This window comes from Prunus dulcis, chromosome 8 (assembly GCF_902201215.1).
Source record: "Prunus dulcis chromosome 8, ALMONDv2, whole genome shotgun sequence".
NCBI lineage: Eukaryota > Viridiplantae > Streptophyta > Magnoliopsida > Rosales > Rosaceae > Prunus > Prunus dulcis.
The window spans coordinates 11,340,107-11,409,500 of NC_047657.1; the positions used below are offsets into that span (position 1 = coordinate 11,340,107).

The 69,394-nt window shown below is 37.1% G+C and overlaps 10 protein-coding genes, 1 non-coding gene and 1 pseudogene across 11 annotated transcripts in view; 8 read left to right on the forward strand and 4 right to left on the reverse strand.

The window, feature by feature from the left end:
* Window positions 1–1,724: 1,724 nt before the first annotated feature.
* On the reverse strand, window positions 1,725–2,561 carry LOC117636758. Its single transcript, XM_034371417.1, has one exon. It carries the CDS (start codon window positions 2,559–2,561, stop codon window positions 1,857–1,859), a length of 705 nt encoding a protein of 234 aa, XP_034227308.1. The 3' UTR covers window positions 1,725–1,856.
* Window positions 2,562–9,121: 6,560 nt separating this feature from the next.
* On the reverse strand, window positions 9,122–9,826 carry LOC117638467. The gene has a single exon (XM_034373590.1). The coding sequence runs from the start codon at window positions 9,824–9,826 to the stop codon at window positions 9,122–9,124; it is 705 nt and encodes a 234-aa protein (XP_034229481.1).
* Window positions 9,827–11,064: 1,238 nt separating this feature from the next.
* Window positions 11,065–13,120, forward strand: LOC117636761 (RING-H2 finger protein ATL65). Its single transcript, XM_034371419.1, has one exon. The coding sequence runs from the start codon at window positions 11,179–11,181 to the stop codon at window positions 12,415–12,417; it is 1,239 nt and encodes a 412-aa protein (XP_034227310.1). The 5' UTR covers window positions 11,065–11,178; the 3' UTR covers window positions 12,418–13,120.
* Window positions 13,121–15,518: 2,398 nt separating this feature from the next.
* On the forward strand, window positions 15,519–21,671 carry LOC117636759 (long chain acyl-CoA synthetase 2). The gene is made up of 19 exons (XM_034371418.1): window positions 15,519–15,698; window positions 16,443–16,506; window positions 16,609–16,698; window positions 16,981–17,037; window positions 17,188–17,236; window positions 17,409–17,485; window positions 17,769–17,808; window positions 17,897–17,991; window positions 18,097–18,261; window positions 18,590–18,700; window positions 18,824–18,911; window positions 18,999–19,065; window positions 19,146–19,221; window positions 19,298–19,415; window positions 19,849–20,094; window positions 20,255–20,394; window positions 20,585–20,767; window positions 20,855–20,974; window positions 21,287–21,671. The coding sequence occupies exons 1-19, from the start codon at window positions 15,556–15,558 to the stop codon at window positions 21,332–21,334; spliced, it is 1,977 nt and encodes a 658-aa protein (XP_034227309.1). The 5' UTR covers window positions 15,519–15,555; the 3' UTR covers window positions 21,335–21,671.
* On the reverse strand, window positions 16,057–16,130 carry TRNAI-AAU. The gene has a single exon. It is a non-coding gene; the product is annotated as a tRNA-Ile (tRNA).
* A 99-nt stretch (window positions 21,672–21,770) lies between the features above and the next one.
* Window positions 21,771–30,136, forward strand: LOC117638468 (TMV resistance protein N-like). The gene is made up of 7 exons (XM_034373591.1): window positions 21,771–21,791; window positions 22,183–22,763; window positions 24,029–25,136; window positions 25,223–25,507; window positions 25,604–28,405; window positions 28,767–28,840; window positions 29,013–30,136. The coding sequence occupies exons 1-5, from the start codon at window positions 21,771–21,773 to the stop codon at window positions 26,633–26,635; spliced, it is 3,027 nt and encodes a 1,008-aa protein (XP_034229482.1). The 3' UTR covers window positions 26,636–28,405; window positions 28,767–28,840; window positions 29,013–30,136.
* On the reverse strand, window positions 30,112–31,894 carry LOC117636762 (cold-regulated 413 plasma membrane protein 1). The gene is made up of 4 exons (XM_034371420.1): window positions 31,557–31,894; window positions 30,947–31,054; window positions 30,779–30,849; window positions 30,112–30,643 (listed from the first exon to the last, which is right to left on the reverse strand). Exons 1-4 carry the CDS (start codon window positions 31,730–31,732, stop codon window positions 30,390–30,392), a joined length of 609 nt encoding a protein of 202 aa, XP_034227311.1. The 5' UTR covers window positions 31,733–31,894; the 3' UTR covers window positions 30,112–30,389.
* An 8,621-nt stretch (window positions 31,895–40,515) lies between these two features.
* LOC117637677 (disease resistance protein RPV1-like) lies at window positions 40,516–47,799 on the forward strand. Its single transcript, XM_034372642.1, has 2 exons — window positions 40,516–41,041; window positions 47,691–47,799. The coding sequence occupies exons 1-2, from the start codon at window positions 40,542–40,544 to the stop codon at window positions 47,722–47,724; spliced, it is 534 nt and encodes a 177-aa protein (XP_034228533.1). The 5' UTR covers window positions 40,516–40,541; the 3' UTR covers window positions 47,725–47,799.
* On the forward strand, window positions 47,734–51,394 carry LOC117638469 (annotated as a pseudogene).
* A 1,093-nt stretch (window positions 51,395–52,487) lies between these two features.
* LOC117638470 (disease resistance protein RPS4B-like) lies at window positions 52,488–59,813 on the forward strand. The gene is made up of 8 exons (XM_034373593.1): window positions 52,488–53,002; window positions 53,448–54,552; window positions 54,728–55,003; window positions 55,113–56,503; window positions 56,629–57,105; window positions 58,189–58,336; window positions 58,693–58,785; window positions 59,580–59,813. Exons 1-8 carry the CDS (start codon window positions 52,488–52,490, stop codon window positions 59,811–59,813), a joined length of 4,239 nt encoding a protein of 1,412 aa, XP_034229484.1.
* Window positions 59,814–63,057: 3,244 nt separating this feature from the next.
* On the forward strand, window positions 63,058–65,291 carry LOC117638471 (disease resistance protein RPV1-like). The gene is made up of 2 exons (XM_034373594.1): window positions 63,058–63,067; window positions 64,810–65,291. Exons 1-2 carry the CDS (start codon window positions 63,058–63,060, stop codon window positions 65,289–65,291), a joined length of 492 nt encoding a protein of 163 aa, XP_034229485.1.
* A 1,524-nt stretch (window positions 65,292–66,815) lies between these two features.
* The window catches only part of LOC117638472 (disease resistance protein RPV1-like), a 3,538-nt gene continuing 959 nt past the window's right edge, over window positions 66,816–69,394 (forward strand). The window contains exons 1-4 of the mRNA XM_034373595.1: window positions 66,816–66,835; window positions 67,108–68,215; window positions 68,487–68,765; window positions 68,866–69,394. The exon at window positions 68,866–69,394 is cut by the window's right edge and continues 959 nt beyond it. Coding sequence (XP_034229486.1) covers window positions 66,816–66,835; window positions 67,108–68,215; window positions 68,487–68,765; window positions 68,866–69,394 — 1,936 coding nt within the window. The remainder of the gene's footprint in view (window positions 66,836–67,107; window positions 68,216–68,486; window positions 68,766–68,865) is intronic.

The following is a 69,394-nucleotide window of genomic DNA, read 5'->3' on the forward strand; positions in this document are numbered from 1 at the left end:
ATATTTTAGCATAATTAAATCTACCCATCTTGCATAGCTATATGTTTAATTCTCTCCTAGAAAATCTCAGTTGCCATTTTCAATTTTTATGGAAAACCCAGATTAGATTGAAAGGTTTGAATGTTTTTTTTTTTTTCCATGCTTACTATTTTTTACCTGCAGATTGGTAAGCTCCTATATTCAAAGTGATAAATCTTTTTATTTTTTGTCCCCTTCAGTTTTTCATTTAATTCAATTTTCCTTATTTATCTTGCATTTAACATAAAAATTGACAAAGTTGATGAGAAGGACCAGTCCGTAGACTTAATTTGAGGGCTACAACAACTATTATTGGAATTCTGGGATGAAAATAAAAAACGAGGTATAGTTTAGAGACGATTGCTACAATTAAGCCTATATTTTAACATGTATACAACTATTAAGATAAATTTTTTAGTGAATTTGGTTTACACCCTTCAAATTAAACTTAACCTACCTTATAATTAAGTCTAGATAATATACCTATATTTTTATACATAAATATTTATATTTATATTTTTCATAGGTACATTATTGGATATGTAATTTTCCCCCAAAAAAAAAAAAAAAAATTGGTTTGCAATTGTAGGGCTGATATGTTAGAGGGAATGACAACCAAAATAAATGGGGTGATTGATATGCTATTAATAGGGAGTATGAATTACAATTATGGCAGTTAATGAAATGCTTGAAATAAATTATAAATAAAATATGGTCTGGTGGCAACGATGTAAAAACATAGGAATACTATAGCCTCTTATATCCTACTAGTAATTTAAATTTGAAATTGAATTTTACACGTAGATTTATAGAGTGATGGATATATGTCTAGGAAATAAAAAATGTAAGAATCTATATTGAACAAGCCCTAAAATTTACTACACAAATCATCTAAATATAAGAAAAATGAATATAAATACACGCTTGTGTTAGAGAATTTGTATCATATTTCAATTTACAAAACATTTTGTACTCGAAACTATTGATCTTTTTTAGTCTTTTGTCTTTCTTGCTGTTGCCCCAAGATACCGGAGCTGCTTATAGACCTATTATTTTGGCTATAAATGTTTCAATCCAGTAGAATTTCTACATAATGGGCCCTATGCAGAAAACTTGAATTTGTTACTGACACAAGTATTATCTAAAGAAATTCCGAATTCAGGAAATAGTAATCGAGGAGCTATAATTTGGATGGTAAGTTGCATATTAAAATACTCAGATGAATATTTCTTTGGTAAAATAGACACAGTTAATGAGGTTTATTTGAAAAGCCCCAATTCCCTTTATAATACCAAGTTCATTCGAAAGAAAGTGCATCAAATTTTAACACAATTAAGTAACAAAGTTGTTCGTGGATCGTTGCATGCTCGTGGGGAACTAAAAGTATCAAACACAAGGACCGGTTTATGGTGTAGTTGAATGCACTGGGAACCTTTTTGAAGTGGATTGTAAGAAGTGCATTAATATTGCCATAAGAAAACTAATAAATCGGAGTTATAAAACGGAAGGTAGACGTACGTGTTATTTATGAGAGTTGTTACATAAGATATGAATTTTATGGGTTTTACAAGTACTTTTTATTTAGCATAATCAATTCGATGAGGATGTCAGCCCTAAACTCATTTTAGAGGATGGGAATATATGACTCCCATCATAGTGTAACGTTAATAAGAAATAATTATTTATTCTCGTTCCCATATTTCATTTATACAATAATTAAAAAAAATATTCAATTTTCTAACAATACAGAAATATTGGTACTTGCTGTAAGATTACACATAAGTTCCTTCTTTTTCCTTTCCATGAATAAAATAATCGGTTTCAAGGAGTCAATAAACTCATCTTGCAATTTGTAATACCAAACGACTTAGATCCCCATTCTCCTCGCATGCACTTGACTGAGCCGTCCCGATCCAATTATCCGGGGAAAATCCAAACTCGACGGGGTTGCACCAAGCCGCAAACAATTTGGGATATGTCCAATACCAGTTGGGAAACTTATACATAGCCAACAGGGTGAGCTCAAATCTCACCATTCCACGAGCTCTCCCTTCCGAGATTTCCTTGGCCATGTCATCACCTATGTACGCGGACGCGGCTTCGATGCGGAAACTACAAGTGGTCTCGGCCCTGGTTCTCAGAGCCGATGGCGGCGGCAGCGGCTTCGTTGCCAGCAAGACTCTGGGCCTATAGCTGTCGCTCCGGTTCGCGTTGTAGAAGATGGCGGCCTGGAGGGTGTCGTAGTAGATGTCGAGCTTGTGGTTGGGGTTGGAGGCGACCAGCGTCACGTCCCAACTGGCGGTGAACTCGGAGGCAGACGCGTTGTTGAGTAGGGACACGGTGGCGGAGTGGAGGTGGAACGTGGGGTCCACGCGGTTGATTTCGATGTCCCTGAGGATGTGCCTGACGATGAGGTTGAAGAGCCAAATCACACCTACAAGGATCGTGAGGCAGAGGCAGAAGAGGTTACACATACACATTTTCCGACAAGCTTGAGGGGTTTTGTCTTCTTCGGCGGCATAAGCATCAGCAGCAGCACCCATAATTAATTAGTCTTTGATTATTAGTGTTAATGAATAATAATTAGAGAGACTAATAAATAAGAGAGAGAGAGAGAGAGAGTATAAAAACGAAAAGAGTCCTTTTTAAATTCAAATTCCATCATAAATTGGATTCTTGCTTGCTGGTACAAAAAGTCCAGTTGGAATCATCTCTAGCCAACGTTACGTTAGTCGACTTGCCAACTATTTAGTCAAACTGTTTACAAAGTGTCAATTATGCCTTATTTAATTTACACTAAATCAAATGAGTTGATATCATAAGGTCAAAATAGTAATTACAAATTATTACAAAAAAGATAGATGTTCTGTAAAAAAATTTAAATAATATCATCCCTTAGTTTTCTCCCACTACTCCATTTTCTTACAGAGTGCTGTTATTTCCACCATCTTGTCTTATTTTCTCACACACCTTATCTTCTCGCCCCCGTCTAAATTTGAAAAAACACAATTCTATCTTTCCACCCACCATTATTCCTAAAATACCCTTTAATTATTAATTCAAGCAAATTAAATATCATTGTGTATCTATTATGACCTTTTTTTAACCATTAGATTAACATTCATTCAATTCAATAGCTGAGATTAAAACTTCACTTATAAATTTTTGTTTCTTTAATAATATCATTGTGAACATCAAACTGCTCTGATTTTAATAATAAAGATGAGAGGAAAAGAAAAAAGAAAAAAAAGGAAACTAATGTCGTTAAAATTCTTTCTTGAGTATGAAATTGAATGCGCCAGGATAAATGGAAAAGCCATACCACCACCAGACTTGGACTAGGATGTTTTAGAGGAGAAAAAAATTGCATACAATGATGTGCCAGGAGAGAGAAAATTATAAGCATGTAAGAGAATAAATTTTTCCTGACCCAGGAGGATGTAACCGAGCATGCACCATTAAAGTTGTGTTCAATGTTTGCAGGATAGCCCAAACCCAATGACATATATCATTGGCAGCATAATCCTACTGGGGAAGTCTTATGTGAATTTTTTACTGCTATTTTTTTTTCAAGAAACTAAAGATTAACCATCTCAGGGTGATTTTAGTTTAGACATGCTCTGGTGGGTTAGAAAGTTTTTCTCTTTTAGCTTTTGAGTTAGAGAAGATAACGAGAGAGTGGAGAGAGAAAATACGATTTTAGGGGAGAGCAATTTATTCTCCAGAAAAAAAAATGTCGAACAAGAGAGAAAAATAATATTATTTATTATTTATAAGTCGATAATCTAAACCGTTGATAGTAGATGAATCTAAAGGTGTTAAAAGTGTGTTTTATTGTGTGTGAAAATGTGTGTCCTCCTAAGTCCTTAGAAGTAATTTTACAAAAGAGTAAATTTGTCTTTAAAATTTTGAAAATAAGATGGGTGGAAAAATAGGACAGGTGAGTGGAAATAACAACACTCTTCTTATATCGTAACGACATCTATATAAATGGGTTCTTTATTTATAATTAACACAATGTTTGGTTGGCAGAAAAGATTTCGTGGAAATAATTTCCCATGCCTTTTCTTAAGAGAAGGGAAATGTAAATTTTTTTTTATATCTTGGTATCTGTGTTTTTTATGAGGCTCCAAGTTGGGTTGGACTTCTTTGGTGGATGATTTGTTAGGGGTGTCTAGCCCCGATTGATTTGTGTTGGTTAGTTTGTTTTGTTTGTTTGGGGTTTTCCCCCCTACTTCACCAAAAAAAAAAAAAAAAAAACATCTTTATCATGTTTGGTAATGCTAGGAAAGTAACCAGCAAATACCACATTATTTTTTTTTTACCATGTTTGGTTCGCGTGGGAATGTAAAACAAAGTTTGTTTAATTTTTCAATTATACCCATATGAAATTAAATATATAAATAAATAAATAAAAGAATGCATTTAATGTTATACTAGCCTATCCGCACGCGCTTCCGGGCTTGAGGGGTTAAAGGCACGTGAGGACGAATGCAGTCCCAAGCCCTCACTCAATTTTTTTTTTCTTTTAAAATGTACTATGTATTGCTGTTATTGAATAATTTATATTAAATAATATGTTTATTTTATCACGTGAGCCCTTCCTCCCAGTTTATACTACTTTGCTTTCCTTTTCCAATCGGTTTATAGCTCTTATTCTTAGACAAGCAGCAAAGCAGACTTTCTCATTGCACAGTTTGTGGTTTTTTTTTTTTTTTCCTACTGATTTTAATAGGTCTTTCAATTTATGGATGAATGATTGCTTTGTTGCATATATTGAGAGAGACATTTTTAATATTATAAACGGTAGGACCAATACACCGACAAAAATAGTGGGGCAGAGGCAGAAGAGGATACACACATATACATTTTCTGACAAGCTTGAGGGGTTTTGTCTTCTTCGGCGGCATAAGCATCAGCAGCAGCACCCATAATTAATTAGTCTTTGATTATTAGTGTTAATGAATAATAATTAGAGAGACTAATAAATAACAGAGAGAGAGAGAGAGAGAGAGAGTATAAAAACGAAAAGAGTCCTTTTTAAATTCAAATTCCATCATAAATTGGATTCTTGCTTGCTGGTGCAAAAAGTCGAGTTGGAATCATCTCTAGCCAACGTACGTTAGTCGACTTGCCAACTATTTAGTCAAACTGTTTACAAAGTGTCAATTATGCCCTTATTTAATTTACACTAAATCAAATGAGTTGATATCATAAGGTCAAAATAGTAATTACAAATTATTAACAAAAAAGATAGATGTTCTGTAAAAAAATTTAAATAATATCATCCCTTAGTCTTCTCCCACTACGCCCTTTTCATATATCGTAACGACATCTATATAATTGGGTTCTTTATTTATAATTAACACAATGTTTGGTTGACAGAAAAGATTTTTTGGAAATAATTTTTTACGTCTTTTCTTAAGAGAAGGGAAATGGAAATTTTCTTTATATCTTGGTATCTGCGTTTTTTATGAGGCTCCAAATTGGGTTGAGGCTTCTTTGGTGGATGATTTGTTAGGGGTGTCTAGGCCCCGCTTGATTTGTGTTGGTTTGTTTGTTTTGCTTGTTTGGGATTCTCCCCCCTCCCACCCCCCCCCCCCCCCCGAACTTAAAATGCTCTTCCGCGCCTGTGAGAGACTTTTTAAAAAAAAATTTAATTTATTTTAGAATTAAAAAAGACAATGGGTAGTTGTGTTCCATAAAAATAGGATCCATTATATGATTTTTCTTTTAGTTTTAATTTTTTTTAATATGAAAAAGTGTGAATTTACCATATTATCATCATTTAATTAATAATTTCAATTCTTAATGCTTGCATTAACGCATTTTTTGGTATTTTGAATGTTTCACAATTTTCTGCCTTTTGCTTTATATATATTATAATTCTAAATTGTTAATGGGGACAAAATAATCATAAAAAATGTGCATTTAATGGTAACTCATTTTCCCAGAGTTTCTCATAGAAAGGGAAAATGAAATCTAAAGGGGAGGAGGCTTAAAGGCACGTGAGGACAAATGCAGTCCCAAGCCCTCACTCAAATTTTTTTTCTTTTTAAAATGTACTATGTATTGCTGTTATTGAATAATTTATATTAAATAAAAGTGCTGCTATTTCCACCCCCTATCCTATTTTCCTACCCACCTTATATTCAAAATTTTAAAAACAAATTACCTTTTTGTAAAATGACTTCTAAGGACCTAGGAAAAAAAAACTTTTTGAAAGCATTTTAAATAAATAAAATTAAGTAAAATTATAATAAAAAAATAATTTAAAAAAAAAAAAAAAAAACTCTCTCCCTCCTCTCTCCCTCCTTCATGACATGTTGGCTTCTTCTTTAGAGGTCTTTCATCCTCGGTGCTAGAAGCCACTGCCACCGCAACACCAAAAAACAAGAAGCCCAGATGAAAAGGGTTCTCTCGTTTCACAACTTAGTTGCATTTTGAATAGATTAGAGTTTGTTTTGGGGCGGCGATGAAGCACATGGACTCCATTGTTTAAGCAAGCTAACTCCGTTGCTTTGGCAAAGTCAACAAATGAAATTCCACAATTTCTCCATCGTCCCTGCCATTTCTCACCACACCCCCCCCCTCCGCAATCTCTATGTATTGGTTCTTGATCCCCATCCTTCCTGAAATTTGGGTTTCTGCCAAAAAAAGAAAAAAGAAAAATGAAGACATAATTATCATCTTCATATATATATATATATATATATATATATATATATATATATTGGCAGAAGGAGTTATTGTAAAACAATAAAATTAATTACAAATATAGAACATGGGTGGGGTTGAAGGAGTAGAAATCTGTAAGGTTCTCACTGGCCGGGGAAGAATCAGGGTTGGGGTGGGAGGTGGGGTTGGTTGCAGGTGGGAGAAGGAAAAGTGGTTGTAGTCTAATGGGTTTTCCCTAGAGGAGAAGGAGAGAGAGTTTTTGTTTTTGTTTTTTAATTATAAAAAATATTATTTTACTTTAACAATTAAATGGTATTTTAGGAATAATGGTGGGTGAAAAAATAGGATTGTGTGTTTTCAATTTGACATGGTGGGTGAAAAGATAAGGTGGGTAAGAAAATATGACAAGGGGGTGGAAATAGTAGCACTCTTAAATAATATGTTTATTTTATCACATGAGCCCTTCCTCCCAGCTTATGCCACTTTGCTTTCCTTTTCCAATCGGTTTAGCTCTTATTATTAGGGCACCGTAGTAATTAAGCATGAGATTTGGACCCTTTTACACAAATCGATAAAAACTTTCTCTTTTCTTGGAGAATAGACAAGCAGAGCAAAGCAGACTTTCTCATTGCGCAGTTTGTGATTTTTTATTTTTTTATTTTTTTTCCTTCTAATTTTAATAGGTCTTTCAATTTATGGATGAATGATTGCTTTGTTGCATATATTGAGATAGGGGTGGTTGCGGTTTGGTAACCGCGAATTTTTTCCTGAACCGCAAATCGACCGACTATTTGAGGTAAGGTGATTTTTGAAACCGCAAAAATCAGTTGGTTACCGTGAATGAACGGTTTAAACCAATTTGAATATTTTGGGCCTAAATTAGACAATTTTAGATCTGTAAGTTTGGTTTTTTTTGTGTCATAAAAATTCAATCTTCCACACTTTAAAGCCTAGGTTTGATGCTTCTTTTGAAGCTTTTTGAGTTCAAGCATACTTTAACCAAAAAATATAAATTCACAACCTAAAGAAATAAATTTATAACCTCAACTTCTCAAGCATATATAAATTTACAACTTAAAGAAATAATTTCACAACCTCAACTTCTCAAGCATAAATAAATTCACAATCTCAACCTCAACTTCTCAAGCATTCACAATCTAAAGAAAAATCCAATTCAAAGTTAATTAAAGTTACAAACCAAAAGGAGAACTCAAGTGTAGGTGGTGGTGAGTTAATTTTATTATAAGAAGAAGCCCTTCTTTATGAGTTGGAGTGGAGGCTATGTTTTAGGTGTATCGGTTTGTGTTTGGGGGATTAGAGGCATTAGGTGTGTTAGAGTGGCTAGACTCCATCTATAACACAACACAACACAACACAAAATCAACAACATAAAAACATATTAATAATAGATTAAACTCAACCAAATTAAAACACAATATCTAACTACTAAAATGCAATTTAAAAAAAAATATATTTGCGGTTTGCAGTAACCGCGAGTTGCCAAAATCACATACCGCAACCGCAACTGCAATTGGGTTCGGTTTCTAAAACCGCAATTTTCTGTCGGTTTTTAACTATTGTAGTTCCAATGCGATATAATGTCGCTTGGTTTTTACGGTTTTTCAGTTTTACGGTCTAAAATGCCACCCCTATATTGAGAGAGACATTTTTAATATTACAGACGGTAGGACCAATATACCAAAAAATAAAGAGTTGATGAACCATTCATTAAGGGACCAAAATGCAACTTATGTATAAGTTTAAGGACCATTTGAGTTAAAAACTCAAAATTTAAAGTTGATATGGAAAGGGCAGATAGTAATTACAAATTATATAAGAAGAAAAAAAAGATAAACAAAATCCTCCCATATTCTTCTCCCACTACCCCCTCTTCTCATGTGGTAACTTGATCTATAAGTTGGTTCAATTACCAAAATTAGAAGAAGTCTCAAAATCCAATTGTTAAATTACATGCCGTGATTTATATGTATATATTCCCCTTTTTGGTTGAAAAAAAAAAAAAATTTGTTGATTTCTGAGGCACCGATGAGGAGGTTGGAGAGAATGCATGATTTTGTAGATGTGGATTGAAGTTTCTGCACTCTATTGAGCTGAAAATTTTAAACCCTAAACTGCTTTATATGAACTATATCCTTTCCACACATCCTCGCCCCAATATGCAACATCAGTGCAGCAGATTGGCACAAAACTGTGGTAATATAGTTTAGGGTTTATCAGAGCTTGTTTTCTGGAATTTTTACCCAAAAGAGAGGGAAAAAAAAAAAAAATTCAACAATTTTACAATTATTTTACAATATATTATACAATGAATTAACAAAAAAAATCAGATTTCAAAGAGTTAATAAACTGCGACTACTACAAAGGTTACCAACCAAACCAAATTACCAAGAAAATGTCAAACCAATCAATCGAAAAGACAAAACTTACCACTTCCCAGATCAGTCCCGCATACCCTTGACTGACCCAGTGTCAGTGCCCCGGTCGAGTTTCCCGGGGAAAACCCGAACTCGACCCGGTGGCAAGAGGCCTCAAACTTTCTGGGATCTGTCCAGTACGAGGAAAACTTAAACGAACCCAACAACCTGAGCACAAAGCTCACCGACCCACGAGCTCTCCCCTCCGAGATTTCCTTCGCCACGTCCTCGCCCACGTACGCCGACGCCGTTTCGACTCTGAAACTGCGAGTGGTCTCGGCCTTGGGGCTCAAAGACGACGGCGGCGGCACCGGCTTCGTTGCGAGCAAGACGCCGTTGCCGTCGCTGTTGTTCGCTTTGTAGAACATTGCAGCCCTCATGCTGTTGTAGGAGATGTTGAGCTTGTGGTTGGGGTTAACGGCGATGAACTTCACGTCCCACGTGGCGGTGAATTCGGCAGCGGAGGTGTTGAAGAGGGAGACGGTGGCGGATTGGAGGCGGAACTCAGGGTCGAGGGGTTTGATTACGACCTGCTTGAAGAGGATCAAGGCTGCCAAGACGACGATAAGGATGGCGCCGACGGAGAGGATGGCGATTGCTCCCCACCACTTGGCGATTATTTTCAACCATTTGGTGATTATTCCCCGCCAGTTGATCCGACGAGGGGGGCTGTTGCCTTGGGCATGAGCATCCATAATTAGTGTTGATGATTAGTGTTAGTGGATTTATTAATTAGATTGTATTACAATATTTGATTCGACTAATGCGGAATCCGTTGGTTCAAGGCCTTGAAATGTGAGCTTGGTCACCATCCAAATAGACCAAGAATCCTACTGGAGGCCCATCCATTCTTTCTTTTGTTTGCATATCCAAAACCAAAAATCATTCTTGCCCAAAGTTTTTATATTTTTTAGTTTTCTTAAATCAAGTCAATTTAATTTATGATTTATTTACACTAACACTTCCTAAAGTTTTAAATTGTTTTCACAAAATTTCTTCTCGTTGATTGTTCATTCAAAACTTGACAATTTCATTAAAAACAACTTATACAAATGACAAAGTTAACATCAATTAATGTATGTGTAATCTAATCTCAATGACTAACTTCATCATTCAGAGAAAATTTTCATATAAAATGTCAATTTTTGGACAAAAAAATCAGTAAGAAGCGTTTTTTTAAAAACAATTTAAACCCTCGGTGGTGTTCGTAACATCAAGGAGTTCTATGAAAACACCAAAAACCTTATATGGCGTTAGCGTAAATAACTCAATTATTGTAAAAACTATTTTGAAAGAGAGATTTTTGCATGGTCCGATTACACCACCTAGCTGGTGTTCTATCCCATATACATAGGACATGTAGAAATATATTCCAACTTAATTTTTTAAAAAATTAAATTTTTTTTTTATATGTACTATATACATTGAATGGTATAGCACGAGCAACATGCAAAAATTTCTTAGTTTGAAAACCATGCCATGATATATATATATATATATATATATATTTTATAATGAGACAAGTATATAATAATGTTCCCGTTTTTGGTTGAAAAAAACAAAAAACATTTATGCATACATATCTTCCAATTTCTTCTTGACAAGAATTACCAAAAAAAATTATTCTTGACAAAGGCACAAACAGAATCGAGACATAACTGGTCAACAATTAAGTTGCGAATTCATTACAGCATCTGTATCTGTGAGCCTGTGACAAACTTGTGAGTTAAGATTTTTCAACAACGGTTGTGGGGTTAGTTTGGTCTTTTCAGAAATTTACACAAATACGAACCCAAAAAGGAAATAGTCCACATGGAGAGCAACGTGGTGCAACCCGCACAAGAAAACAGCAGCTTTGCGCGGCCTTAAATTCACTGACTCTGACGTGTCGAAGGCATCGACCTCCGAAACGCACCGCATCACAACAAAAAAAGCAAACAAAACGACTAAACAGTCAACCGTAACATTAAACCCCCTCCCTCCTTCCACACAACACACTTCTCCTTCAAAACACCATGACTTCATTCCACTGATAAACGCCATAAAAATGGTTGCTGCTGCAGCTGCAGCTCCAGCTCCAGCTCCATCGCCATATCCTGCACGCGCACCCACCCTATCCATTCCCATCATCACAGCCACCCCACTCCATGCATCATCTCCGCCGTCCAAGTACCCCATCGACTTTTCCCCGCCGTTGATCGCCATGGTGGTCGTCGTCGCCACCGCCTTCCTAATCGTCACTTACTCCCGCCTCATCTCCCAACACGTCATCCCGCCAATCCTCAGCCTCCAACGACGCTGGCGCCGCCGTCGTCGCCGCTCCTACCTCCCCTCCTCCATCGGCGACCTGGACTCTCCGCGGTACGACTCGTCGTTTGACCCGGCCGACCTCGGCTTCCACGCCTTCTCTCCCTACGGCCTCGACGAGTCGGTCATCAAAACGATCCCGCTCTCTCTCTACACGTCCAAAACGACGTCGACCGGTTTGAATAATCCTCTCAGTAAAGACTGCGCCGTTTGCTTGATCGAGTTCCAAGACGACGACTACGTACGCACTCTTCCGGTCTGTTCGCACGTGTTTCACGTGGACTGCATCGACATGTGGCTTCGATCTCACGCCAACTGTCCTCTCTGCCGCGCCGGAATATTCCGCCCGGAGTCTCCGTTCGTTCCGTTGATGGCCGCCAGGATCCGGCCGAGCCTCGACGATGCCGTTTTCAGGAGCATCGCGCTCGAGCCGCTTGCGGAAGCTCCGGCGTCTCGGGATTCCGATTCGATCGTTACCGAGATCGAACGGTGCGCGGAGGAGCGGTCGCCGAGGAGGAGCTCCAACTACTGGGAGGATTATCGGATCAACGGCGGAGATTTCGTCCTGAAGCGGTCGCACTCGTTCGGATTCGAGCGGAGCTCGGCGTCGGCGGAGAGGATGATGGTGACGGAGCCAGCGACGGCGTCACCGTGGCGGTACCGGAGAGGAAGCTTCTGGAGCAAGCGGCCGTCGCCCTTCGGGTCGTTGACGAAGGCTCGGGTCTTCTCCTTCAGGTCAACGTACAGAGGCGGCGTGAATATGAAATCGCCTTTCTTCCGCCGGAAATGCTTCTTCCCGCTGACGGAGCCGAGCGCGAGATTCTCCGGCGGCGGCGCAGGAGGATCGTCTCGCCGGAGCAAGTCGATGACGAGTCCGATGTTCATGAGATCATCGGCGATGTCAGCTTTCTCGTCGAGCCGCCTCCGGTGCGGAGATCCAGAGGCGTTGTTATCGCCAGAGAGGTTTAACAGAAGATAGAAACCAAAAGAAAAGATCGGAACGATTAAATTCTGGAGAGACACGTGGAGGGAGGGGATGGAGCGAGGAAGGGGGGAGAACAGACGGTGGGAAATGGGAGAGTCGGAGAGTAAATGAGGGCTGGTGCGGTCATTAATTGGGGGCTGAGGAGGCATTAAATGCCCAGAATTGACGAGAGAGAAGGAGAGCAAGAAAAACACACAAAACAAAACAAAAAACTGGGGTTTTATAGAGAGGCTCATAAATGAGACAGATTTATTGGGTTTTGGCGCCATTTATTTGTGTTAGAGCAAAAACCCACCGACAATAATGCAAAATGCCATGTGAGCTAGGGTTAGAGCTATAACTCTAGTGGCAATTTGGGGGTTTGGGTTGGTTTAGGTTTTTTTTTTTTTTTTGGGGTAGGCGCTAGGCAGAGAAAACAGAGAGAGCAGGATGTGAAGAAGTGCAATGGGTTCAGTGTTCTTCTGTACTTGTCATTGTCATTCTTTTCATCCCATTGACTATAGTGGGTTGGTAGAATGTGTGGTCGGTCGTCCACATTGGAGAAAGTCAACGCCACAAGTTGGGTAATTTTTGGTGTTTTAGATCTCTGTGTAATATTTGTAGCATTTTGGGTCCTTGTTGATGCATGGATCATGTAATTTAGAACAAAGAATTTTTGGGGTTGAAATTGAATTGCAGGCAGGCTTCTTTTCTTTAATTGGGTTGCTCAAGTTGATTTATGGGTTCTTCTGGCTGCTTCCTTTTTGATTTCTGTAGAATTTCAGTTTCCTTTTATGGGGGCCGCCTGGTTTTGGTGTTTGGTAGTTTTTGGTTAATTTTGTTCCCCTGTTGCTGCTGCTACTCTCGCAGCCTTGTTCTCTTAGTTGGGATCTTGCCTCTTCTGTGCAAAATATATCATCATATTTGGACTTGAAAACATTTGCAAAGAGTATTTTTCATTCTTTGGTATAAACAGACAAATGGGCTGACGGAGCAGGGAAAAACCCCAACTACGGCCAGCCAACTTTCGGACTTGGATGAAAGCTGAACCTTTAGTTTAGGCCCATTTTGTAGTTTGGGCCGAATTTGCTTGGAGTTTTTATAAAAAATTCTCAAAATTTATTTCGTACTTTCAAAAATAACAAACACCTCACATAAATAAACTCAGATGCTCCCAAAACTAAAACATAGATAATCTAACAGCACTTCCATCCATTTGCCATAGCAAATGACAATTACTATTCACTTTAACATTTTTTTTAAAATTTTTATACATAAATGATTAATTTAGATAGGATTTAGGGTTTTAGTGTGGGAAGTAAAGAATATGACTAGGTATTTATAAAAATAAAAAAATAAAAAAATAAAAAATTGAATTTTTTGGTATTTTTTTCCTTTTATTATTATTTTAATTAGCTGGTGACGTCATTATGGTGTCAGTATTATGTTACTTGCCCAGGCAGCAGCATGGGTTGGATTTGCGTGTTGGCTTGCCAGGTTGATGGGCCTCAAGCCTTGCCCAAGCTTGCCCTTGCGCGCTGGAGTCGTCACGCTAGCCTAGACCCTCTCCTGCCTAGGCTTACCCTTGCTGCTGGAAGTGCTCTAAGGTATCAGTAAACAAGCAAAAAAGTTAGGAACCTGGAGTTGTAGCATATTCATCATAAGTGGCCCTATTACTATTTAAATTGAATTCTTATTTTGCATCCTTTTGGTTTTTTTTTTTAATAGTCAGGATTCTCATTTTGGACCTTGAATGCAATTTAATATATGTAATTAATCTTTTAATCAAAAAAGAAAAAGAAAACGAAAAGCTTCAAATGATCAGATATCAATCAGGATGTTGTCATCTTGTCAAGGTTCAAACATTGCTGTACCAAATGTCCAACAGAGTCACAAATTTTGTTGGAGTTTAGTCCAACAGGCAACCATTCTGATGGACCGCTTAGACTTATGCATCAATCTACCATTAATTTCTTTTTGTCATACCCAACCTCACCCACCTGCATTTTTCAGCTAACTTCCATCATTTTAATTAACCTATGGCTTTAACATTTATTTGTCTATCTTTTTTCAGCATGTAAAATGCTGTCATAAAATTTCATTTCTTCCAAGAAAAAAAGAAAAGAAATCTGCTAGATTTTGTCTCTTATGAGACAGATGAGATATGGATCTATAAGATAAAGATCGTGAACAAAGTAATTAAAAAAAATAAACGAGAAAAATACTTGGGGCATAATAGAAAAATATCAAAATCTAAAGGATCAATTTACAATTTTCCATTTAACTAATTCTGAAGACATCATAGAAAAATACTTGGGGCAAAGTTAATTTTATTAAAATCTTTAGGGTATTCAACAAGATTGGAAATCTTATCCAGTAGATCAAGTATACAAATGTCTGAAATTTTTATTTTTATTTTTTTTCCAACCACTTGGTCTTCAACTTAGCTGGATCTTGTATGAATTGGTGCACCATTTATTGCTCATGATCCACATGACATCACCATGGAAGAAAATAATTACTATAATTAACATGCCTGCATCAGGAAATTGTTTCAAATAATTGGAGATCATTCTAATTTGGCTACCCATTTTCACCAAAATGTACCACAAGGCAGCTCACCAAAAAACCAACAAAATAGAAAGACCAAAAAAGCATTATTGTTTTACTCTATTTCATCACCAAAACAAGCATTAGTTCTAATAAGTTAATGCCAATCGGCTCTAGCCTAATGAAAAAATGTCTTGACCTGTAAATTAGTGGTCTCAGTCAAGTTCGACTCCTATGATACTTTGGTAGTCTATGTGAGAAACTTCCCTCCATCTTCTAATTTAGACTATCATTTGCATTAAAAAAAAAAAATCGAAACTCTCACCAAACTACATCTACCACTATAAATGCCGCTAGCCGGTAGCTTCAAGACTTTCCCCTCATAAACGCCGCTATAAATTGATGAAGATATGAATATTTTGTTCTAAAGCAAAAATCCAGAATTTATTGCTTTCAGCTGTACCAAACCGTCCCACCTCCATTTCTGGTTCTAGTTATTAATTATAACATTCACCATAAAGCTTTCAACACCATAATATTACCATAGCTATCCAAATTGTTCTAGCTAGCTTGCTTACTTAGCTGAGTTGAGTAAAAGGGTTGATGGATTTTATAGTGAAGGTTGAAGAATCGAGGCCGGCGGCCGACGGGAGGCCATCCGCGGGGCCTGTGTACAGGAGCATTTATGCTAAAGATGGGCTCATGGAGTTGCCGGAGGGGTTGGAGTCTCCATGGCAGTTTCTCAGGTAAATCTCTCATCCCATTTTGGAATTACTTGCTGTTGTTGCATGTGTTGTGCGTTATATGTGTTACGGGGTTAGTAATTTACGTTAATTTGAGTGTCACGTTTTTGTTGTGAAGGCTTGTAGACTGAAAGCTTGAATGTTTGTTTGGATCCTGAGTAAATGGACAAAAACTTTCCCGGAAAATTTGGCATATTTATATGATGTAGAAACAAATTGCATTTTGTCTTGTTTTAAATTTTCTCGCTTTGATACTCGGGAGAAAAAGAGAAGGTAACCAAAAGGAGGTAATTGTGTTTAAGCAGATCGATCTAGCTTGACAGTTTGTTCTGGGATAAAAATTAACCCAAAAAGAAGAAAATGGCCCATGCAGGTCTCGAACCTGCGACCTTCGCGTTATTAGCACGACGCTCTAACCAGCTGAGCTAATAGGCCGTTTGATAATTTGACCGTTCTTTTTGCTACTATACTAAAATGGGAAAGAAAACGGCACGTCGTGCTGATCGAAAAGAAAGGTTTTTCTGGTTGTGGTCAGCCAAAAGAAAGGTTAGAGAAGCTGAAGCAGAAAACAAAGAAAAAGAAGCTTGCTTTTCTACCAATCCACGCTCTGCAACTCGAATAGCACAAACCCTGTTCTTAGTTTTCTAAAACGCTTAAAATCACTGCAAAATTGCAATCAATTCAAAACATACTGTAATTCAAATTCGTAGCTTGAGTTCATGGCTGAAACTCTGCTTTTACTGGCAGCGACTCTGCGAAGAAGTATCCAAACAATCCAATGCTTGGTCGGCGTCAAGTCAAAGAAACAAAGGTCCCTTCTTTTTGAGCAACAGCACAAACCCATAAGATTTTATTTTCTTTCCAAATAAGTTTATGAAATGCCAATTTTGAATTTGTTTAATGGAAATTGCAGGTGGGTCCCTATGTATGGCTTACATATCAAGAGGTTCATGATGCAGCCCTTCGAATGGGTTCAGCCATCAGGAGTCGCGGTGTCAATCCTGTAAGTCACGTGCCTATTGAGAATGTATGTGTGTGTGTATGAATGCTTAAATTAATGTGTTATTGTAATTTGCATTAAAGTTTGACATGCAATATGTTATGTTGTGAATGAAGCAAAGAAAAGATTTATATTTGTAATGTGATGTTGTTTAGAGTTGATGCAAGTTGTTAGTGAAAGTAGTACCTGTGAAAGGTTGGTGTTTCTCATAGCAAAAGGGGGAAAAAAAGAAGAAGGAAACTAACATTGGTGTTTTATATTTTTGTGTCTTTTAAATGTATACAGGGAGATCGTTGTGGTATCTTTGGATCAAACTGCCCCCAGTGGCTTACTGCAATGGAGGTAAATACTGTATTTCCTATTTTCATGGATCATGATTGGCTTCATATTCATGCATTGCTCAGTTGAAAGGAAAAGTTATCAATATCGGAAGGAAATTCTTTATCAGGTTGAATAACTGTAATGCTTTTATGTTTTCTTGATGTTTTACAGGCCTGTAACAGCCATGCCATAACTTATGTTCCGTTGTATGACACCCTTGGTATGTTTTCTCTCTTTGTCAATAATCATCAGTGCTTATATCACCATGAGTTTTAGAGTTTCTATACATTTTCTTCTGCAATATAATTTCCAGTAGGAATTGGACTTCAATGATGGTGGTCGAGTTCAATTAAATATATCACTTTAACTTTTCATGGTTTTACATATAACAGGTGCTAATGCAGTTGAATTCATCATCAATCATGCTGAAGTTTCCATAGCTTTTGTTCAAGAGAACAAGATCTCTGCTGTAAGTTATCTTTCTATCTATTTCCTCATGATCATGAGTACCTTTTCTTTATAGGAGCATCATGATTACTTAAATGTTCCAGGCTACTGATTTCTGATACCGTGGTACTAAAATCTTCCTAATCCAATTCCATGGCACCAAACCTCAATATAAATGCAAAGACGAACTTGACTTTGTGTATTTTGACCCCCATTAGTTTATTAAATATATGGTATTTTAGTTGTTTCTGGCTCTCTTTCTCTTGTTTCATAATGTCCTGCTCATATCGAAATGCTTTGTGCAGATTCTGTCATGCCTTCCAAATTGCTCTACGCATTTAAAAAGTAGGTCATATGCTATTTCCTTAGATACTTGAAGTTTAAGGTGAAACTTCAAAGGATGGTATCTCAGTTATGCATTTGCTTTGTTCAGCAATTGTCAGCTTTGCAAATATTTCTAGCACTCAAAAGGAGGAAGCTGAAGGACTGGGGGTATCTTGTTTCTCTTGGGAGGAATTCTCTCAGTTGGTAATTTGTTAACACTGTTTTTCTCATATAAATTCTCTTTTTTGGTAAAAGATTGGTCAAATGGTTTTCAATAATGTAAAACCACCTTTCCTCATCTTTTTTCAGGGAAATTTAGATTGTGAACTACCTCCAAAACAGAGGACTGACATTTGCACTATAATGTACACAAGTGGAACAACTGGAGAACCAAAAGGTGTTATTATTACTAATGGAGCAATTATGGCAGAAGTATTGTCTGTGGAGCAAATACTTTTTCTAACAGATAAAGTGGTAAACAACTGAACAAGATTACTATTTCCATAATAAATGAGTTTCCTATCCTTTTTACGATATATGTCCTTGAAGTTTCCAAATTACTGAGTATGCTGCCTCTTATTTGCCCTTTTTTTTATAAAAAAATTTTGGTTTCTCTTTCTAAGTTCTGTGATTACAAGGAAGTATTACCACTAGAAAGTTGAGAACATGATTTGTTGTTAAGTTTATCAATTGAACTCAATGATTATTTCCTGGTGCCTAATCATACGAGATTGACACTGAAATTGATCACATGCCTAATCATACGAGATTGACACTGAAATTGATCACATGATTATTTCAGTGTACAGAAGGAGATTCGTATTTTTCCTTTCTTCCTTTGGCCCATATATATGATCAAATTATGGAGAGCTATTGCATCTACAAGGGTTCCTCTATAGGCTTCTGGCGAGGAGTAAGTAATAACAGTAATTTATTGCAGTGATTTCTTTTTCTTACACTTACATGTTTTATTCAAAAGTTCTCTTGGTGCATTACCAACTTGTTCTCAATGTGATTTTTTACTTTGAACTTGAAGGATATCAGATTTCTAATGGAGGACCTTCAGGAACTAAGGCCTACTATGTTTTGCGGGGTCCCTAGAGTGTATGATCGCATATACACTGGTAATGCATGCATTATACTGAACTATATAGATATATGTCCTTGAATTTTGCTATTCTAAATATTTGGCTTAAATTTTCTTCGTGCAGGTATTGCTAATAAAGTTTCATCTAGTGGTGCGTTGAGGAAGACGCTCTTCCAATATGCTTATAACTAGTATGAGTGACGATAAAATGGAAATATTTTTGTTTGCATTTGCATCTCTGCAATAAAACTAATGAAGATTTAATTGACAGCAAGTTGGCAAATCTGGAGAAGGGTCTGCCACAAGAAAACGCAGCACCTCTCTTCGACAAGCTTGTCTTTGATAAGGTCAGTCATCCCATCCTTCACCATTCCATTCTTGAGATAGCTGTTTTACATTCTAACGAAGTGTTACTTGTGGCAGATGAAACAAGCACTAGGGGGACGAGTTCGTATACTGTTGTCTGGTGCTGCACCTTTGCCTAGGCATGTGGAGGAATTTTTTAGGGTCACCGCCTGCAGTACTTTGTCACAAGGATATGGTATGGTTGGATGAATATCTGCTAAGTCATCTAGGAAATACATAGAATCATATAAATGGTGTTAGGTAATCTTTGTAGGTTTTGCAGTGACCTTTATATTTGGCCAAGAAAAAAGAAAAGACATTGTGATGCGGACTTGACCTAGTATGAATTCATTCTCATCTTTGAAGAAGCTGGTATTAATTGTTTAACTGATGAAATCTAAAGCATAATTTGGAAAATACAGGAAAATTTATAAGGTTAAGATATTTACTTATCATTACAACTATATATGCATGATATGCATGATATAGGATGTACCATGTATGCAAGATTTTCTAGTCAGTGACGCGAGCTTTTTAAAATTTGATTCACAACACATCAACAGTAGTTTATAAAAGTTTTCCTTAAAAAAAGAACTTTCCATCAGCTTGTTAAGCTCTTTGACATGTAGGCCTCACTGAAAGCTGTGGTGGAAGTCTTACGTCTATTGGCAATGTTTTTCCTATGATGGGAACTGTGGGTGTCCCCATGACAACTATTGAAACAAGGCTTGAGTCAGTGCCAGAAATGGGATATGATGCACTTTCCAGTGTGCCACGTGGAGAGATTTGCCTGAGAGGAAAATCCTTGTTTTCTGGTTACCACAAGCGACAAGATCTGACAGAGGAAGTCCTTATTGATGGGTGGTTTCATACTGGTAAAAATTCTTACAATAATTAGCCATACAGTTGAATGAAATAATTTACTTGCTTGATGGTTAGTCTTTTGGCTTGTCAAGGTGTGCATGTTAGAATGTTTTGTTGATGGTTAATTGTTGCATTAAAATGTGGTATTTCTTGACTTTGAGTGGATTGCAGGTGACATTGGAGAATTGCAGCCTAATGGAGCAATGAAAATTATAGATAGGAAAAAGAATATATTTAAACTGTCTCAAGGTGAATATGTTGCCGTGGAAAACATTGAAAGCAAATACCTGCAATGCCCTCTTATCACATCGGTACGTTGCTTGTTACTACATCCAATAGAAGTAGAACTATTTCCATACATCAGGACTCGCCTCTGTTTTCCTCCATTGACGAGTTTGTATTTTTGGTCTTTTTACTACATTTTAATTTGTGAAAATTTCCTTTTGGTTGTTTTGCTGTTTTCTGAAGTTGTGGATATCTGAACTTTCCTCTGGTTTGCAGATTTGGGTTTATGGGAACAGCTTTGAGTCGTTTCTTGTTGCTGTGGTGGTCCCTGACAGAAAGGCATTGGAGGATTGGGCAGCAGAGCATCATTTGACAGATGATTTTAAATCATTATGTCAAAACCTGAAGGCCAGAAAGTACATTTTGGATGAGCTCAATAGTGTTGGTCAGAAGCAGCAAGTATGTAGATAATTGTCTCAACTCCCTGTTTCTTACTTGATGCTCTGTTAATGTCTGCTCAATCTGACTTGGGTGACCTTCCTCCAGCTACGAGGTTTTGAGCTGTTAAAAGCAGTCCACTTGGAACCAAATCCCTTTGACATGGAGAGGGATCTTATAACTCCAACATTCAAACTGAAGAGAACACACCTACTTAAATATTACAAGGTATGCCTTCTGCTCTCTCTTTCTATATGTTGTCTGAAATCTCCTCACTGTAACTGTGCGACTTCCTTTTCAAGCACCTGGTAGACCTTCAGTTTGCCATTCACTTAATATCCTTTCCCCACCCTTGCTGCTGTGACCTTGGATTATTTCTTAAAAGAAATGAATTTCTATTGCTAATGATCAAGTCCATAAACGGGTCTTCGTCATTCTATATATAAATCTCTCTCTCTCTCTCTCTCTCTCTCTCAAATAGTAAAAGCTGACTTCGTCAAGTGAATGTTAAGTTTATATTTTTTGGAATATCATCTGCAGGACCGTATTGATAAACTGTACAGTGAAGCAAAGGAAGCAAGGGTATGACAGCAATGTTGAAAGCCGGAAGCTACTAGAGAAAACCTTTTTACCACAATTTCCCAAAGATGTGATTGCTGATAGTGGGCAGGTGCTACCCACAAGGGCTCTGGATTCGGATCCCTGTGAGTCCGTCTTAAGTTAGTTTGTGTATAAATAAAGATAATATGAAAAGTTCTCTCAGTTATTTGTGCTTGCAAGTACACCCACAGAATTGCTTTATTCATTCATTCTTTCAGAATGAATGTCAGATATCATATTTGACAAGAAATGTTTTGCTTCCCAAACCATTTTTATGGAAGTTAAAGACGATAAAGAATTAATGGCTACTTTACTTCTGATCTCATTGCTAAAGAATTAATGGCTGTTTCAGAATGAAATTCAGATACCAATTGCTTGTATCTACATTGCTATAACCCCAAAATCAATGATTAAATGATTCTCAATGGATCTTGGTCTATGCAATGTAAAATAATCTTTGTGGATTTCTTAGTTGTCTTTATCACCAACAAATCCACCCAAAAAGAAAAAGAAAAAGTGGCCAAAAAGAAAAAGAAAAAGTTGCCAAGAGGGTCTCAAGTGTGCGCGCAAAAACTTCGCTCTCCTTGTAGCTTAGATTATCACTTATATTAAAAAAGATTATTGCTTGTTTAAAGTAGAATTAAAGGACAACACTGAAACACACTAACTACTACGCGTATGAGCTTTTGTACCCATAATTGGACTGGAAAAGACGTTTGAAGTTTCAACGGAAGAACACTGGCCCTTCCTGTTTCTTTGTTTCCTTCCCTTTCCTTGTCTTCCCTTCATCTTCATCGACTTCGCAGTGTTCTCACAAAGGAGGTTGAAGCTCGCAGCTAACTTCCTCTCAGCTTCCCTCGCTCATAAGATGCTTTCTTATTAAAAGAAAAGAAACCCAGAGGCCATGCCCTTCCCAGCTCTTTGATCAGCCTGTTTACTTCTCCGGCACGGAATCAAACGACAGTCATTCAATGACATACGACGTCTTCCTGAGTTTCAGAGGCGAGGACACGCGATTCAACTTTACTGATCATCTGCACAGTAATTTAACTCGAAAGGGAATTAGAACCTTCATAGATGATGGTCTTAAGAGAGGGGAAGAAATATCACCGGCCCTACTCAGAGCGATCGAAGAGTCGAAGATTTCCATCATCGTGTTCTCCGAAAACTATGCATCTTCGAAGTGGTGCTTGGATGAACTCGTCAAGATCCTTGAGAGTAAAGAAACAAGGGAGCAAATAGTTTGGCCTGTTTTTTACAAGGTGAATCCGTCGGATGTACGGCATCAAAGGGGCAGTTTCGGTCAGGCACTTGCTGACTATGAATGCGAGTTCAAAGATGACATGGAGAAGGTGCAAAGATGGAGGAGAAGTCTTACGAAAGCAGCCAATCTGTCCGGATGGTGTTTCATCAACGGGTATATATTTATTTTCAACCACGCACCTTAGCTGCTTACTAAACTTGTTTATTTCTGATCTTTTAATAGAAATTGAAACTGTTAGAATAGGATCAGATTGGCTTTTAATACAAAGGCATTGTTTTTAATGTCAAATGCTTTTGAACATCCAAGGTTTAAAGATGTGGCTTTTGTGTGTCCTTTGAACCTGATCCTTATACATACAAACTGTCTAGTTTTTCCATCCCCAAATTTTATCCATGCAAAAAATTAGCAAAATCCGAAATCGTACCATTTAATTATAACCATGACTAAATATTTGTAGAGAAAAAGTTGAATTAATCTATTTGTTGCCGCATTTTTGGATGACTAAATATTTCGGATTTTGGTAATTTTTTGATGAACTGATTTTGGTAATTTTTCATAAGAGTGATCCTTGAATAATGTCCTTAAAAATAAACGGTTCATGTTATCCGAACCTGTGATTCATTTCTGTATATAGTCAAAAGGTGATTCCTTTTAGAAGGGAGTTATCACCTTTCATCCTTAACTTTTTTTGTGACACTAATGGTCCTTAAGGTTACCCTCCACACATCAAAATGGTCCCAACCGTTAGCTTCCGTCAAATTTTCTGTTAAATTCCTGATGTGGCACATGTGTGGAGCCCACACATCCAATGATATAGAGCCACGTAGTTTTAAATATAATATAATATTTTTAAAACTTAAAATTCATAAATAAAAAAATAAAAAGCAATTTAAATATTTTTAAATATATTTCATGCTCTGTTTTGAGAGAGAGAGAGAGAGGGGGGGGGGGGGGGGGTAGGATAACACAAGGAGAGGGAGAGAGGAAGAAGAGGGAGAGAGGAGTGGGTTTGGGTTTGCAAGGAGGAAAGGGAAAGAGAACACAAGGAGAGGGAGAGAGAGAGATATTTCAAAGATTTAACTTGCTTTTAATTTTTATTTTATTTTATGGATTTTAGTTTTAAAAATATGTTATATTATATTTAAATCCATGTTGCAATATATCATTGGATGTGTGAGCTCCACACATGTGCGACGTCATCAATTTAGCAGAAAATTTGACGGAAGCTAACGGCTGAGACTATTTTGATGGGTGGAGGCTAATCTTAAGGACCATTAGTGTAAAAAAAATACATTAGGAACGGAATTTGATAATTTCGCAAACCTCAGGGACCATTTGTGATAAAAAGCATATATATATATATAATATGACAAAATTTTATTCATCATTAATCTTTCGCATATTGTATAACCTTGCAGGCATGAATCAAAATTTATTGACAACATCGTTGAAGCGATTTCATTACAAGTATTAAACCATGCGTATTTGAATGTAGCAAAGTACCCAGTTGGAATAGAGTCTCGTGTGCGCGAGATAGACAAGCTTTTGGGCGTTGGAGGAAACGGTGTTCGCATGGTAGGGATATGGGGCACTGGTGGAATAGGTAAGACCACAATTGCTAAAGCTGTTTATAATTCCAACGCCCATATGTTTGAAGGTAGCTGTTTTCTAGATGATGTTCGAGAAAGATCAATGCCGTATGGAGGCTTAGTCAAACTACAAAGTATTCTTCTTTCTGAGATTCTAGGGGTGAAAGAAGTAGAGGTGACCAATGTTGACAAAGGAATCAATATGATAAAGAAAATGTTGAATGGTAAGAAGCTTTTCTTAGTTCTTGACGATGTGAATCATTTGGACCAATTAAACAAATTAGTTGGAGGGTCTGATTGGTTTGGTTCAGGCAGCAGAATTGTTCTAACGACAAGAGACAAGCATTTGCTAATTGCTCATCAAGTCAATCTTATATATGAGGTTGAGAAGTTAAATCATCATGAGTCCTTAAAGCTCTTCACCAGTTGGAATTCATTTTCAAGAAATGGACACTTAAAAGATGATTATGCGAAACTTGCAAACAATGTAGTAGACTATGCTGACGGTCTTCCATTAGCTCTGATGGTTTTGGGTTCACATCTATGTGGTAGAAGTATTGATCAATGGAAATATGCATTAGATGGTTACAAAAGAGTTCCTAACCGAGAGATTCAAGAAATTCTCAAAATAAGTTATAATGCACTAGAAGATGCGGTGAAGGAAGTTTTCCTTGATATTGCATTTTTCTATAAAGGTCTAGGCGAGAATTATGTGATACAAATGCTAGAAGGTTGTGACCTGAACCCTAAGTATGATCTTGAAGTACTCGTGGAAAAGGCTCTTATAAATATTACGGAAGATGGCTGCATTTGGATGCATGACTTGATACAAGAAATGGGTAAAGAAGTAGTTCGCCAAGAGTCACCAACTGAGCCCGGAAAACGTAGTAGGTTGTGGTTTCATGAGGATGTTTACCATGTTTTAACAGAAAACACAGTAAGTAGAATATATAATTTAAAACATTTTATTTTATTTTCACAAAAAACTGGTCCTTTGCTAATAGTATTGCTTTTTCATACTAGGGAACGGATAAGATCAAAGGTATTATGGTGAAGTTGCCTGCTGGGCTTGAGTCAGATGAGGTATGTTTGAATGCTGAAAGCTTCTCAAAGATGAAAAATCTTCGACTTTTTATAAATCATAATGCGCGCTTGTCTGGAGAAGTTGATTATCTTCCCAATGAGTTGAGGCTCCTTAGCTGGCCTGAATATCCGTCACAATCTTTGCCAGCCAATTTTAATCCAAAGAAACTTGTTGGTCTTGCTTTGCCTCGCAGCTGCATTTTACGACTGGATTTGGAATTCAAGGTATTCATTTTTTTCTCTTTCTTCTTAGCATGTTGTAAGTTTCTTTAAAGCTTATGATGCGATCTTCTCTCTTTTTCTCCTTGTTTTGTGGAACAGAGTTTGAAATTTATAAATGTGGAGCACAGCAAATTCCTAAGAAAAACCCCCGACTTCTCTGGAGTCCCAAACTTGGAGAAGTTGAATCTAAAGTATTGTACAAGTTTAGTTGAGCTTCATCCTTCTGCTGGATTCCTTCATAAGCTTGTTAACTTGAGTCTTACGGGATGCCGTAGTCTTACTCTGTTTCCAAGAATTGTCAACTTGAAATCTCTGCTGTTGTTGGATCTTGAAGGTTGCATAAGTCTTGAGAATTTTCCTGAAATTAAGGGGAAGATGGAATCTTTGAAATACCTGGATCTATCAGAGACTTCCATCAAAGAATTGCCTTCATCGTCAATTCGACATTTCACTCGTCTCGAGAATTTGTATTTAGCCGGATGTAAAAACCTTACAAATCTGCCATGCAGCATTTATGAGTTGAAGCACCTAAAGGCAATTTCTGTCCTTAGATGCTCAAAATTGGTTTCATTTCCTAAAATGGCGAAGTCTGAAGATTCAGGGAGTGCAGAATCACTTGTGACTCTTCATGGAGGCAATTTAGCGTTTCCCAAGCTATCTAAATTCTCTGTGGGGGGATCCAATCTTTTAGACATTGCCGATTTCCTTCTGACTCTTGATTGCATGACCACATTAACTATACTTGATCTATCAGGACGCAATTTCGTTAGTCTTCCTGTATGCATTAATAACTTTGTCAACTTGATTGATCTTCGGTTGGTTAGTTGCAAGAGACTTAGAGAAATTCCAGATCTTCCACATGCATTGCAAATTTTAGATGTCAGTGATTGCTTATCATTGGAAAGAGTTTCAAAATTGTCCAACCTTTTGGAACGTAAAGAGTCTCAAATGTTCAGGGTAATGAGATTGACTAATTGTTGGAGACTGCGTAACAATCTGGTTCGAATTGCAAAGAAGAAAAATATGGTCATAAATCAAGTCAATCTCTTCTCTCTCTCTCTTGTCTCTCCCAACTTCTGTCCAGGTTCAATTTCCGGGAAGGGGAATTCCGAAGTGGTTCAGTTATCGTAAGGATTTGAAGGATCTTCGCGAATGTCAATTCTCTATTAAAACCCCTCAAAATTTCAATTGGGAGAACAAAGGAATTTCTTTTTGTGCTTTTCTTGAAAAGACCAAAAATAGGTTACGTCTTGATATTATACCCAGCATCAGGGAGTTTGCTATTGATATGTACGTCAATGAAGCATGCCCTAGTAATATTTATCTAACAGGGAAAGACTCGAGTTTAGTGTGGCTGTCATATGTCCCTTTCCATGATATGATGTCGACAATGGCACGCACGGAAAGAAATGTGAAAAGAACAAGGGTGATGCCGCCTTATTTGCCTACAATCCGAGTTCATTTTGTGCGTATTAGCAAAGCTGTGAAAAGCTGCGGAGTCCACCTAGTAATGCCACCAGGATGAAGACCTCAGTATAGAGGCATGGGTATGTCCAGGAAGATACCAATCAATCAATCCTCCAAAGGGAAAGGACAGTAGCATTCAAATGTGATTGGGATGATAAGGATTTGCATCCTTCTTACAAGCTGTCATTCTCAAGCCCGTGGGTAGAATTCAGTGATCTATATTTGTGATTGTTGTGTTAATTCCACATGATTGGTTTCTTAGACTTCAATTGAGTTTTGATTGAATGGTGGATGTTGGAATGGTGCAGTCTTGCTGCATGCAAGATGAGATAAGAGGAGAGGAGACTGGTTTGCACCCTTTTGTTTCAGAGTAGATGATGTCCACTTGGATATACCGTATAAAGTTATACTTCCAGAGCACTATTGTTTACAGATTAGCAATTGTGCCACATGGAACTCCGAGTTTGTGATCCCTTAGTGTTCTGGTGCTGCTATTCCTGGTGGCTTACATGGTCTTGCTTTTCTTTTCGTGCAGCTGCTCCAATGGTTTCCTGGCTGTCTTTACTTTTTGCTGTTTGGTTTTGTAAATGATTTGTTACTGGTGTGGTGATTCTACTGTCCTTCCTTCAGTTTGGGGTTGCTAGTATTGCAGTCCCTATGGGTTGGTCTCCCCTTGGTGCGCCACTGTTTTTGGCTTGTTGCTCTTCACAGTTCCTGTCTTTTGACCTGCTTTTATGGTTAGTGCAGCCTTGCTGTATTATTAAAGTGTGTTGCTGGCTATAGACTTTGTTCTTCCTGCGGCTGCGTTGTGTTTTTTTTATAGCAGAACAGATTGCTGTTTGGCTCAGCCTTATTTTCTCCTTGGTGTTGCTGCATTAGTTCTCCTATTTGTTGTTGGTTAGGGCTTTGCATGTTGCCTCATGTTGGGGAGAGAAAGACGGAAATTAATGAAGCTGTTGTTCCAGAAGAAATTGAAACCTCGTCCTTCATTTGATGTAGATACTAGTGGACTTAAAGAAAGGGGGTGCAGTCATCAACCCCAACAATGCTGTCCAAGTTCAAGAGTTGTTTTTGCAAGTTTAAGAGGGGCTTTCACAAATGCAACTACTGCTAATGAGGCAGTATAGCTCGGGTCTTGGCCCCCTACCACACAGGCGAGACAATCCCTAGTGATTATTCCTGCCCCCGCATCACAAACACAATCCAAGTCGATATTTTTCACTGATTTCTCTGGTAGGAGCAAAGTGCATTTATTTATGGGTTTCCTCAAGTCTTCTTTCGGCTTTGATTTAACCACTGATTCTTGTACTTCCAAAAAAACTTTGCGGCTCCAGTTGATGCTTGTGTTATGACAGGCATTGGATTCACTTGCAGACCTCAAAATACACTTTCAGAATGGCCTTCCAGATAGCCCAACACACACAGGAGATAATGGTCAGCTCTTTCTTCTCTGTTTGCCCCTGAATTTCCTGTGATGATATATAACTGTCATGGCCATTGGTCACCTCACCTGTGATTTAAGTACTCCTGAATATAGCCTAGAAAGCTATTTAAGCTAATTTTGAATATTTTATCTTTGCTCCAACAACCTACCAAAGTACAGTTCTGTTTCATTTTTGGTACACTATTGTAGGGCGAGCTCAAGATAATTTTTCCTAATAACCATTTTGCATAAGTTAATTTATCCATCAATTTATAAAAGTTTATTCACATTACGTACTTGATCACTTCTCATGGACTCATTTGAGGATAATTCTAATCTCGTTCATGAAAGATAATGATGTTTTTAATGCAGATGACATTGGTCAGCCTGATAGGCAATGAAATCATGCAGAGGAAGAAGAATGAATCGAATTTAACTGTCTCAAGGTGAATATGTCGTGGATAGCATTGAAAACAAACCCCTGCCCTCTCATCTCATCTCTATCTATTTGCCTCAGTAGATGAGATTCTCTTTGTTGTGGTCTTAGCACTAATTTCCACTTTGTTTATTCGAATCTTCTGAAGTTTTGAATATGTTGATTTCCCAATTGGTTCACAGGTTTGGTATTTTGGAAACAACTTTGAGTCTTTTCTTATTGCTGCGGTGGTGCTTGACAGAAAGGCATTGGGGGACTTGAGACCAGAACATGCTTCGACCTGTTATTATGGCTAAACCTAAAGGCAAGAAAAAAACATTTTTGATGAGCACAAAAGTAATGTTCAGAAACACCATACTCATGCCCTTTTGCTAATTGCATGCTTGCTGACGGCTGATGTTTACTTGTCAGAATTCAGAAACACCATGGCTGAGCTTCGAATTTTCTAGATGTAAAGGGTCTTCATTTGGAACCAAACGGTCCAAATCCCTTGAGACATTAAATTTCAAAACACATCCATAGCCATGTCATCATCCTTGATAGTGCTCCCAGCTGGGGTGTTGCAACTTTGTGACTTGCATATGATTGGTTGGATGAACTTGTCTAATTGCCGGAGACTCTGTGACAATCTGGCCGGTGTGGCAAAGATGAAAAAGATTGTACTGTGTCTGGTTGTTCTGTCCTCTCTGTTTCTCTCCCAACAATCTGTGTTTGATGTTGTGTTTCCAGGAAATGAGGTTCCAAAGTGGTTCAGCTGTTGTAGGGATTTGAAGGAGCGTAGTGAATTTGAAGTTGCTGTTGAAATCCCTCCCAATTTCAAAGGGTCAAAAACAGGGTTGGCTCTCTGTGCTGCTGTTGAAATTAAGCAAAACAGGTCTGGCAATTGTTGCTTGATAGCCAGAGTTAACATGGATGAAGAATGCTCTCATGAACATGCGGTTTATTTCGATTCGAAAGAGAGAAGTCAGCTCACCTGTGGCTGTATTATCCCATTCCATACAATGATAGCCAAGACAAGAAGTGGCTTGCCACCTTATAAGTTCCAAGTTAGTTTTGAGCTTACCATCAAAGGTTCAGTCTTTTTGGAAAGCTGCGGAGTCCACCTAGTGATCAAGGATGATTTGCCAGTGCCCAAAACAAAGTTTTTCCATAGTCATTGCCTTCAAATGTAATGCTGGGCGAGTCCCATTTGATTCTCCCTCTCTCTCTCTCCCCCCTTGTTTTTCGTCTTCCTTCTAATTAAATTGTATTTCTTTCTTCTTTTGTTGTTGAAGAAAAGAGTTCCAATAACATATGATGTTTATTACATAAGATAGTAAGAGAAGGTCCATCAAGAATCATTGAACAAATACGGAGCTCTCTCTACATCATCAAAGAGAAATAAGTCTCTTCCACAAGGTTTCTGCTCACACTTTCATAAATACAAACTAGACTCATACGTAAACACAATGAAAATATGAATTTTGTTGGTGTCTACATGAATTAAATACAAAAAAGGAATTTAACACAATGTCCAAACCACAAAAGACCCCAGATGATGGTAAGAATGGTAGTAAAGTCTATAGGATGTCAAGCACCAATGCCCAAACAGGGTAGACGAACAGAATAACTATGCCAACGGTATTCGATATGCCATTGGCTTTTGTGAAAGCATTTCTGAACCCACCGGCTGCCCGGATGTGTTCTTGCAGCAAATAACCAGCGATGACGAGACATATTACAACGCCAATCCAGTCGCCCCTCACGGTGTTTGCAATTAAACTAGGAGCAACGACTATAAGGAGAATCAACGCAGCCGGCAATTCAAGCCACTCTGGAGGTTACCATCATGACCAGTAAGCACAAACAGAAAACAAAGGATCATCTTCTAGGTACCATAATATAAATCAACTTCCCAAGTTAACATAAACATTATAACTCAGAACTGGGAATAAAATTTGCATTTTACCTGGGAAATGTTTAGGAAAGAAAATCCGTAAGATGACAGCAACTAAAGCAATCCATTGTCCAATCTGTCCCCTGTGAAATTAACCATTTAGAAGAGTTTAGAGGGAGAGAAAAGAATGAACAGATCATAGGAAATATGCAACTGATAATACAGAGTATAGAAAATAACCTGAAGATGTTGAACAATATTGAGGGAAGGGTAAAGAAAATGTAAGGGATTAAGAGCCCTGTAAGGATGTTTGATTTCCAGTTTGTTCGATCCAAGATCAACAGATAGCTGCAGTAAGCACAGATAGAAACAGGTAAGGTCGTGCATATTTTCTCAAATCAAATCACTTCACATCAGAAAAAAGGTGATAAATTGACAATCTGTGCCACTGTCAATGACTGTGCACTCACTCAGAAGTCTATATATTCGCAATGATATTACTAACACCGTTAAAATCACTCAAAAAGTCTGCAATCTGTAAAAGAAATAACTGACAAAACAATTCCACTTTAGCCTTCCATCAAACATACAAATGAAAAATCTTAGCTACAGAGCAATCACAATCAAAACTTTGAAAAACCAATGTAGAAATAAGCAAAGAATTTTCAGTACAGAACAGATCGTGTATTTTGTAAGACAGACACAGCCACATGATAGATCAATGCTATGAAATTAACATGATTAAACTATTACCCAGAAACACACATGAATCAATATCTGTTAAAATCAGATTCATGACACAAAGATCAACCAAAAAAAAAAAATCTCAATAACAAGGAGAGGGGCACACATTGCAGCAAAAGCAGCAACCCATTTGAGGAGAGAGGTGCCAAAGCCTACGCTGCCCAGATTGATGGCATGGTTGGCAAGCTTTTTAGCAGCAGTGGCAAGGTCTTTGAGATCTGAGTGGATCAATTCATTTGCATCTGATTCAGTCATCATTTTCAAGTAGCTCTGTTTTGCCATCTCCAATTTCTCTCTCTCTCTCTCTCTCTCTCTGATCACAAACCCAACAAACACAAAACCACCCTTTGACTGTTCAAAACACAGACATAAACGGAGTACAGTGAAGTTTACTAGGAGAAGGCAGAGAGTTAACTCGACGTTGGGTTTTCTTGTGTATATAAGGAAGTGGGTGGAAGATTTGAGAAAATATCTATAAAAAGAAATTATTGGCGCCACGTAGCAGTATTGGCAACCAATAATGTTTGGGCAAGTGGTGAGTGGCACCGGCTATTTTATGATGTGGACGCTCCTTCTATGTCTTCTGGATTAATCACAAAGGTGGACCCCTTGTTAGTTGTCTTTGGCTGATTTTGTTTATTTAATTATTTTTCTTGTAAGAACTAAGGAAGTTCGGCATTATTGAATTCAAGCTTATAAAGTTGATTATCTTTATTTAAGTATTTTAGGAAATTTATGAAAAATCAGCTGATTTGGAATAATTGCTCATTTCATAATAGAAAATGTCATATATATGGGAATTTTGTAGACATGTTGCCAATACCCCACTAAGAAAAATGAACTGAAAGATCCAACAGTGTACCAGATGCACAATCCAACAGGCGACTTCCAATTAAGTAAAATTTAACTGCATCCAAGTCCTTTTTTTTGGGTCTTACCAAGTCCTTTTTCTTTGTGGGGTTTCTTTCTGGTAGTTGGGAGTTGGTGTGTGCAATTTTACACTGTTTTCTTCGTCGACATAAAGGTTCGTGTAGTTTTGCAATGAGGTCCTTATAGTTGGGTTTCATTTGCAATTGAGGACATGTTTATAATTTGGTGATTCTTTTAAAACAGAAAGCGTCATCGTGTAAGGCTGTCGTGGAAATATTAATACGTGGAAAGATCATTTTATCCCTTTGTCGCAAAATATCCCCGTTAGCCTAGTGTCTTGTCTAGTCGACCGACTCATTTTGATTCCTTCTCCATAATAAGTATTCAATTCTACTAAAGTATGATGACTTGGACTTTCTAGGCACCGCATATAATTTTGGCAGAAAACCCCCATGTGCAGTGCAGCCTTTCTCTCAATGTTCCATGCGCGCATCACCTGTCATTTTTGTCAAGGGGTTTGTGTTGGTTTTTACAAAGCATTGCAAACATATTTGAGTTAGAATGTCTCATATTGAAAAATTAGAGTTTTTTTGAAGGTTATTAGGCTATTTTCAATGGTTGGAGTTCTCAAAAAGGTTGATAGAGCCCCATTTAGAGCTCCGATGAAATCTTTGGAGCTCTAAAGATGTCTCTCCCACAATAGAATGTCCTATATTCATAGTGGACTCTATATTTTTTCGGTTAATTATTTTACTTTAATGTTTGTTCATGCTATGTTAGTTTTTTTTTTTTTTTTTGGGTGAACATTTCAACCAAAAAAAATTTAAAATTTGGACAAAATTTGGAAATCAACATTTTTTTTTATAGATATGATACAACAACATGGTTAAATTCAAATACGATGCACAACATTAATTTGGTGGTCCTCCCAAAGTTGGATATGGGTCCCTTGCATTATGGCTTTCCACCCCTCTTTTATCTACATTGTTAGATAATATTGTCGTAGCATGGTGACAGCTGGATATGGGTTCCCTCCGTTATGACCTTCCATCCCTATGCCATTTACATTTGTCAAATAATAATAGTGGTAGATAGATATGGGTCCCATTCGTTATGGCTTCAGATAAATTTTTTATATCTCTTCATGTTACATCTTACAATAAATGTTGGATCCAATTACTTCATACGAATCTCATATGTATATTTGTTATCTCTGAAACCATCATATCCTCTATAAATGAACAACCACCTTATTTTCGTAACACGCCACCTCCCAACTCTTGTATTCTAAATATTTCATCTTCTACCACCACACTAGAATGGCCAACAATGGATATGATAGCTCTTCTAGTGATGAGACAGGTTCCAACATAATGTTTTTAGAAATGTTCGAAAGCTACCAAAGGAAAAAAGCAGTGAAGAAGAAGGAGAGGCCTCGATGGCATTGGAAAGCTTGGTTTCTCACCACAAGTGAAGATGACAGCCGCCTTGCGTATACTTGCACATGGTACGGCAGCTAACCTCAATGATGATTACTTGAAGATACCAAAGACCACATCATTTGAAGCTTGCAAGAGATTCTGTCATGCAGTCAACAACTTATACGGAGCTGAATATCTTATGGAACGGCTTCATACGGTGAATCATGATCTACATAAATGGATTCACTCATTGGAGAAGCGTTCGCATAGGGGGAGGATTGGAACCCTTCAAAGGGTTGCCACTTATGAGCATGTTGAACAACATTCCAATTGTGGTCAAGTAGGAATGCTTTCTTGGTCTTCTCGAAAAAAAGTTGTTTTGCATCAATAATCTACACATATTATATGCAATAATTTAAATTAGTTGACAAAATATTAAGTTGGCAAAATAAATTATAAAATTATAAAATTCACATTGTCCATTTCATTTTGGCCACTCATGTTTAACCTTGCCACTTAAGTAAGGCACTCGGAGAATTTGTTGCACATTTGGGAGATGTTCATCCAATGCGATTTCAAGCTCTTTGATGACCTAACTTCCTGGGCATCAGGATGAAATCGTATGAATTGGTCTCTTATCCGATTCCACATCGTTCCACTTGATTGACAATTCTCGATAATTGGATATTCACTAATGATTATCCCAGCTCGGCATAGAGCAACATCTTCATCGATGGAGTAATTTTTGCTTTGAACCTTCAGCCATTGGTGGAAAAGAGATTAATTAAATAATTTAGTGAATGAAAAAATTTGACAAATTGATCAAGAGTGATAAAGATGTTGTGGTGTGTAAAAATTATGAGAGATATGGTAGATATTTATAGGAAGAATTGAGTTGCAAATCTATTTAAAAAGAAAAAGAAAAAAAAAAAGCTGTTTATAGCCGTTCGTTCCACAACTTTTGAAAAAGTGGGTCAGTATGGTGGCAAGCATGCTATTGTAGTTCTTTAATTATGTTATGATCAAAACTTAAGAAAGGAATGTTAAGGGATGTATTTAACTCTAGCTTTTAAAGACTTTTAATTAGTTTAAGGGCCAGTTTGGCATTACTGTGTTATAAAAATAATCGTTGTCAGATTTGCTGTGAGAGAAAGCAGTTTAGCATTTGGTAAACTTTTTGTTAAAAGTGTTGTTGGTACTGATTCCTAAACCTAGCATCTCTTCGATACTTTAAAGCTAATTCTTAAGAGTATCTACAATAGGCTCTTTAAACCATCTCCTTACACAAATTTTAGGGAGGAATTAGAAAAATACAACTTCAACCATACTTCCTATTCACCTCCTAAAATAGGGAGACCTCAGGAGCTCCTAAATCTGAGGAGAGAGAAAAAATTATTAGTGGCTCCCTATAATTTAATACTGCTTTATTTATTCAATATTTCAAAGTTTTAATTAATGTTAATTATTTTTTATAATATATTTTAATAGAAATGAACCAATTAAAAATAAGTTATAGTATTTATGAGTTTCTAAATTAGAGAGCATGATTATAATTTAAATTTTTTAGATAGCTCCACCCTCCTCCCAATTTCTCACCACACCCACCCCTACCGCAATCACTCTTTGTCTTGAATCTAGCCCCATCCTCGACAGCTACCCATTAGTTTTCAATTAATGAATCTAAATCATGAAGTTGATCGGAAGTTTTGTCAAGGAATAAAAACAAAATGATAACAGCATTATCTTCATTTTCTGTGCAGTGATATGAAGATGGGGTCGGTTGGGGTATCGGGTGGGGCTGGAAGTGGAGATAGAGAGAAATGTTAGAGGACATTTTTCAAAAGTATAAATACTATTCATAAAATAAATATTTAAAAAAAGTAAATAAAAGTATGTAAAATTCGATAAAAAAGTATATGAAAGTATATCACTTACTCACAAAAAGAAAGTCATTAACTTTGTGAAAGTCATTAACTCACAAGAAATCTTTAAAGTTAGCCCAAGACCAAAAAAAAAAAAAAAAAAAGATTAGATGTTGCACCGAAAGCAATCGTGGCTCTTTCTTTTCGTCTTGTTCTATTATTCCATATTCATTCTTGACCGGCTGACTTCACATTCAGAATGGAAGGAGCAGGCTGCTTCGTAAGTATGAGGCCAATCAATATACAAAGTCATCGACATGAGTGGTTTGGTAACGGAAGTAGAATAATCATAACAACTAGAGATAAGCACTTGCTCACTGCTCATCAAGTTAATCTAATCTACAATGTCAGGGAATTAGATGATCACGAAGCTTTTGATCTCTTCAGTGCGAATGCCTTTCCAGGAGAAAGACGACTTTCGGATGATTATAAGAAGCTTGCTAGTACTGTGGTGCGGTATGCTCGAGGCCTTCCCCTAGCTCTGCTCTGGTAGTTTTTAGGTTCACTTCTATGTTGTGGAAGTATTGAGGAACGGCTAGATGCATTAGATGGTTGCAAAAAAATTCCTAATCCAGACATTCAAGAAGCTCTTGAAATAAGTTATAATTCATTGGAAGATCTAGTGAAAGAAGTTTTCCTTGACATTGCATGTTTCTTTAAAGGTGAAGATAAGGATCATGTGATACAAATACTAGGAGGTTGCGGCCTCAACCCTAAGTACGTTCTCAAAGTACTCAAAGAAAAGGCCCTTATACACGTTAATGAAGACAACAGTATTTGGATGCATAACTTGATAGAAGAAATGAAAAAAAAAATAGTTCACCAAGAGTCACCACTTAAACCTGGTAAACGTAGCAGATTGTGGTCTCACGAGGATGTTTATCAAATCTTAACAGAAGCATAGTAAGTAAACTTATATATATATATATATATATATACACATTAATGATGATTTGACCAAGTGGTGAATTGCACCAGCTATTTTGAGATTTGGACGCCTCCTTCTTTGTCGGCTGGATTAATCACAAAGTTGGACCCCTTGTTATAGTTGTCTCCTTCTGATTTTGTTTATTTAATTATTTTTCTTGTAAGAACTAAGGGAGTTCTGCATTAAAGTAGATTATCTTTATTCATTTATATTTAAATTTAATTTAATTATATATTTGAGGAAATTTTGCAGCGGAAGATCCAGGCTGGAGGGGGCCTTAGGCCTGGATGGAAGCTCCAGCGCGGAAGATCCAGTTCAGGTAAGGTGTGGGACTCACGAGCCTGGGTAAGTTCACAGGGAGATTTGGCTTGTCGTATTGCCTCCAGGCAACTGATATTAGCGTTGCTAGAAACCAACAGCTACAAGCCATGTGGTTTATCCTGGAGGCTCCGATCCAAAAATGTCCTCCAATCCAACGGCTGCCCATTTTTTGGCAAAAAAAATTGAAAAACAGAAGAAATTTTTTGTAAGATATCAAAAATTCTGAAATTTTTTTCTATAAATACCTACCAATATTATTCAGTTTTCATACCAAAATCTTCATACAAATTCATCTCCTTCCAATACTTTTCACACCAAATTTTCTACTACAAAATTTCATTTGTGTAAAAATACAAATGGCCTCTTCCATCAAAGCCGAAGGGTCGTGGACAAACGTTGAAACGATCAAAATCTTGGCGACGAAATTAAAATTTTTTAATACCATTTTATTCAATTTAATGTCTTTTTTGTTGTTGATATTTTCTTGCATTTCCAATTTTATTTTATAATAGATTATTCAAGGCAAAACAAAAAAGAGGAGAACCAATACACATGGCTCCTGAAGTGAACAATGCCTGCAGTCGGTTCTAGTGGTAAGTTTCGTATCAGAAATAATGGCACTATTATGTCCTCATAAGGAAAATACTCCCCCACATCCTGATCCGGTGAAACCGCTGCCGCTAATGATTAAGTCGTCTTTGTACTTGATTGTGTCGGACTATGAGGACTGAGAGTATTTCAATTGTATGATGAGTGAAATGTGAATTTTATAATAAATAGGACACGTGACAACTGAAAATCTTATCCGAAAATTTTATCTGAAATTTGAGATGTGAATTTTATAATAAATATGGACACATAGCAACTGAAAATCTTATCTGAAATTTGAGATCAGAATTTTATAATAAATAGTGACACGTGGCAACTGAAAATCTTATTCGAAAATTTTATCAAAATTAATTGTTTAAGTATAAAAAATATATAATAAATTCAAGTGAATAGTTATTGCCCTTGGCCATAAGGGTGGAAACAAAATTGCAAGGGCTGCCACTATTCACGTGAATAGTGACAGCCCTTCATAGACGGATCCACCATGGGGTCAATGGGGTCAGATGACCCCACGGCAGATCTGGAGTTTAGTGGTAGGGACTGGTTTTTGCCCTTGGCAGCCATGGAAGTGACCCCATGGAGAAGAAGAAGAAGCTTCGGTGGTGGCAGCTGGAGCAAGAAGAAAGAGAGAGAGAGGGAAGAGAGATGGAGCATACGGAGGAGAGAGAAGAAAGAAAAGAAGAAGAGAGGAAGAAGGAAAAAGAATAAAAAAAGGGTAATGATTTCCCCACTCCCATTTTATCCACTTACACTCCTTTTTTAGTTATAAAATGGAGTGTAAGTGGATAAAATGGGAGTGGGGAAATCACCACTCTAAAAAAAAAGAGAGGGGAAAAAGGAAGAAGGAAAAAGAATAAAGAAAGAGGGAGGCGGGAGGAGGGAGAGCTAGAAAGAGGAAAAAAGAATAAAAAGAGAGGGAGTGATTAAAAAGAGAGAGAGGGGAAATATAATAATTTTTTATTTCTTTGTTACCTTTCAATTCCTTCCAAATATTTCAACAATATTAACAATAATTCCATAATTTTCTCTATTTCAAATGTCGTATAATAACAAAAAGTTCTAAATATGATGAAGAAAATATACTGAAAAAAGATTGCTTATATAAAATAAAAATATAACAACAAGGGCTTATAATTTATCCCAAAAAAAAAAAAAAAAAGCCACTCTTGGGGGTTATCTCTAGTTCTCAGTTCATACAATCTATTGTTCAAGCCTAAAAATCTACAAAAACTCACCAAATTTTCTTAATACATTTGTACTTAACGTAAATTTAGCCCGCCCGATTTGCAATTCCTGGGTCCGTCCCTCCCTGCCACCAATATCTCATCCCTTGACATAGCCGCCAAGGGTGCTAGCTGCCGTTCACCAACAGCTGTCTCCATCGCCGCCACTATTTTTGTGACCCCACGAGTGGCAATTCCTGCATCCGCCACTGCATCCCTTGCCTTGCCTTTGCCCATAAGGGTGAAAGTGCTCTTAGGAAAAAAGAAGAAGAATAAATATGAAGAGTTTTCAAATCATCGCAAGGTAAAAAATACAAATTCGTAACCAATCCACATAGTGAGACTTCATAATGGAAAAGGCCGCCTATAACCATTGTATGAGTATATTAGCTTTACATTCATATTTTAGGGGTACCATATTATTTAGAAGTGTACAAAATAATATCAATGTTTAAATCTTGCCATACTACCTAAAACTTTGTTTTGTTGTGGAAGTAATGTTAGGGACACCAAATTAAGTGATCGTTTTCAATTATGATTGGTCCCTCTTTTTTTTTTTTTTTTTTTTTTTTTTTTTTTTTTTTTTTTTTTTTTTTTTTCGAGCGTGTCTTTCTTGAGGAACCTTAATTGAGGAACTTAAATGAGGACAGATCATAGCCGTTGGATAAAATTGGACGGCTGGACTAAAATAGCAACTTAAGTTACAGCTGGGTTGTCTTCAACCCAAAACAAAGACCCAAAGCTTGACAAATCCCGATGAAACACAGCTGGCTCTTCGTGGAGCTTGGATGAGAATCGAGGGCAAACTCATCTGGCTCTTCGTTGAGAAGAGATTTGACTCAACTTGCCCAATTTTTCTCAACTCCCTTGAGGAGTGCATTACTAGTAACTGATTATGAACATTATGTAGTTTTTAGTCAGGATTTGGTTTTGGAATGTTTATGAATGTTGACCTCTGTGAGTTACCCAATGGCTTGTTTCAGCTTTTTTTTGATTCCCTGGTTTGTTTGGTTGTGAAGTAGCAATTTATTTTGTCACCTCCCTTCTCAATTTTCGTATTAAAAGTGTTTTTCAACCAAAAAAATAAAAAATGAAATAACTTAATGGAGATGGGGAATATATTATATAAACAATCACTTAGACCATTTGTTAGGATTGCATCGAGTATGGTGGAGGGCAAAATTGTTGTTAAGTTAAAAGAACGAAAATTTCTAAAAGTATCTTATATTTCAGTGCATATAGCTGTGGTTTTATTTATATGTTAATGTATATCACCCAATTATCAATATGTTGGTGATGAAATATGATCAAAAAGTGAATATGTATGAGAAACTGCTATAATGAATATTTTTCTTATTTGTATGATTAAGAAATGAGTAATTGTTGTATTAAGAATAATTATTTTGTATAACAACTATTAATTGCACCATAATTTATATGAAAGATTGCCTTGTGGGCTCCAACATCAGCCCAGGAGCCTAAGCTCCAATTGCCCTAGACTAACTCACCCCACTAGAAACCCAATTTGAAATTTTTGGGCTAAACCAGACATCCACTAGACGTGCTCTTAGGTGTCCAGCCGGTTTTAGCCCTTCCTCGATTTTATCGATGCTTGACTATCTGTTGTCTGTCGGCACACTGCACAAGACAGAAGGAAAAAGATTCCTTCAGAAGTTGCTCCCAAAGCGAAGGCTCTTTTTTGGGTCATATTTTTGTTCCCTTGACTTCATATTCACAATGTAAGGTAGCAGGCGACTTCGGCCAAGCAAGAGAAACTCATCGACTTTGAGCCTGTTTATGGATTCAGTTACCACTCAATGGGCTTCTTTTTCTTCTTTCCTGCCCTATCCATGGAAATACGATGTCTTTCTTAGTTTTAGAGGTTTGGATACACGCAACAATTTTACAGGCCATTTGTACAGCAATTTGATTCGAAACGGAATCAACACCTTCATGGATGATGAGCTTCAAAGAGGAGAAGAAATATCACAAACGCTTTTCAACGCGATTGAAGAGTCAAGGATTCATGTTGTTGTCTTCTCCGAGAACTACGCTTTCTCTAGGTGGTGCTTGGATGAACTCGTTCATATCCTTGAATGTCAAAAATCAAAGCCACACATATTTTATCCAGTTTTTTACAATGTGGATCCCTCTGATGTACGACACCAGAAAGGTCGTTTTGGGGAGGCATTTGCTGGCCATGAATACCACTTTAGGAATGATATGGAGAAGGTGCTAAGATGGAAGGCATCTCTTAGAGCAGCAGCAGATATATCCGGCTGGGATTCGTTAAACAGGTAAATTTATGTTTTAACCACTGTAATTATGCTTTACTGGCTAGCTTTATGATACGTTATAGTCACGCCTACAATCTATTTCCACCCCCCTATTTCTCCATTTACCTTTTCTTTTCACCCACAATATAAATTTTAAAAAACCTAATTCTATCTTTTTACCCACCGTTATTCTTAAAATACCCTTTAATTATTAATTCAAGCAAATTAAGAGCACTCAAATTCTGAAAGCGTCTCATAGAACATGTGTGGTTGTTCCTAGGCTAGCCGAGGTCGAAAGATTTCATGAATTGATTTGCATGGACGCTTCATGGTTGTTTGAGAGAGAGAGAGAGGGTTGCTGCCGGTGTGGGTGGGGTGGGTTGGATTGGGTCATGGGTGGCTATTCGGTAGGGTCGTTGAGAGGTTTTTGGTTTTTTCTTTATTGTTTGTTTTTATTTAGACTTTAATAATGTCAAATTAGCGTTAATTAAATATATGTGTCAAAGATTTCAAAATTCACGACTTATATTTAAGTTATTAGATTAAATTATTATACTATTTGTTAATGAGGAGCTTATTATTATTATTTTTTAATGGTCAAACTATAGACTAGGTGGGTTACATGAGTTGGGGTTTTTTCACTAAATCCTTAGAAGTCATTTTACAAATAGATAAATTTGTCATTCAAATTTTGAAGATAAGATAAGTGGAGAAATAGGACGGTGGTGGAAATAGCAGCACTCTTAATTAATTAGTTTAATAATTTTACACATTAACAGACTTCTTGGTGATAAGAGTGACAGTGGATATATAACATTGTGGTGAAATTAAAGTTCGGGTACAAAATGAAAAACAAAAAAAGGGTAGTAAATGCTAAAATTCGGTAAACCACAGGGTATTAAAGTGAATTACTCAAAAAAAAAAAAAAACAATACGGCCTTTTCCATACGACCTGGAACTTGAATTTGAAATGGGTTTGATTTGGGTATTGATGCAGCGTGACAATGGAATGGTTAAAACTTTAGCTTAAAATATGTAAAATGAAATCCACCAAGAAGATATGAGGAAACCTCAAGGTTTATTGATAAATTGGAATATAAAAAATATAACCCTAGCCAGGATAAAATCTGCTTAAATACCCCTAAAATCCTAGAATAATCAAGGGATTAAAATAGGAAAATAACAAAGTTTCCAAAAACATTAAAAATTAGATTTTGGGCTACTAAACGATCTCGGATGCCCGAAAAAGCCTATACGTCATGGCAAAGCGATGTGTTTTACTAGTGATGCCGTTCTTTTCGAATCAACGGGTCATGTGCCCAATTCTGAGCTCGAAGCCCAAATCTGCAGTTTGCCCGATTTACCCTTGCGCTCACATCTCTGTAGCTCATCTTCGATTGCTTCTGCTATCTGTTCTACATCAATCCCTTCCACTTTTGAAGAACTCGACCCTGAGTTATCATTAGGATAAATTGACTCATTATCATGGAACTCAGGTAGATCCGCAACATTGAAAGTGCTCGATATGCCCATGGAAGAAGGAAGATCCACGACATAGGCATTGTCGTTTATCTTATTCAGAACTTTGTAAGGGCCATATTTCCGAGGCTTCAGTTTGTTGTAGGTACCAATTGGAAAACGTTCTCTCCTAAGGTAAACCATCATGGAGTCTCCTTCTTGGAACAACTCCACACAGCGATTCTTGTCATCGACGAATTTATTTTTGGCATTAGTCTTCTCTAGCTTATCCTTCACTTCTTCCCCCACAATTTGAAACTTTTCAGCAGCTACACTAGTCTTCTGGGTTCTTGGAAGCTTAACCATGTCAACCACATGCCTAGACATCGAATTGTAAACCATGACAAAGGGTGATTTCCTTGTGGAAGAATGAACAACACTGTTGTAAGAGAACTCCACATGTGGCAATGCAAAGTCCCATTGCTTCGGTCTGTCTCCACAAATGCTCCTAACTATGTTTTTGAGGGTTTTGTTGGTAACCTCAATTTGGCCATCTGTCTGCGGATGAGCGGTGTTACTACAATTCAAATCCGTACCAAACATCCTCCACAACATGATCTAAAGTGCTGAGGAATTTGGTGTCACGATCTGACGTAATAGATTTGGGAGCACCATGCAACTGCACAACCTGCGTGAAAAACAATTTGGCTATGTTAGAAGCATCTGCAGTCTTCTTTTAAGCAATGAAGTGTGCCATCTTGGAAAACCTGTCAACCACAACAAAAAACAGAATCGATTCCTCGTTGAGTACGAAGGGGTCCTAGAACAAAATCCATAGACAAGTGTTGCCAATATCATCAAGGATATGGAGGAGACATGTAAAGACCAGTATTTTGAGTCTGTTTTTTAGATACTTTGAGAGTTGTAGCACTTCCTCACAATAGTGCTGACATCTCGCTTCAAGTGCGCCAATAAATAACGCTCCTCCATACTAGCAATGGTTTTGTCATTACCCAAATGGCCACTCAGTGTAACCCCATGCAAGTCTCGAATCAGTTTATCCCTTAAAGAAGAAACAGGGACAAACAATTGGTTGCCTTTAAATAAATACCTCTCATTAATATGATAATCTTTCATTAGCTCATTGCGAACACACTCAACCCAAATTTCTTGAAAATCCTCAGTCTCATAAAGTTCCTTCATAAATTCAAAACCCACAACTTCTTCAGCCAAAGCACAAGCAAGGTTGGTTGCTGACTCAGTGCATCAGCTACATGGTTAATAACTCCAGACTTATGTTTAATAACAAATGGAAATTTCTACAGAAAATTAGCCCACATGACATGTATATTGTTCACACTCTTTTGGCTATTGATAAATTTCAGGGCTTGGTGGCAGTGTAAGCACAAGCTCCCGTTGTATTAGATAATGTTCCCATTGTTTTAGGGCTCGAACTAATGCATAAAACTCCTGGTCATAAGTGCTACATTTTTAGCGTCATTCACTGAGTTTTTCTAAGAAGAATGCAAATGTCTCTTCTCTTGAGACAAAACAGCTCTTATACCCACTCCACTCGCATCACGTTCGACTTCATATATCTTCTCAACGTTGGGAAGGGTGAGAACCGGTGCTATGCTAAGCTTTTCTTAAATGAGGGCAAAGCTTTGCTCTTACTTTTCACCCCAATTGAATTTTTCACACTTCAGACATTCAGTAATTGATGTGGTAAAGGTACTGAAATGTCGAACAAAATGCCTGCAAAAGCTTGCAAGGCCATGGAACCTTCTCATATCATTAGCTGTTTTCGGGGTAGGCCACTCTCGAATGGCTTGCACCTTATCTTCATCCACGTGGATACCATATGCACTAACAATATAACCCATAAAAAGTAACTTGTTTGTAATGAAAGTACACTTTTTCATATAAATAAACAACTTGTTTTCTTGCAGAACCTTCAAAACCTCATTCAAATGTATCAGATCCTCCTCCTTGTTTTTTCTGTAGATCAAAATGTCATCAAAATAAACTACAACAAATGACCAATAAAGGGACGCATAACTTGATTCATAAGCCTCATAAATGTGCTCGGTGCGTTTGAAAATCCAAACGGCATCACCAATCATTCGTACAATCCATTTGTTTTCCACTATCTCCAAGTTTGATTCGAATCTGGTCGTAACCACTCCCCAAATCAATTTTGGAGAACACTTTAAAGCCCATCAAAGCATCTAGCATGTCCTCCAGGCGTGGGATTGGGAATCTATACTTGATGGTGATTTTGTTAATTGCACGGCTATCAGCACACATGCGCCATGCACTGTCTTTCTTCAGTACCAACAATATAGGAATGCACATAGACTCATTCTCTCTTAAATAAACCCTTTCTGCAACAAATCTTCTATCTTCTCTCTGAGAATTTCATTCTCCTTAGAGCTCATACGATAATGAAGTAGATTGGGAAGACGAGCTCCTAGGCCCAAATCAATTTGATGATGTATGCGTCTCATGGGAGGTAGCTCATTAGGTAAATCATCGGAAATCGACTCCTGAAAAGTTGTTAAAATTTTGTTTACCTCTTTGGGACAAGATACCCTCTGACAAGGCAGCCAACAACCCCTTCATATACACAGGGTAGACGACATTAACTTCTTTAATATCTTCCTCAAACTTTTGCTCGTTGTATGACATCACCAGAAAACTCGAGTTCTTTGGCTTCTCCAATCTTCTAGAATCACTAACAAGAGCCATAGCAATTTTACGGTACCCCAATTGAACAGGCACACATTATCACATCATTTATGTGTAGCATTCGTATCATACTGCCAAGGATGCCCTAATAACACATGTCTAGCATCCATATTGATCACGTCACACGAAACTTCCTGTTTGTAATACTTTTCAATATGGAGATTGGAACCTTGCACACTTTTGTCACCTAAACTACGGGTCCTTTCTGCATCCACCTCAAAGCATACTTGCTTCATGCTTATGTGTTGAGAGCTGTAAATAATCGACCAATTTCTTGGACACTAAGTTTTCACAATTGCCACTATCCATGATCACACTGCACACTTTATTTTCAATAGTGCAAAGTGAACGGAAAATCATGTTACGTTGCCCTGCCTCCTGTTTTGGGGAAGGGAAGACTTTATGTAGCACTAAATTGATCATCTCATCACTACCCTCATTAGCAAATTCTGCTCATTCGTAATCATCATCAACATTATCTTCCTTATCTCCGTCTTTAGTCACCTGAGCTAGATTGACCTGTTTGTTATGGGTGGGGCACTCATTGGGGCGATTCCATGGTTTGGAACACCTGTAATAGATATCATTCGTAGGCCTAGCATAAAAATTGCTTCTCGGTTTGCGATCTCTATCCCAATTTTTGCTATTACCTTCGTCATGTGGGTTAAAATTCTTCTGTTTATCAATCTCCCCAATAAGCCACTGCACACCCTTGCGTTTCTCCATGGATGGAGCAGATGATTCATAAATGATCTTCTTGGTGCCACTGGTGCTCGACCTAGTACGCTTTTCTTTCTCTAGTAATTTGGCCTTCAACGCCATCTTATGTGCCTCATGCACTGTCCACAAAGTCTAAAGCCCAATTTTCTCATACAGAGAACTTCTTAGCCCAGTGATATACCATGCAACTATCTGACCATCTGTTTCATCAAAATTATTGCGCTAAGCCAAACACAAAAATTCATCCGTATACTCAGAACGGTCTGATTTCCTTATAGTAGAGCCGATACAGGTACTGCTCATAATCGGCAAGTAGGAATCTCACCATCATCAATTGCTTCATACGGCACCAAGTCTTCATTGCTTGCTTATCCTGCCGATGCCGTGATTTTTGAAGCTAGTCCCACCATACAGCGCACTACCTTTCAAACGAAAAGCAGCGATCTTCACCATCTTCGTCTTTGGAACCTCAATGATCTCGAAAAAACGCTCCACCTTTACCAACCAATCAAGAGACTTTTCAATCTATAAGTGGCCATTAAAGTATGGAATATCAGCCTTAATACGAAAATCATCCATGTATTGGTTACGATTATTCTGATTAGGCGGATTCGGGGGCTGTTAACGGAATTCTTCTTTAGACTCTTTGTCACTCTCAAGAACATGACATTGCATGTACGAGCGCCTCCATTAGGTTCTGGTGGAGGATTTTGCTTTCCCATCCCCAACAATAAACGCTGAACCTCTTCCATTGTCGCAGAGAGGGTCTCTAACTCGACACGAGTAACAACTTCCCCTGTGCCATGGGTCCAATCACCTCCATCTGGGTTGTTCACTAGGCCGGCCAAACGTGCTCTTATGCCAACTGATGCAGCGTGACAATGGAATGGCTAAAACTTTAGCCTAAAACTATAACTCTGGAATCCACTAGTAAGATATGAGGAAACCTCAAGGTTTATTGATAAATTAAATAACAAAATATAACCCTAGCCACGGGGTAAAATATGTTTAAATACCCCTAGAAACCCTAGGTATAAACAAGGAATTAAAATAGGAAATAACAAAGTTTCCAAAAACTGTAAAAACATTAAAACTGGATTTCGGAATGCTAAACGATCTCGGATGCCCAAAAAAGCACATACGTTATGGCAAAGTGATGAGTTTACTCGTGATGCCGTTCACTTCGAATCGACGGGTCATGGGCCCAATCTAAGCTCGGAGCCCAAATTTGCAGTGTGAATGATTTACCCTTGCACGTGTGTCTCTCCAGCGCCTTTGTGATTGCTTTTGCCATCTGTTCTAGATTAGGTATACTCAAGTTGTCAAAGATTTTGAGCTGATGGAATTAATCCAACACAATCCTACAACTGAGGTAAAGCTGGTCATCATAGGTCCCCATTTACAGATCTTAAGTGAGACTGATTGTGCACTAACACTATAGTGGAATGATTTACTGAAAGAAAAGTGTTCAACAAGCTAGGAAACTAGACTTCAAATTATTTTGTGCTATGCGTGCCATATGAAGACAAGAAAGTTTACTAACAAAAAATTAGCGGTACAACGTTTTTTAGTAGTTTATGAATCAACCAGTATTATAAAACTAAGGTGCTCGGTATTTTTTTTTTTTTCTTTTTTGGTTGTGGTTTTTGTGTTTTGGTTTTCTTGTAAATCAAGCAAATTTGTCTTCTTCTATAGCAAATTAAACTACCATTCATTAAATGTTTCATCTACTTTTGATTGGCAGGAATGAATCTAACTTTATTGATGACATCGTTTAAACGATTTCACAAAAAGTTTTAAATGGTACTAGATTGATTGTGGCAGATCACCCAGTTGGAATTGAGTCTCGTGTACAAGATGTGATTAAGCTTTTTTATGTTGAGGAAATTGATACCTGTATGGTAGGAATATGGGGATTAGGTGGAATAGGCAAGACAACAATTGCTAGAGCTGTTTACAATACAATTGCCCATAAATTTGAAGGTAGCTGTTTTTTGGAAAATGTTCATGAAGAGTCAAAGCAACATGGAGGCCTAGTCAAACAACAAAATATTGTTTTATCTAAGATTCTAGGAGGGAAAGAATTGGAGGTGACCAATGTTCATGAAGGAGTCAATGTGATAAAGAAAAGATTGAGCAAGAAAAGGGTTCTCTTAATTGTTGATGATGTGAACCAACTAGACCAACTGAAAAAATTAGTTGGAAGCTCTGAATGGTTTGGTTCGGGTAGTAGAATTATAATAACAACAAGAGATAAGCACTTGCTCACTGCTCATCAAGTTAATCTAATCTACGATGTCAAGGAATTAGATGATCGTGAAGCTTTTGATCTCTTCAGTACAAATGCCTTTCCAAGAGAAAAACCTTCAGATGATTATGTGCAGCTCGCTAGTACTGTAGTGCAGTATGCTCGAGGTCTTCCCTTAGCTCTGGTAGTTTTAGGTTCACTTCTATGAGATGCAAGTATGGAGGAATGGCAAGATGCACTAAATGGTTACAAAAAAGTTCCCAACCCAGACATTCAAGAAACTCTTGAAATAAGTTATAATTCATTGGAAGATTTAGTGAAAGAAGTTTTCCTTGACATTGCATGTTTCTTTAAAGGTGAAAATAAGGACAATGTGATACAAATACTCCAAGGTTGCGGCCTCAACCCTAAGTATGGTATCAAAGTACTCAAAGAAAAGGCCCTCATAAATGTTAATGACGACAATTGTATTTGGATGCATGACTTAGTAGAAGAAATGAGCAAAGAAATAGTTCGCAAAGAGTCACCATTTGAACCTGGAAAACGTAGCAGATTGTGGTCTCACGAGGATGTTGTGCAGGTTCTAACAGAAGGCATGGTAAGTGAAAACATATATAGTTTTATGTATAAAAGGTATATATATATATATATCAGTCCTCTTTTATTGAATGACGCTCTTTAGGGTACCCCCGAATTTGTTTTCAACGATCCAAACCATCTATTTTTTAGGTCTTCATTCACAGATCATCCTTGCAAAAAATTAGACAAATCAGAAAATCGTTTCGATATCCAATTGTGTCCTACAAAATCAATGAACACGATGCTTTAAGAAAATACTAAAATTTCAATAATTCAATTGAGTGGTCAAATGATATCGGATGCAAGTGATTTTTTGTAAAAACGATCTTTGAATGAGTATCTACAAAATAGACGGTTTGGATTAGTGAAATACAATATGGAGTGAGCCGTTCAAGAGTGTCCCAAGTAAGCTTATATATATATATATATATATATATATATATATATATACATGGAGCTTCGGTTGAGGGATCCCTCAAATAACTTATTTGAGGAACACTCTTGTAAGGCTTGTGAAAATTTAATAACCAGCTTTGCCTATGACGACCAGCTCCTTATATAAAAGTTTCACTTTGTTATTAAATTTTTACTGACATAATATATCGTGAAGATTCAAAAATAGAATTATGAAAAACTTGCATTTTTATGTGATAAAGAACTCTTCTTTATTTATTAATACTATTGGTTGTTCACCTTAGGGTACAAAAAAAATTAAGGGCATCATGATTAAGTTGCCTCGACGAGATGGCATAGGATTGACTGCTTCAAGCTTCTCAAAGATGATAAATCTTAAACTTTTTATCAACAATAATGCACGCTTTTATGGAGAGAATTTTTTGCTGCCCAATGAGTTAAGGTTTATTGACTGGCCTGAATTTTCATCCGAATACTTGCCATTCAAATCTAATCCGAAGAAGCTTCTTAAGCTGAATATGCCTCGTAGCCGCATGTTACGACTTGGGGAGGGATTCAAGGTATTTTTAATTATTTCTTATCCATTGTTATAATATTGTCAAGATAGTATATTTGTTTGAAACTACATTGTAAAATGACAAAAACTCTTTCTTCAGATCCTTTATTTTTCTTTTGCCTTACAGGGTTTGGAAAATCTGAAATCTATCAATTTGGAAAGCAGTCGATTCCTAACAGAATTCCCCAACGCCTCTGGAGTCCCACATTTAAAGGATTTGAATCTAAACTACTGCGTAAGTTTAGTTAAGGTTCATCCTTCTGTTGGATTCCTTGATAAGCTTGTTGCCTTGAGTCTCGAGGGATGCACCAACCTTACTTCATTTCCAACGAGAATTGCGTTGAAATCTGTCAAAAATATAAATCTTAGAGGTTGCAGGATGCTCAACTTTTTCCCTGAGATTGTGGAAAAGATGGAGTGCATAACAGTCTTGGATCTATCCCACACTGCCATCACAGAGTTGCCTTCATCAATTAGATATCTCGTTGGACTCGAAGTGTTAGCTTTAGAAGAATGCAAGAACCTTACAAATCTGCCATGCAGCATTTACGAGTTACAACATCTAATGAGTGTTAATCTATTTAGATGCCAAAGTCTTGTTATGTTTCCAGAATGGAGTGCAGAGTCACTTCCAACTAACTCAAACATTTCATCTGACTTGTGGTATCTTAACCTGAGTGGTTGCAAGAGCCTTAAAGAAATTCCTGAACTTCCACCAAAAGTGGAACGGGTAAATGCTGCTGATTGTGTTTCATTGGAACGATTTGCAAAATTGTCAAGCATCTTGGAGCATAAAGAGGAACAAATGATCGAATGCATCACATTGTTTAATTGTCAGAAGCTGTGTGACAATTTGGCTCATGACTTGTCAATGATTGAAAATATCTCACTGAACAAGGTCAGTCTCTGCTCCGTCTTTCTCTCCTCTAAGCAATCTCAATTCGACATTGTATTTCCCGGAAGTGAAGTTCCTAAGTGGTTCAGCCATCGTGAAGATTTGTATGAAAGGAGTGATGAATCTGAGTTTTCTTTAGAAATCCCTCGAAATTTCAAACTACGGAACAGAGGATTATCTATATGTGCTGCTGTTGGAATTAATAAAATATTAAAAGAAACTATGCAAGGAAAGATTGGTGTTGAAATTAGCCAAAAAGAAAAAGAAGTGGTGGAAGAAGAAGAAGAAGAAAAAGAACAAGTAGTGGAAGAACAAGAAGAAGAAGAAAAAGAAAAAGTAGTGGAAGAACAAGAAGAAGAAGAAAAAGAAAAAGAAAAAGCGCAAAGTAATTCTGGTCGTTGCTCGTTCGCAGCCAGAATTTACATTAACGGAGAAAGTGTTGTGGTGCATACGTTTTTCTTCGAAGAAACATATGTGGAATCACCTCATGTGTGGCTGCTTTATGTTCCATTCGTTAAGCTTGCGCGTTCTACATTGCCGCCTTTTTTGTGTCAGGTTAGTTTGGAACATACTAGAGAAGGTTACGTGTGCTGTAAGAGCTACGGAGTCCACCTGGTCATACCACAGGATGAAGATTTAAATGATGAGGATGATGAAAATTACGAAGAAGTGAAAGTTGAAGCTGAAGAAAATCATGAAGACTTGGAAGATGAGTACTTCAGCTGTGAAGATGATGAAGATTTGAAAGATGAGTAGTACTTCTGCTATGAAGATGATGAACAATTTTGTGATTTTCAATTGGAATTGTTTTGTGCTTTGAGACTTGAGAGGCTGCTTCTTAAACACAGATATTGTCAAGCCTATGTGTAGAATCTGTTGACCAATATCTGTGTTTCTTGTGTGTGAATTCCAAGTCCCCAACCAATGCATGGTTTTATTTGAATGGTGCAGATTTGTGCTCTTTTGCGAGATGAGATAATAGAACTGGAGATTGATTTGCAGGTTAGTATTCGGCGATAAAAGAACTTGCTAACCATGAATCCAAATTCAAAGATAACATGGAGAAGGTGCTTAGGCGGAGGACGACTCTTACAAAAGCAGCTAATTTGTCTGGGTGATCTTTCTTCAACGGGACAACATATGTGCTTCAAAAGAGAACAGAAGTTCTTTGATGGAGACTAGAGGAGTGAAAGCGGTGTTTCGATTGCACTTGGAGCATGACGAGAGAGATGGGGGGGAGGGGAGGTGCTCGCTGAGAGGACTCAACTAGATTATTATGTTTATTTCTTTATTCTCTTTTAATATAACTTAACAGTGTCAATGTTCAGTGAAGTCCAATGACATGTGTCACAATATTAGAAAGGTGCATGCATTTTGGGGACAGCAGATCCTCGCCCTATTTAACAAGGGCAGTAACAACATTATCATTAGACACCAATTTTCTAATACTTTAGCATTTTTCGCACTTTGTTCGGTTGATGAAACCATAAACCGAACCAATACGGTTCGGTCGGTTTGGCAGATTAAATTCCAGACCTACCCTCCATGGTACCTTGATTGATGCCCTGATGGCTTTCCTGGGAAAATGCGGTTTGTTTGGTTCTTGAGCTGCAATTTGTCCTATATATATATATATATATATATATTGAACTAAAGAGAGAAATCTTAATCTGCCCAAGAAAAAAAATAAAAACTTAAAAAAATGGATTAGAAGTTGCGCCGAAAGCAAACTTGGCTCTTTCAGTCTTACTCTATTTGTCATTATTCTTGACCACTTGACTTCACATTCATAATGGAAGGAGCAATGTCATCGACATGAGTTAGCAGTGCAAACTCTTTCAGACTGTTTATGGATTCAATTACCATTCATGGGGCTTCTTCCTCTTCCTCTTCTTCTTCTTCTTTCCCCCATTCATGGACATACGATGTCTTTCTAAGTTTTAGAGGCGAGGATACACGCTACAATTTTACAGACCATTCGCATAGCAGTTTGGACCGGAAGGGGATCAACACCTTCATGGATAATGACGAGCTTGAAAGAGGAACAGATACATCACCAGCGCTTCTCAAAGCAATTCAAGGGTCGATGATTTCACTCATCATATTCTCTGAAAACTATGCATCCTCTACGTGGTGCTTGGATGAACTCGCCCATATCATTCAATGTAGAGAATCAAAGCAACAAATGGTTTTTCCAATTTTTTACAAAGTGGATCCCTCCCATGTACGGCACCAGAGAGGTACTTTTGGGGAGGCAATTGCTAACCATGAATGCAACTTCAAGAATGATATTAATAAGGTGCTGAGATGGAAAGCAGCTCTAGTAGAAGCAGCAAATTTGTCCGGGTGGCATTTCTTACACGGGTAAATTTCTGGGCACTTTACACTTATGCCGAATGTGGTCTTTATGCAGAATGTGGGCGTAATGCCTCTTTGTGGGTTATATGCCTTTATTGGGCTAAATGCCTTTATGTTGGCTTTTGCCGTTTCAAATTTTTTTTTTTTCTCAGGAACATGATCTTCATGTTATACTACAATGGTTTTAGCTAGATTTGTTCATGTTTGTTTCCTATTGATTTTCTAGCCAGTATTTATGTTGACTAATAAAACGATTAACCCTACTTATTTTTCATGACTACTTTGCCGTTCAAGGTAAATAATGGAAACAAATTAAAAGTCCTTGATTTAAAGCATTGTCACTTTTCAAGCAGAATTGTCTTCTACCTTTCATGTTCTATCTTTTTTCCAAAAACAAATTTAGCACATAAAACTGCCATTCATCTAAAGTTTCATCTGCTTTTATTGGCAGGCATGAATCTAAATTTATTCATGACATCGTTGAAGAGATTTCGGTACGTGTATTAAATGATACTGCCTTTAATGTGGCAGATCACCCAGTTGGAATCGAGTCCCGTGTACGACATGTGGTTAAGCTTTTACGTGCTGGGGAAAATAATGTTTGTATGGTAGGGATATGGGGAATTGGTGGAATAGGCAAGACAACAATTGCTAGAGCTGTTTACAATACAATTGCCCATAAATTTGAAGGTAGCTGCTTTTTGGACAATGTTAGAGAAGAATCAATGCAACATGGAGGCCTAGTTAAACTACAAAAGATTATTTTGTCTAAGATTCTAGGAGGGAAAGACTTGGAGCTGGCCCATGTTCATGAGGGAATGAATGTGATAAAGAAAAGGTTGAGCAAGAAAAGGGTTCTCATAATTGTTGATGATGCAAACCAAGTAGACCAACTGAAGAAATTAGTTGGAAGGTCTGAATGGTTTGGTAACGGTAGTAGAATAATCATAACAACTAGAGATAAGCACTTGCTCACTGCTCATCAAGTTAATCTAATATACAATGTCAAGGAATTAGATGATCACGAAGCTTTTGATCTCTTCAGTGCGAATGCCTTTCCAGGAGAAAGACGACTTTCAGATGATCATAAGAAGCTCGCTAGTACTGTAGTGCAGTATGCTCGAGGCCTTCCCCTAGCTCTAGTAGTTTTAGGTTCACTTCTATGTTGTGGAAGTATTGAGGAACGGCTAGATGCATTAGATGGTTGCAAAAAAATTCCTAATCCTGATCTTCAAGAAGCTCTTAAAATAAGTTATAATTCATTGGAAGATCATGTGAAAGAAGTTTTCCTTGACATTGCATGTTTCTTTAAAGGTGAAGATAAGGACCATGTGATACAAATACTAGAGGGTTGCGGCCTCAACCCTAAGTATGGTCTCAAAGTACTCAAAGAAAAGGCCCTCATAAATGTTAATGAAGACAATAGTATTTGGATGCATGACTTGATAGAAGAAATGGGAAAAGAAATAGTTCGCCAAGAGTCACCACTTAAACCTGGTAAACGTAGCAGATTGTGGTCTCCCGAGGATGTTTATCAGGTCTTAACAGAAGGCAGAGTAAGTAAACATATATATATATATATATATATATAGAGAGAGAGAGAGAGAGAGAGAGAGAGAGAGAGAGAGAGAGAGAGAATTTTGACTTAGGTATTAAATTTTTGCTGAAATAATATTATTTTGAAGATTCAAATTGCATATTTATGTTAATACTATTGCTTTTTCACCTTAGGGGACAAATAAAATTAAGGGCATCATGATAAAGTTGCCTCGACGAGATGGCATACGATTGAGTTCTTCAAGCTTCTCAAAGATGATAAATCTTAAACTCTTTATAAACAGTAATGCACACCTTTCTGGAGAGATTGGTTTTCTGCCCAATGAATTAAGGTTTATTGATTGGCCTGAATTTTCGTTTGAATACTTACCATTTGATTCTTATCCGAAGAAGCTTCTTAAGCTGAATATGCCTCGCAGCTACATGTCAGGACTTGGGGAAGGATTCAAGGTATTTTATATTATTCCTATCCATTATATATATATATTGTCAAAATAGTTTTTTCTCTGTAAAAGGACAAAAGTTCTGTGGCTTTTGATCCTTTATTGCTTCCTTACAGAGTTTGGCAAACCTGAAATCTATCAATTTGGAAAGCTGCCAGTTCCTAACAAAATTCCCTGATGCCTCTGGATTCCCCTACTTAAAGGAGTTGAATCTAAACTACTGCATAAGTTTAGTTAAGGTTCATCATTCTGTTGGATTCCTTGACAAGCTTGTTGCCTTGAGTCTTGAGGGATGCGACAGCCTTACTTCGTTTCCAACCCGAATCGCCTTGAAATCTGTCAAAAATATAAATCTTAGAGGTTGCAGGATGCTCAATTATTTCCCTGAGACTGTGGAAAAGATGGAGTGCATAACATTCTTGGATCTATCCCACTCTGTCATCACAGAGTTACCTTCATCAATTGGATATCTCGTTAGCCTCGAAGTGTTAACTTTAGCGGAGTGTCAAAACCTTACAAATCTGTCATGCAGCATTTACGAGTTGCAACATCTAAAGAGTGTTAGTCTCTTTAGATGCCAAAATCTTGCTAAGTTTCGAAAATGGAGTGCGAATTCACTTCCTACTAACTCAAATATATCACCTGAATTGCGCTATCTTAACCTGAGTGGTTGCAAGAGCCTTCAAGAAATTCCTGAACTTCCACCAAAAGTGGAACGGGTAAATGCTTCTGGTTGTGTTTCACTGGAACGATTTGCAAAACTGTCAAGCATCTTGGAGCATAAAGAGGAACAAATGATCGAATATGTCATATTGTTTGATTGTCAGAAACTATGTGACAATCTGGCTCATGAAGCGTCAAAGATAGAATATAATTCATTGAATAAGGTCAGCCTCTGCTCTGTTTTTCTCTCCTCTAAGCAATCTCAATTCCTGGTTGTATTTCCCGGAAGCGAAGTTCCAAAGTGGTTCAGCCATCGTGAAGATTTGTATGAGCTAAGTGATAAATATGAGTTTTCTTTTAAAATCCCTCAGAATTTCAAACTGGAGAACAGCGGATTGGCTATCTGTGCTGCTGTTGAAATTAACAAGGAATTGAAAGATACTATACAAAGTAAGTTTGGTGTTGAAACTAGCCAAAAAGAGAAAGACAATTCACAAAGTAATTTTGGTCGTTGCTCGTTTACAGCTAGAATTGACATGAATACAGAAAGTGTTGCGGCACATTCGATTTTCTTTGAACAAACATATTTGGAATCAGCTCATGTGTGGCTGCTTTATGTTCCATTTGTTAAGTTTGTGCAATGTCCATTGCCTCCTTTTTTGTGCCGAGTTAGTTTGGAACATACTACCCAGGATTTGGTGTGCTGTAAAAGCTATGGGGTCCACCTAGTAATGCCACAAGATGAAGACTTGGAAGATGATGAAGATGATGAAGAAGATTTGAAATCGGCAGAGTGTATTAATAGTAGAGGTTGCAGAATGCTTGAGCATTTTCCCGAACTTTTGTTGGTAAAGATGGAAGGCTTAACATTCTTGGATCTATCCACCACTGCCATCAGAGAATTGCCTTCATCGATTCGATATCTCATTAGGCTTGAAATGTTATTTTTAAAAGAATGTGACCCTGCAGCATCTATGAGCTCAAAGATCTACTTTCTGTCAATCTGTCTGGATGCCGAAATCTTTCTACTTTTCCAAAATGGACTGGAGGGTCCCTTCCAAATAACTCGAGTATTTCAAACTTGTGGCATGTTCGTGTGAGGGGTTGCAAGGGCCTTCAAGAAATTCCGGAACTTCCACCAAAAGTGAAATATGTGGATGCGGCTGACTGCATATCATTGGAACGATTTGCAAAATTGTCAAGCATCTTAGAGAATAAAGATTCACAAATGATCAAATCTGTATCATTGCTTAATTGTAAGAAACTGTGTGACACTCTGGCTCAAAACGTCACGAAGATTGAAAACATTCTACTGAATGAGGGGAGTCTATGCTCTGTCTTTCTCACTTCTAAGCAATCTCAATTCGACATTGTATTTCCCGGAAATGAAGTTCCAAAGTGGTTCAGCCATCGTGAGGATTTGTATGAGCTGATTGATAGATCAGAGTTTTTTTTTCAAATCCCTCTAAATTTCAAACCGGAGAACAGAGGATTGGCTATCTGTGCTGCTGCTGAAATTAGCCAAACGGAAAAAGAAATTACTCAAAGTGATTTTGGTCGTTGCTATTTCACAGCCTGAATTGACATTAATGCAGAAACGTTTGCCACACATTCGTTTAATTTTAAAGCAAAAGCTATGAAGTCAGCTCATGTGTGGCTGCTCTATATTCCATTTGTTAAGATTGTACATTATCTATCGACGCCTTTTATGCGTCCACTAAGTACTTGTCGGGTTAGTTTGGAACATACTAGCGAAGGTTCAATGTGCTGCACGAGCTATGGAGTCCACCTGGTAATGCTGCCTCAAGATGAAGACTTGGAAGATGAGGAAACTCATGAAGACTTGGAAGATGAGTACTTCACCTGTGAAGATGATGAAGACATATGAAAGATGTAAAGGACTTCTGCTATGAAGATGATGAAGATCTGTTCTGAACTTCGAAAGGTCAGGATCCTTTCTTTTGTACTGGAGTTGTTTTTTGTGTTCAGAGGCTTCTTCTCACCAACAGTTATTGTCAAGCCAATCTGGAGGTGCCATGATAACAATTAACCGCACAAAATTGGGTGACGATCGTGTTTTAGGTTGTATATATCTCATATATGCGAACACAAGAGAAGCAATTCATTTTCCAGATAGAAAACGCATATCATATATGAAGATGGAGAACAAGAGTGAAGGAAGGCTCAAGAAAATGCATGGGGTTAACAGATCAACCAATACCTACAGTAAGTACAGAAAGAAATAGGCTAGTTTATATTATCTTTCCTCAAATCAGTACAAAATTCAAATTAAAATGTTAAAAGATGATAAAGAGAAATCTGGCATATATCAACTTAGACAAGCTGCACAAAGCTGAAGAAGGGGATTTACTTTAGAATGTATTATTTTTGCAATTATGTTGTATATATCTTATCACTCTCTACTCTTTTTCTTCTTTTTTGTTTTTTGTTTGTTTTTTGTTTTCATTGTCTCAGAGGTGTTTCAAAATTGGACATCTTTGAATTTGATTAGTTGTACATTCCTAACAGAAACCCCAACTTTTCTGGAACTCCGAACTTGGAGGACTTGAATGGTACAAGTTTGGTTGAGGACATATCACTGGAAAGATTTTCAAGGTACGGGAGTTCAAATACGAATTACATGACTACTTCAAGTCTTTTGAATCAGCATGAGAAGGCAAGACAGAACCCTCCCAAGGAGGAGATGATGGGGAGATCCATATTAGAATGGCTATTTCTATGTGATCATTTTCAAGATGAGGCCTATATGATACTAAATATTCAGTTCACATTTTCCTAACAATGTACTGTAAATGTATGGTCTGTTTTGACTATATGTACTAACATAATGTATGCATACTGCAGAAGCGATCCAATGATAATAAGGAGAATCGATCCAAGAAGAAGTATAAGCATCATGGTGGATAAACACCATTCTCATTGCGCTATCAGAAACAAGTATATGTATGTATGAAATATGTAACATAAATAATGTCAATATACTTTTGAACAGACAAAATGTTTGCATTTCAGGATGGTAAACAATTTCCAGATGTTTACACTTTTGGTGAGGTCTATACGAATAAGTTGGGAGAATGGAAAAGTAAAGTGGCCAAGGCCCAATGTGTAAGTTTTCGGTTAAATTTATTATTTATGCATCTCATAGGATCATTGCAGTTCACCTTCTTATTCATTGATGCGGAGGGAGTGATTTTTACACTGCAGCAGAATGTATGGTTTTGAATAAGGCATATATATATGTTTAAATGCTCTGATCACATGCTATCCAACAACGGCAATGTAGCTATTCCAAATAATATGTAATATGTTTATATATGTTTCAAGATTTCCTTTTAAGGAAGTTAACTGATTGCTAATTAATTTAGAGCAATGATGATGCTGCCCAACTCATAATTTCTTGATTCATTTTTCTAGTCATCTCACAGTTTTTTCAAATGATATGTTATGCGTAGGGTTTGTTTATAGAAATTAAATGGTGCAGGGCTTAATCATGTATAGCTTGATAATCTTTTGCCCTGCACTCCCAGTATTAGACTCATGAATTGACTTATTGGGTTAGTCTCATGATCACGATAATTGAATCATCAGTGCCTCTGAGATCAGGTTTTCTTGTCAACATGATGTATCTTTTATACAAAATGTGATTGCCTCGGTAACGTATCTGGAATTGATCCATAATTCTGAGCATAGCTTCCTTTTTTATTCATTGCTCTATATTCTTGTAATTTGCAAAGTGTTATGAGGAATGCTTTTTCTAATGACCACATAATGCTAGCTTGATGCTTAATGTAGTAAAGATATTTTGGATGGATGTTATGTGATATTATTAGGGGACTTGTTTGAAAACACTTCCTTTGTTTTTGTTTTTGTTTTTGTTTTTGTTTTTATTTTTTTTAAAGAATGAAATGATTGCCAAGAAGACTGCCTACGTGGAGGCGTTGGCTTCCCAGTATCCTAAGGGCACTCCAGTTGAGGATTACCCATTCCTAAGGAGGCATGTCGTGATAATGGACACGCTAGGTGTTAGGCATGGACGAGAGATGCGAGGATTGAGATTTGGTAGGTTTCATGAGGGTGGATCAGGTTCTTCTCATAGATATGCTGCATTGATAGGGTGCAGGAGGCACAGTTGAATGCGCAGGAGGCAGCTCGATTGGCGACTGATCATAGAGTCGATCAATTGGAAGCTGATCGCAATTCTATGTGGCTTTTATTGCAGTGGGTTGCTGCTCAAATGCCCGGGATCTCGATCCCATCCGACTTAGGCTCTGTATATGCCAAGGAAGACCACTAACAACATAATACTTCTTTAGGGTAGCTTATTGTTGGTCCCTTTTTTTGCCTTCCTCTCCTGCGTCGATCTGCTTTGGAGAATGGGAAGGAGTCGGGTCAACACCAATGCCCCGATTGGATTTCTGGCTCGCGAGAGGACTCCTTCAACTTCGAATAAAATTGAAAGTTGGATCAGGTTGAGAAGAGCGGGCGGGCTCGAGCTGGGTCCTAATGACTTCCTTCTTCTGACCTGATCACAAGTTGCGTAGGCGTGCCACTATTGGGGATGAGACCAGCCCAATAGACATGGTATATGTGATGTAGGGTGTCTGTTTGATGGACTCGCGCTTGTTGGACTTTTGATCAAGCCATTATGCTCAAAGGGGGGGTACTGACTTGGATGAGTTCTTTTCTATGCCTCAATCAAGAGGACTTCAATATTTTTTCAATTGTACGTTGCTAGTTTGATAGATACGGATGGTACTTGATCAAACAAAAAGAAAACCAATGTTATGGTTTATGCTCCCTCGATCAGGTTCAGAAACCTAGTTTGGGCCCGAGATAACCCTAGATCGGGTCAAGATTCAGCCAATTCGGACCCGATAGTAGAGTTCAGGCCCAGACAGGTCCTTGTTTTCAGACTAATAAAGCCCTATTCGGACCTAAAACCCTTATTTTGGGTCTGAATAACGAGAAACTCAAATATGTAAAAGCAGGAAGATAAATTATTACACGAGAATATATGAAGCAGATAAATGACAGATATTTAAAGAGTAACTAAAGCAAATTTCAGAAAGAAAAAGGTTCCAAATGTTGGAATTTCTCTATCAAACTCTAGTATGATAACAAGTTAAAATGAAAGCCAAAGATTTCTCCATTTAGCTGCTTTTAAAGATAAATTAAAATATAGAAGAATTGGAGATTTCTCTATCCAATTCACACAGGTTTTTCCTATTATAAGAAACTCAAACTGATTTTTTTCAACAATAATCATACCATGAAGATGGCAGAGTAATAAAAGATAAACACAGGAGTTGTCAACTGGTTATCTGAACAGTAAATTGGCTATTTGAAAAGATCTTGAAGTTTGTTCAAGTGTTTTCAAGACGTTGCGTATGATTTTGGAGAGAGTGTACTCTTGTGCTGCTGTAGAGCCTTTGTATTAATAGACAAGAGTTCCTAATGATGAAAGCTGGAGGAGGATACTTAGATGTTGTCCAAAGTCAGTTGTTGATCTGTCCTCGTGAGCCGATCCATAGGTAGGAGGAAAGGATATCTCGGATGAAACTACTAGTGTCAAAGGATGCCCTTTTGATCTGTCCTTTCACAGCTAGAAATCATGTTGGGAAACCGTTCCTTTTAGTTCTAGCGTCCGTTATCTAGCCTACTTTCTTGCTGAGAGAGACGGCGATCAAGTCATTATTAATGGCGATAACCCATCTTCAGACCTTCACGTGGGTCAATGGGTAACGATTACCCGTTTTATTAACTTTAGTGTCAACCAAAGTTGGGATCTTTTCGTACTATGGGCTTTTGAGAGGGTTTCGCCCATTGTTGGTCCAAATCCAAAAAAAAACCTTTTTCTTTATTTTTAAAAGAAAGAGATTGAGCTTGGGTTTAATATAATTTTATTTGAAAAATAAAACTATTTTTAACATATTTTTCAAATATGGTACAAACACTTATATATGGATGTCGTAGAAAAAATATATATGGTGTACTAGAGTTTGGAAATATGTTGTAATACACTTATGGATCCTGATTTTTAACAATTGGATGATTTTTTTAATGAGATGATAAGCTTTGGATAAAAGTTAAGCAAATCCGAATATGTGCAGTATAGAATAAGAGGAAAAGATTCCATGAGTGGTAATGGAGTCCATTTTGTTTGGTATATGTGAAAGACCTTTCTCATTTTATATAGAGCAAATTGCTGAAAAGACACATGTGCGTTATGACTCCACTTGCTTTGCATCGCATATGCGAAGCAGTTTCCTGCCTAACCTTTTCATGTGAATCTGAAGTCTCGTGAGGCAATAAGATTAAGGCCAGTTCCAGCCACAGTACCGGGGGGATTCCATAGGAATCGGTTTGGAAACCGACCCCAAATCCCCGCGCCGACAGCTCGCAGACCAAATTAGTTTAGCTTCAACCAAGAAATCAATGGTGAATTGAATTTTTTTGAAAGGGAATAAATGGGGATGCTGCAGTGTTAATGCCACAAATCATCCAATGGCAACCAAACTCTGTTGAAGTATAAAATAAAATAGAGTGTTGGAACCAACAAGCATGGGAATCATGGTGTTAAAAATGGGGATTGCTAGTAACTTTTTCTCTAATCTCCTGTTTTGAACTTTCTCTTTTTTTCTCATGACATGTGTTAATTTGTTTATACTTCAAACAATGTCATTAATGCATTAGATAATGTAACTTTTATTTTCCAAATTTACCCTTATTAATTCTTTATTGTTAATTAAAACACATTAACCAATTAGGACTTTTCCTCTTCCGAACTCCCTAACCCAGCTCAATAGAAGAGAAGAGAAGAAGACGTCCATCCATATGCAAAGAGAGTCAAACAATCAACAAGTCAATGAAAAACTCATTTGCAGAGCCTAATTTGGATCCTACTATCACATTCATTGATACCAACCTCATATCAGAAAGCTAAAGATTTGTTTTTTGCCACCAGCCGCAGTTGAATTGCTACCCAAAGAGTGCGGCTTCGTTTGTTCTTGTTCTATACCTTTCTCAATTTTTGGATGGCTGCCAAAGTTGGCAAGGCCAGAAGGGTCTACAAAGTGTGCCTTTACCTTATCCGACATTGTGTGCGCAATTTGCTTTGGGGTTAGTCTTCTTCGTCGAGGATAAACCAAGGTTGCCAAAACTATCATGGGAGGAGGCTGCCTGCCCTATTTCATATGCCGCTACTTTTTGGTCCGACAGTTTCTTTTTATTTTGTAGTGTCTGGCTTTTGAAAAGATACAGACTACAGTATTCTTGGAGTTTGGCACACAACAAGGAAATATAAAAATTCATCATGATAAAACGATTTGTACTCAAGATTTAAATTAGTAAAGCTATTTGGGTTTGAGACAACAAATAATGGCCATTAGTGGCTGAAAAAGAAGAACCATGTTTCTGTGTTGTGGAGAAGAATGTCAAATCTGTCGTGGGAGAAGAGAGAAGGGAAGATGATAAGGGTATAAATTGAAGGAATCTCTAAAAAATAAAAAATAATAATTCAGAGATATAAAAGTCAATAAATTTAATATGGGTAAATTTGAAAAACAAAAATTAGCTTGCCTAAAGCATTAATGATATTGTTGGAGAAGGTCCAAAAGAGAAGGTTAGAGAGAAGGTTGCTAACATTCACCGTTAAAAATGGGCTTGTCCAGTTCCTTTCATTTTCTAATTTCTAAATATATACTCATTACTCTATAAATATGTGTAAAATTCAATTTCAAATTTAAATTACCAGTAGGATATAGGAGGTCATAGTATTCCTATATTTTTACATCATTGACTAAACACATAGAGGTCATAGTATTCCTATGTTTTTACATCAAATTTAACTTACCAGTAGAAAAATATATATATATATATATATAGGTAAATTCATGTACCTAAACACACATATAGGGGTTAAATAGAGAACAACATGTTATTTCCCTTTGAACAAATTAATTTCAAACCATAACAATTATTAAATTTGGAAATTGGTATAAATAAAAGGAAATAAATAAGCTATCAATTTGAAAATTAAAATACGAAATATCAAGGAGTTAAATTTTATTTTATTTTAAAAAAAAAACAAGTATATTCTTGTTTTTTAAAGGAACAATGAGTATATTTGAACCATACGGCAGTAATTACACCAAGCTTTAATTACTTTTTTTACATAAGGAAAAAATTGACCCATTAAATCCTTGGAATCTATACAAAATTGAAACACCATTAATCAGCATTGAATTGCAGCTAAAATTAAGGGTATTATAGGAATTATAAAAAAATATAACATTTAACACATTAAGCTTGATTTGGAAACTTGATAAGTTGGATTCTAGTCATCGATTTTTTCTTATAAAAATTAGGTTTTATTTATAGAAAAATAAAACGATGGGTATAGATAAGAAACATTAATTTGAAGAGGAAGAGTCAAATTTACTATAAAAATATTTGGGGCTTTGGTTTTCTCCTTAGACATGTATATCAACTTGTATGAAACGAATATAACATTGTTTTGATATCCCTAGTTATTCATGATAAGTCAAGTCGAAAAATGATCAAATATGGCATACTGTGATCAATAGGAAATAACAAAACAATATTATCATCGTTCCATACGGAAGCTTGACATAGTGAAGGAAAAGAAAGACTTTGACCAAAAAGAAAGAAGGAGAAGCAAATTAAAAATAAAAATTCTTCAAAAAAGCTGAAAACAATAAATAAATAAATAAATAACTATAAATGGTAAATAAAAAGTTGGAGATATGTGCGGCACGTGCCCCACATGACGTGGGTGTCTTCCCCAATGTTCATGGTAACTTGATTCGCCTTCGATTTAAGAGTTTTGCCTTGCTCTGGTTAGCATGTGTCGCGTGTTCCACGACTCCAGTAGTTTATTTGATCTTTTATTTGGGTTTTAGCTGCGTCTTTTGTCGCTGGCTTGCCTTGTCTCCTTGTTTGTGTGTGTGTGTGTTTTTTTTTAAAAGATGAGCCCGGGAATGGTAGATACTGTTTGTATCTATTTGGCAATGGGTTGTTACTTAGATTGGTTTACTCTTATTCACAGTGAAGGTAGCAGAGCAAGACAAAGTCATCGACTTGAGTTTATGGATTCAATTACCACTGAAGAGGGTTCTTCCTCTTCTTCTTCCACCGATGGATGGAAATACGATGTCTTTCTTAGCTTTCGAGGCGAGGACACACGCTACAGTTTTACAGACCATTTGCACAGCAGTTTGGTTCGGAAGGGGATCCACACCTTCATAGATGATGGGCTTGTACGAGGAGAAGAAATATCACAAGCGCTTCTCAAAGCAATTGAAGGGTCGATGATTTCTCTCATCATATTCTCTGAAAACTATGCATCCTCCAAGTGGTGCTTGGATGAACTCGCTCATATCATGCAATGTAAAAAATCAAATCAACAAATGGTAATTCCAATTTTTTACAAAGTGCATCCCTCAGATCTACGACACCAGACAGGTTGCTTTGGGAAGGCACTTGCTAGCCATGAATGCAACTTCAAGGATGATCCGGAGAAGGTGATAAGATGGAAGGCAGCTCTCACAGAAGCAGCAAATTTGTCTGGGTGGCATCTAACAAGCGGGTAAATATTTTACCACTCTAGTTAATCGGCTTTACTAGCTAACTTCATTACATGCAAGCTTCTTTGCGAGAGGATTTTTTGCAGTTATAATTGTTACAAAACTATTATTTTGTTTAATTCTTCAACAAAGATTGTAAAAGGCATTAACAAAAAAATGATTTTAAGATGCTTTTACAAAGAAAATTCAATAAGGATACATGTCGATATCAAGGCCGCACACATTTTATGAACACGTGTAGATGTCAAGGCAACACGACACCCATTTATGTGTAGAAAAGTTTACTTTGACTTTTTTCTTTTTTTGGTTGTTTTCCTCTTTTCGATTAAGGTGGCTGATGGAAGGATTTTTTGGTCCTCCTTTTTTTTAACTACCCAAAAATGAAGTATTAAGGGCAGAAAAATGGATGTGCCCTTATTAGTAATTAATTGGGGTTGAAAAATGATTGGCCCTTATTAGTAGTATTTGGGGCGAATGAAAACACCCCTACTAAATGAGAAATTATAGAATGATACCGTACTACCACATCAGCTTGTGATAGGTGTATGAACCTCAGGGATGTTTTGTTATATATATATATATATATATCACGTCAGCAAATTAACGGAATTTTTGACAGAACCTAATGGTAGGGACTATTTGTGATCACACATACCAACCTTAAGGACCACGAATGACATAAAAAGAATATTATGGATGCAATTTGAATGTTTCGTAAACCTTAAAGACGTTTTGTGATATTAAGCCATATTTTTTAATTCCGCCCCTCTTGGCTATACTAGATTTAATATTTTATTATTCTTTTTACTTCAAAAGTATCTCTAATAGTAGTAGCAATTATACTCTTCAAATTAAAGTTTGTTGATTCAAAAAAGTTTGTTTGCTACTTTAATAATTTGTGCCCTAATAGACTTTCCAATTCAATTAATGCAATATTATGAAAAAAAGAAAAATTATGAAAACATGTGAAGAAAGTCTATGCATTTATTATTTGAAAAGAAAAAGTGTAGGTTTTTATCATTTTCAATGTAGTTTCTCTGTTCTTCCAAGGCAAAATTAAATATTTTGAAGAGCCAAGGTCAAATGTCAGTCTTGAAGAGAGAGAATGGAATTGCAGCTTTGGTGACTGAATTAGATGTGGCTCATCTATTTCATAATTCCAAAGGGGCTATTGGAGATGCTCTTAATATATTGAGACCTAATACTAATTCTATCTTTCCTCTCTTTAGTTGTCCCCTTTTTTATCCTATCATCTCATGCTCCATCACCTCTTCATCTTCTCCCCATCTTCTTTTCATCCAATTTTTTTCATTTGCGACATTATACAAGAGGCGTCCCAAAAACTTGCAAATTTTCATTAGTGCGCTAGTTGTTTTGATTTTTGTCTTAAGTATCCCGCCTCTTTTTTGAGTGGTATTTCCTGCAAACTTTGTAAACTCATTAAATGCATTTTTTTTTTAAATTTGATTTTATATTGGTATTATTTGAAAATTAAACAAACTTTGTTTTACATTCCTAGGCAAACCAAAGATGAGAAAGAAAATAAAGTGGTATTTCCTTGTTACTTTCCCAGTATTAAAAATATGGGAATGCAATCTTCCATCAAATCTTTTCCGTGAATCAAACGAGGCCTAAATTTAGAGGCTCGGGATCTATCTCCCTAGCATTACCCTAAACATAATAGGCCGCAATTATGCTTGTAGGGTTCAGTGTCAGTGTCAAAGACTAGGATTCAAAATTTCGGTCATCCATTATTTTCAAAACATTATATAGCAATTTATACTGTCATTAATCAAAATTTTCATCTGCTTTTAATTGGCAGGTCTGAATCTGTACTTATTGACAGCATCGTTAAAGACATTTCACTACGAGTATTGAATGATACGGGCAACTTTTATGTAGCAGATCACCCGGTTGGAATTAAGTCCCGCGTAGGACAAGTAAACTATCTTTTACGTCTTGGGGTAGAAGATATTCGTATGGTAGGGATATGGGGAATTGGGGGAATAGGTAAGACAACAATTGCTAGAGCTGTTTACAATTCAATTGCGCATGTGTTTGAAGGTTGTTGTTTCTTGGAAAATGTGAGAGAAGAATCAATGCAACATGGAGGCCTGGTCAAACTGCAAAACATTATTTTGTCTAAAATTCTAGGAGGGAAAGAATTGGAGGTGGCCACTGTTCATGAAGGAATCAATGTGATAAAGAAAAGGTTAAGCAAGAAAAGGGTTCTCATAGTTGTTGATGATGTGAACCAAGTAGACCAACTAAAGAAATTAGTTGGAAGGTGTGACTGGTTTGGTTTCGGCAGTAGAATTATCATAACGACAAGAGATAAACACTTGCTTACTGCTCATCAAGTTAATCTAATCTACAATGTCAAGGAATTGGATGATCACGAAGCTCTTGATCTCTTCAGTGCGAATGCCTTCCCAGGGGAAAGACGACTTTCAGATGATTATGTGAAGCTTGCTAGAACTGTAGTGCAGTATGCTCGAGGCCTTCCCTTAGCTCTGATAATTTTAGGTTCACTTCTTTGTGGTGGAAGTATGGAGGAATTGCAAGATGCAATAGATGGTTACAAAAAAATTCCTAATCCAGACATTCAAGAAACTCTTAAAATAAGTTATAATTCATTGGAAGATCCAGTGAAAGAAGTTTTCCTTGACATTGCATGTTTCTTTAAAGGTGAAAATAAGGACCATGTGATACAAATACTAGAAGGTTGTGGCCTCAACCCTGAGTATGGTATCAAAGTACTCAAAGATAAGGCCCTCATAAATGTTAACGAAGAAAATTATATTTGGATACATGACTTACTTGAAGAAATGGGAAAAGAAATAGTTCGCCAAGAGTCACCATTTGAACCTGAATATCGTAGCAGATTGTGGTATCATGAGGATGTCGATCATGTTCTAACAAAATGCATAGTAAGTGGAATTAATATATATATATATATATATATATATGGGAAATGCTTCTATTAAGGATTTTATGTCATCTAATCTCAATCATTGGATCCTTATCGGAGAAGCTATATATTTTAATTTAGTTCCATGAGCACCTTTTATAGAATTTGACTTTGTTATTAAATATTTGCTGAACTAATATCATGGAGATTCAAAAATAGAATTATGAAAAACTTGCATTCATATGTGATTATGAACTTTCTCTGTTAATACTGTTGCCTTTTCATGTTAGGGAACAAATAAAACTAGGAGCATCATGGTAGAGTTGCCTCCAGGAGATGGCATACGATTGAGTGCTTCAAGCTTCTCAAAGATGATAAATCTTAAACTTTTAATTATATACGGTAATGCACAGTTTTCTGGAGAGGATGCTTTTCTGCCCAATGAGTTAAGGTTCATAGACTGGCCTGAATTTTCTTCCAGCTACTTGCCATTCGATTCTAATCCGAAGAAGCTTGTTAAGCTGAATATGCCTCGCGGCTGCATGTCGCGACTTGGGAATGGATTCAAGGTATTTTAAGTTATTTGTATCCATTGTTATATATTGTCAAAAGAGTGTTTGTTTTTTTTTTTTTCAAATGACAAAAGGTATTTATTGTTTTGCCTTGCAGAGTATGGAAAACCTGAAATATATGCATTTTGAAAGCTGCAAATTCCTAATAGAATTCCCCGACGCCTCTGGATTCCCAAATTTAAAGGATTTGAATCTAAACAACTGCACAAGTTTAGTTACGGTTCATGATTCTGTTGGATTTCTTAATAACCTTGTTGCCTTGAGTCTTATGGGATGTGACAAGCTTAAATTTTTTCCATTGAGAATTGCCTTGAAATCTGCGAAATATATATGTTTGCGGGATTGCAGAAGTCTCAAGTATTTCCCTGAGATTGTGGAGAAGATGGAATGCATAATAGTCTTGGATCTATCCTACACTGCCATAACAGAGTTGCCTTCATCAATTGGATATCTCGTTGGCCTTGAAGTGTTAACTCTAGAAGGATGTGAAAACCTTACAAATATGCCATGCAGCATTTATGAGTTGCAACATCTAACGAGTGTTAGTCTCTATGGATGCCGGAATCTTGTTAAGTTTCCGAAATGGAGTGCAGAGTCACTTCCAGGAAACTCAAATGTTTCACCTG

Excerpts from the sequence above, each read along its gene's own strand:
- LOC117636758 (XM_034371417.1), bottom strand. The coding sequence starts at position 2,561 with ATGGGTGCTGCTGCTGATGCTTATGCCGCCGAAGAAGACAAAACCCCT.
- LOC117638467 (XM_034373590.1), bottom strand. The coding sequence starts at position 9,826 with ATGGATGCTCATGCCCAAGGCAACAGCCCCCCTCGTCGGATCAACTGG.
- LOC117636761 (XM_034371419.1), top strand. The coding sequence starts at position 11,179 with ATGGTTGCTGCTGCAGCTGCAGCTCCAGCTCCAGCTCCATCGCCATAT.
- LOC117636759 (XM_034371418.1), top strand. The coding sequence starts at position 15,556 with ATGGATTTTATAGTGAAGGTTGAAGAATCGAGGCCGGCGGCCGACGGG. Across the intron at positions 17,486-17,768 it reads AAGAGAACAAGATCTCTGCT|ATTCTGTCATGCCTTCCAAA; the intron begins GTAAGTTATCTT and ends TGCTTTGTGCAG. Across the intron at positions 19,222-19,297 it reads ACAAGCTTGTCTTTGATAAG|ATGAAACAAGCACTAGGGGG; the intron begins GTCAGTCATCCC and ends TACTTGTGGCAG.
- LOC117638468 (XM_034373591.1), top strand. The coding sequence starts at position 21,771 with ATGGATCTTGGTCTATGCAAT. Across the intron at positions 22,764-24,028 it reads GGATGGTGTTTCATCAACGG|GCATGAATCAAAATTTATTG; the intron begins GTATATATTTAT and ends ATAACCTTGCAG. Across the intron at positions 25,508-25,603 it reads GACTGGATTTGGAATTCAAG|AGTTTGAAATTTATAAATGT; the intron begins GTATTCATTTTT and ends TTTGTGGAACAG.
- LOC117636762 (XM_034371420.1), bottom strand. The coding sequence starts at position 31,732 with ATGGCAAAACAGAGCTACTTGAAAATGATGACTGAATCAGATGCAAAT. Across the intron at positions 31,055-31,556 it reads GTTGCTGCTTTTGCTGCAAT|CTATCTGTTGATCTTGGATC; the intron begins GTGTGCCCCTCT and ends TGCTTACTGCAG. Across the intron at positions 30,850-30,946 it reads ATATTGTTCAACATCTTCAG|GGGACAGATTGGACAATGGA; the intron begins GTTATTTTCTAT and ends TTAATTTCACAG.
- LOC117637677 (XM_034372642.1), top strand. The coding sequence starts at position 40,542 with ATGGATTCAGTTACCACTCAATGGGCTTCTTTTTCTTCTTTCCTGCCC. Across the intron at positions 41,042-47,690 it reads GGCTGGGATTCGTTAAACAG|GAATGAATCTAACTTTATTG; the intron begins GTAAATTTATGT and ends TTTGATTGGCAG.
- LOC117638470 (XM_034373593.1), top strand. The coding sequence starts at position 52,488 with ATGGATTCAATTACCATTCATGGGGCTTCTTCCTCTTCCTCTTCTTCT. Across the intron at positions 57,106-58,188 it reads GAGCTGATTGATAGATCAGA|AAACCCCAACTTTTCTGGAA; the intron begins GTTTTTTTTTCA and ends CATTCCTAACAG. Across the intron at positions 58,337-58,692 it reads TTTTGAATCAGCATGAGAAG|GATGGTAAACAATTTCCAGA; the intron begins GCAAGACAGAAC and ends TTTGCATTTCAG.